This window comes from Sorex fumeus, unplaced genomic scaffold (assembly GCF_029834395.1).
Source record: "Sorex fumeus unplaced genomic scaffold, SorFum_2.1 ptg000044l, whole genome shotgun sequence".
Taxonomy (NCBI): domain Eukaryota; kingdom Metazoa; phylum Chordata; class Mammalia; order Eulipotyphla; family Soricidae; genus Sorex; species Sorex fumeus.
In genome coordinates this window covers 12,520,163-12,581,110 of record NW_026606101.1, presented here as the reverse complement: position 1 = coordinate 12,581,110, position 60,948 = coordinate 12,520,163, and the positions used below count along the sequence as shown (strand labels likewise).

The 60,948-nt window shown below is 52.8% G+C and overlaps 1 protein-coding gene across 1 annotated transcript; it reads left to right on the top strand.

Moving 5' to 3' along the window:
- Nucleotides 1-1,446: 1,446 nt before the first annotated feature.
- On the top strand, nucleotides 1,447-22,221 carry LOC130030602 (BPI fold-containing family B member 1-like). The gene is made up of 15 exons (XM_056121935.1): nucleotides 1,447-1,563; nucleotides 4,218-4,359; nucleotides 4,944-5,051; nucleotides 6,096-6,242; nucleotides 6,970-7,051; nucleotides 10,785-10,848; nucleotides 12,006-12,091; nucleotides 13,077-13,256; nucleotides 14,044-14,097; nucleotides 14,828-14,986; nucleotides 16,096-16,163; nucleotides 17,346-17,391; nucleotides 18,189-18,252; nucleotides 19,084-19,160; nucleotides 22,141-22,221. Exons 1-15 carry the CDS (start codon nucleotides 1,449-1,451, stop codon nucleotides 22,171-22,173), a joined length of 1,425 nt encoding a protein of 474 aa, XP_055977910.1. The 5' UTR covers nucleotides 1,447-1,448; the 3' UTR covers nucleotides 22,174-22,221.
- The last annotated feature ends 38,727 nt before the right edge of the window (nucleotides 22,222-60,948 follow it).

Sequence of the window (60,948 nt, the reverse complement as noted above, 5' to 3'; positions counted from 1 at the left end):
CGTGCCCCAAATCTCCCAGATGGAAATGGGGGTCAGGACTGCCCTGAGTCTGTTCAGGGACACCCAAGTCTCCCATGCAGTGGAGGAAGCTGGAAGCCCCCTTCCAGCCATTTGCTGCCAGTCAGGATTTCCTGGGCAGGGGGCAAGATGGCCCAGTGGGCATGTGGTTCCACAGAGTGTGGGGGGCCAGGTCTGGCCCTGCAGTGTGGGAAGGGTTCAAGGCTCTCATCATCAGCCCCCAGGAGCGGGGCCAGCAGGGACCCCTCCCACAGGCCACCCGTGCAGAGTGCCAGCCCGTGGCCCGACCCTCCTTCCTCAAGAAGCTGAAATCTCCTGCCGCCTCTGGCAGGCTTGTGGGCTACCGAAAGCCACAAATATTTATCTTGGAGACCTCAGCCCAGATGCAGAGGAGCCGCCCAGGGCGGCCGTGCAGGATATAAGGCTCCAGTCCCACTGCCCAGAGGAGGAGCGCACTGACCACACGTCCAGGAGCAGGTAAAGGCGTAGGGGAGAGGCTGAGGGCCTCCGGATCGCCCCAACCCTTCCCTCGGGGTTCCGGCTGCAGGTGTAGCCTCGTTGCTCCCTGTGCCTGCTCAGATACAGATACTGTAGGCGCCTTGTTGGTCTCTGGCACTGAGAACCCACATCTGAGCAAGCAGGGACTGGATCGGCCTCGTCTCCCCTCTGGTGGGACAGCCGAGGAGGCAGAAGCTGCAGCGATGCTGGTGGAGCTGGGGGCTGGGGACCGTCACGGGTGCTGATGCCCCACAGAGCAGTCGGGGCAGAGACCTCAGGTGCTCCTTCCTGGGGCCCCCGCAGATCTGTCCTCTCTTGCACGGCTCTTCCTGGTGCGGGCGCCCAGCACCCACCTGCTTCCACCTCAGGTTGTGAGCCTCAAACAGCTTCCTCAGCCCCACCTTGAATCCCACCTGAATTCTCCTCTCCCTTGGCCCCCAGAGTCCAGCCCCAGGATGATGTGGCCAGGCTCTGCCTGGATGTGGGCAGCGTGGAGGACACAGGGAAACCAGAAGGGGTCAAGGGTCACAGTGCAAAGGGGAGTCAAGGTCAGGTGCTAGGAGCTGAACCCCGACAGGCCTGTCCTATAGAAAAGCTCGTGTTTCCAAGAGCTCTGCATGCTTGGCCCAGTGTTGAGCACTTTCTGGAGAGTAACTCACCTTTGATCCATCAGAAGTGGCCGTTCTGCCCATCACTGCAGGAGAAACCAGCATAGAGAGGGTCTGTTCATAGTCTGGGGATGCACAGTAGGCACCTACCCAGAGGAGGAAGGACCCAGGCCCAAATGAGGGAGGGCCACATCCTCAGGCTGACTGTGGCACAACCCAGCCGTTCGGGGCGCCCTCCCCAGTGAGCCTGTTCTGGCTTCTCTGGTGCTAAGCCGGAGGCTGTTGTTCCTCCAGGTTCTGCTGCTTGCCCCTGACGCCAGGAAGATGGCCCGCCCAGGGACACTCACCATCCTGTCTGTGCTCCTGTCGGCTGCCTTGGTGGGAGCCCACCTCGGCCCACCTGCTGCTCTCAGCCTCAGCCCGGAAATCCTTAAAGAAAGTAAGTTGGGCTGGAGGGCTCTTACGGGGTGTGTGGAGGTTGCCCTCCACGGGACCAGCCCCGGTTCCATCCTGAGCACCTACAGGAGTAACCCAAGACCCAAAACAAGAAGATAGGTCTGGAGGCAGGAGGAGAGCCAGGTATAGCATCTGCACAGCTTAATCCCAAAACCGACTCCATACTCCACCCCCAGCCTGGCATGGACTGGGGGACCCTCCCGAGCAGCACTGGACCATCAGGGCAGCATGCTGGGCCCCAACACCCCCCAATTCCACTGGGCATGGACCCAATAAAATATTAATAATAATAATCACTGTCACTCTCCTCCCGTTGTTCATCGATTTGCTCGAGCGGACCTAGTAACGTCTCCATCGTGAGACTTGTTGTTACTGTGCTTGGCATATTGAATACGCCACGGGGAGCTTGCCAGGCTTTGCCATACGGGTGAGATACTCTCGGTACCTTGCCGGGCTCTCCGAGAGGGGCGGAGGAATCGAACTCTGGTCGGCCATGTTGGCTGCGTGCAAGGCAAACGCCCTACCACTGTGCTATCGCTCCGGCCCAATAATAATAATAAAAATAATAATAAAAAGGAAAATGAAGTGAGTCCAGCATGGACACAGGACGGCTCTCTAAGCAAGAGGTGGGCAGGGGGGATAGAAGGGGCTAATGTCTCTATCCCTGAGTCTGTGCAGAGACAGTGGGAACCCCTGCTGGGGGAAGCTGAAAGGTGAGTTAGAGGTGGGAGGGTCCGTGATTCAAGTCCATGGTCCCCATGATTCAAGGTCCTTGGTGATGCAATGACCTTGCCCTCTGCACTCACCTGGGCCACCCCAGGGCTCCACCTCTCAGTCTCACCCACATGCACCCGGTCCCTGGCCGCACCCAGGGCCCCACTTGCTCCAATAGCCTGGGGTGATGCACTGCCGCTTTCTTCCAGCTCTGATGCCCAAGCAGCCCCTGACCCCACTTCCCTCCCCCAGAAACCTGGGCTCTTGTCTCCCCCCTCGTCAGGGTCCCCCCATATCACAGGAAGTGGCAGCAGTGTGGTGAGCCTGCAGGTCCCTCCCCTTGGCGCTTCTGCCCTGGTGGCCATATCACTGGCGGCTGGCGGGGGCCGAGGGGTGTTGAGCAGCATCCTTGGCTCTGTGGGGCATTGGTGATGTGTCCAAGGTCACAGAGCCTCACGGAGCAACCGCTGCAGAGCGCTGGCTCCCGGGAGGGCGCCCAAGGGGGCAGTTAGAGCTGGTTGTGGAGAGAGGGCTCGGAGGGCTGAACTGACGCTGATGGCAGCAATGGGCCCGTCCTGAGACGAAGGAGGGATCCCACATGCCAAGGGGAGCAGAGATCTGGGGGTGCTGCTGGGGGGACAGAGGTGTCCTGTACCCACAGGCCAGGCCACAGGCACGTGGCCCCAGCCACAGAAGAGAGAAAAGGCCTTATGGGGTGCCCCCGCAGGAGCTGAGTGGGGGAGGTGAGGACTAGGAGGAGGTGAGGGTGGAAGCACTGCAGGGGAGGGGAGGGGGTATCCTGTAAGGGGAGGAGGAGCCAGGAGCCAGGGTGCTGCGCTCAGTCCTGCTGGGTGCCTGGGCCTCTCGGTGCTGCCCTGAGAGGGACAAGGTGACCCGCAGATCTGGGCCCAGGGCTCAGTGGAGAAGGGAAAGAGATGGGGGGAAAAAGCCTCCTCCAAGGACAAAGCAAGGACAGGCCGGGTTGGAATGAGCTGGTCGCAGTGGGGCAGCCAGGAGCCAGTGGAGGGCACCTTCCTTCGAGGTTCCTGGGCATCCAGTGGGAGTGGAAATGAAGGTGGCTGGTGGTGCTGGGCAACCTACTTCAGAAGGCTGTCCAGATGTGACTGGGCACCCATTGACTGGGCTGCCTGGGCCGTGCAAGCACTCAGAAGTCCCGGGAGGCGACACCCCAGGAACCTTGGACAGGAGGTGCCCTTTCCTCTCCACTCCCCTACCGGCAGGCTCACTCTGACTGCGATCATAGAGGAGGCGAAAGGGGTGTCGCTGAGAGGTAGTCACACACAGGACTGTGTCTCTGGATACGGGCAGAGCTACAGCCCTGAGTGATGCACGTCACGGAGGGGCTTTCAACCCGTCCTCCCTAGCTGCCATCAGTGCTCCAGGCCCCACCACTCTGCACACAGCCAGTGGTTCCTGGTGCCCCACAAAAACCAGAGATCAGAACCCAGGGCCAGGGTTCTGCTGCTCCTGAGCCTGGACTCCACCCCCTTTTCTCTGCCTGGCCCGAGGCTCTCAGGAGCACAGACCCAGAAACTGAGGGCCTCAGAGAACTCTTGCCAGGGTGTCTTGTCAACAACAGGGCATGGAGCAAAGCCTGGTGGGTACCTGGCCTCTTGACCTTTGCCCTTGGCCTTCCAGACCCACATGCAGGTGTCTGGGCCTACCGCTGCAGGAGCTGGCAGTGCTCAGGGTGTGTGCGGGGTCACCCAGACCCCAGCCACAGGCTGCAGGCCCATGACCCACCCCAGCCATTGTCGTCAAGGACACATTGACAGAGCAAGATAGAAAGGGGCCAGCCATGCCCCACCCTGACCCTTAGCCCTGAGCAGACTTCAGTCCACTGACGCAGAGACCCTGTTACCTCCCTCCACCCCCACCTTACCCCGCGGAATCTTTCCCCAGAGTTCACACAGGAGCTGAAGGACCATGATGCCATTGACATCCTCAAGAAGCTGCCCCTGATCAACGCCATGCGGGACGAGCCTGCCGGGGGCATCCCCTTAATTGGCGGCCTGGTGAGCTCCATCCTCAAGTACATTGTCTGGTAAGTGAAGACAGACTGCACCAGGCACTGGGTGGGTTCGAGGGCTCACTCCATGGCCAGGATGTGCTTTCCATGCTCGGCTGGTCGGTCAGTAGCACCTGGGGACCACTTGGCGATGAGCTGAGAATAAAGAAGGTGCACGCAAGGTCACACAGTCCCTCCCTCTGAGGTGAAACGCAGGAGACAGTGAAGGGGCAGAGCAGGGGTGACCACAGAGGAAGGTCCCCAGGCAGGGGAGTAAAGAGATTAGGGGAACTGCCCTGTGGAGAGGCCAGGTGGGCAGGGAGCAGAGCGGGGGTCATGCTCAGCAGGAGATGGGCAACAGGGGCCCAGGGGCCCAGGAGCTGGTGCCCAACCCACGTCCAGGAGGGATGGTGGGACAGGTCTCAGAGGAGGCTGAGGGTCATCTCCTAAGTGGGGGAGGGGCAGAGAGGGGCTCAGGGTGCTGCTGGGAAGCAGGGAGTGCATGTGGTGTGGGCCCAGATTCCGGCTGGGTTCCAGAAGAGAAGTACAGGTGGAGGAAGGAGGTTCCAGGTGAGCCATGTCAGTGGTCGGTCTCAGTCTCGTCTCTCTGCCCCACACAGGCTGAAGGTGACCTCGGCCAGCATCCTCCAGCTGCAGGTGCTGCCCTCTTCCAGGAGCCAGGAGTTTGTGGTCAGGGTCCCCCTGGACATGGTGGCCGGATTCAATACGTGAGTATCCCCACAGTCGGGTTCAGCAGACACGTTTCTTCAGGCACCCTTGTGCATTCACATACCCCCAGTCACGTTCATTCACATATGTGCCTTCATTCATTCACGTACCCCCCTCCCCACAAACACACACATACAGATGAGATGCGGCACATCCAGGGTGGTTTGGCAGTAGATCTCACATACACACACACACACACACACACACACACACACACAACATGCATACAGAGAGAGAGAGAGAGAGAGAGAGAGAGAGAGAGAGAGAAAGCTCGCATGCAAGCAAGCAGAGAGATTCTGATACAAGCAAGTGCCCTGGCCTTGTTCAAAGAATGGCAAAGAAGGTGGGTGGGGGTGGGGGGGCGGCCAGCATGCAGCTGGGCAGATGCAATAGTCTCGTGGGTCAAGGTGAGCACCTGGACAGTGAGGTGGGAGCCCCAGAGGGCTGTGAACAGAGGGGGAGCATGACGGGGAGGAGAATCCTGTTTGCTGCGCCTGGGCGAGAGGGGAGGTGGAGAGGCTGTGCTGAAGCTACCTGAGAATTCAGGAGACACGAGAGCTTGGGCAGGGTGCAGGAGGCGGGAAGGCGTGAGACATGGAGTCATTCTGAAAGTCTGTGTGTGTGCCGGGGGGGGGGGGGGGGGAAGAAATATGGATTGATTGAATGGAATAGGGGGAGAGACAGAGAGGGAGAGAAACAGAGAGATAAAGAGAGACAGAGAGAGAGACAGAGAGAGGAAACACAATGATGTCAGGATGGAGGGCCGAAAACAGGTGGGGGCTCTTGAGGTGAGCAGTGTGGGGTAGGGTCTGAGCTCAGTTTGTTTCTGTGACCATTGCGGCATCTGAGTGAGGAGTCCGGTGGAGATTTAGAAGCTCCTGGCAGAGCAACTGATCCAGGAGAGGAATCCAAAAGAGGCCCATGATTGGGATGAACCCTGTGCACCCTGAAAATCCAAGAGAGAGACTGCGGGGGACGGGGGGAGAGGGAGCAGGGGCAGACGGGGCCACACGTGCTCACAGCCCAGCACCCCCCTCTCCCAGGCCGCTGGTCAAGACCATCGTGGAGATGCACATGGAGTCGGAGGCGCAAGCCACCATCGGAGTGGAGACCGTGGGAGGCCAGAGCCGCCTGGTCCTGAAGGACTGTGGCAGCAGCCAGGGCAGCCTGCGCATCAGCCTGCTGGGGAGGTGAGAGCCAGCTGCCCCTGCCCTGGGCCCCGCAGAGGGTGGGGAGGGAAGCCAGTGGCCCCAGTCATTGTACCCCGGCTGTGGGGCTCCCTTGGGAAACCTGATGCCCTGGGCTGTTGAAAACACCAGAGAGAGGCACACACACGCCAGGTCTCGGGGTGGGGCAGATATGGGAACTCTCCTCCCAAACACCCTCTGGCCCCCTGCCCTGGGGACAAAGGCCCTTTGGAGTCAAAGGTGTTTCCTTTATTGAGTGTCCAGGTGACACAGGGCAAGTGCCCTCCTGGCCTCACCTCCTGGACACAGTGGCAGGATGACATCCGGCCCTGGTTCTGGGTGTGGCTCTGCAGTGGGGGGGGGGGTGGGGGTGCCCGCTTGCTTGTGTCCTGGGTTTTGTCCCTGAGCACCCCCAGTCCAAACACCACTAGCCCAGGATCCCCAAGCCACTGGGGAGCCCCCACCCCACCCCCAGCAACAGCCGAAACTCAGCTGGCAGCTGGTGGGTGCTGTGGTCCCACAGGATCCAGCAGAAGGTTCTAGAGACCGGCTCCAGCCCCGCCCCTTGAGGACTGTCCAGCTGCTCCCTTGGCTCAGTGTCTGCCCTTTGTCCTGTGCCTGACAGCCAAGTTCAGGCCCACCACCACCACCACCCTTGGTTTCTCCTAATGAAAAAAAGAGAGTCGATCATCTCTGATGCTCCTAATCTCTTCTGTTCTCTTTCAAAAAGCTTCTCCTTCATGGTCAACACGTTAGGCAACAAGATCATAAGCCTCTTGGTGCCAGCCCTGCCCAAGCTGGTGAAGAGCGAGGTGAGTGGATTCAGACCTTAGGGCCTTTTGACACTTGTGCCCTCTGCGGGGCTGTGTGGGAACTGCATCTCCCTCCCTGAGGGGAGAGGGGGTGGAGAAATTTCTAGGCCGCTGTCACCAAAGATCCTTGGCAAAAGGGAGTTGCCAAAAGTCAGCCAGCAGAGCATGATTAATGTTAGAATTGATGCTGGAGGGGCTGAAGCCTGATTTGGAGCATTTACTGGTTTCCTGGGTCAACCTCCCTCCAGAGCTAACTTTAAGGTGCAAATGGTCTGGCACTAAGCGGAATTGGGAAGTTGCCCCAAGGCACACTTCCCTAAAGTACCACCCCACACAAGTAGGATCAGGAGCAATGAAATAGTCAAACTTCACAGAGTTAATTTTGCTCGAGCGGGCCCAGTAACGTCTCCATTGGAGACTTTGTTGTTACTGTGTCTGGCATATCGAATACGTCACGGGGAGCTTGCCAGGCTCTGCCGTGCGGGCGAGATACTCTCGGTAGCTTGCCGGGCTCTCCGAGAGGGGCGGAGGAATCGAACTCGGGTCGGCCATGTTGGCCGCTTGTAAGGCGAACGCCCTACCCGCTGTGCTATGGGCTGGAGCGATAGCACAGCGGTAGGGTGTTCGCCTTACAAGCAGCCAACATGGCCGACCAGAGTTTGATTCCTCTGCCCCTCTCGGAGAGCCCGGCAAGCTACCGAGAGTATTCAATATGCCAAACACAGTAACAACAAAGTCTCCAATGGAGACGTTACTGGGCCCGCTCGAGCAAATCGACGATCAACGGGAGGGCCTTTACCTTTACCTTTACCTTCACAGAGTTAATAGCAATGCATCTGTGTAGTACCAGGTTGAGCTGTGAGGTTTTCTGGGACTTGTACAAAGACTGCATGACCTTACCTAAGAACCCCGTATATAATGCAGTTAACATGCCAAGCGTGGTCCCGCACACTGACCAGGAAAGCTTTCGGTGAGCAGTGAGTTGTGGGGAACCACGTTTAGGAGGAGCTTATTAGCCAAGCGTGGAGTTTCCACCAGGCAGGGTCAGTATTTCTCATACCTACTCAAGGGTTGACTATAACGAGTCTTGAATTTCTATTCTCTCTACTTTTAGTACAATTTCATAGCTCATAGTTTCAATGATGTCTGGGTTTAGCCCCTGGTGGAGAAATTCCAGAAAATTCAGCAAGAGTCTCAGACCACTCTGGATACCTCAATATAGTATCTCATCCCATCCCCGGCTGGGGCCTGCAGGGCTCTGTCCCCTGTTCCCATTAGTCTAGGCTGGCTTCTCTGAAGTATGAGCCAGCCTCATTCATGTGTCAGAGGTAAGGAGAAACCCTCTCGGCAGGAAGAATCCACTTTGACCCTTCATTTGCATCCCAAATTCAAATATGCAGAACAATAGGCCTACCGGGAGTCAGAGTACCTGAGATACTCACTTTATATTTTTTTGAGATTTTATATCTCATGACACACCCAGTGATGCTCAGGGGTTACTTCTGGGTCTGCACTCAGGAATTACTCCTGGCAGTGCTTGGGGGGACAATATTGGATGCTGGGAATCAAACCCAGGTCAGCTGCATGCAAGGCAAACACGTTATCCACTGTGCTATCGCTCCAGCTCCTAAAAATATAGTTTTATGAGACATTTTTAATGTAAAAGATACTATGAGTGAGGGACAAAAAAGATAGTGCAGCAGTACAGCATGGAGACAAATCGAACCCTGGCCGGGCATCTGCAGTTGGTGACCTGTGTTTGATCTCTGGGACCAAAGGTCCCCTGAGCATAGCTGGATAGAGCCTGTGGGATCCCCAGCACCACCAAGGGTAGCCAGCATTGCAGGGTCACCATAGCCCAGGACTCTCAGGCTCTTGCACTGACTCTTGGTCCAGTTGGCCAAGATTCACTGGTGAAGTCTCTTGGGGCCTCTTGAGCATCACTTGGGAAGCCCTCAAGAAAGATAATATGATAACAAAACTTCTTCAAAAATAGCCATAATCTGGGGGTTGGAGTGATAGCACAGTGGGTAGGGCGTTTGCATTGCACACAGCCGACCAGGGTTCGATTCCCATCATCCCATATGGTCCCCTGAGCACTGCCAGGAGTAATTACTGAGTGCAGAGCCAGGAGAAACCCCTGTGCATCACCGGGTATGAGCCAAAAAGAAAAAAAAATAGTCATAATCCTATATTAACTTTCAACCCTGCCCTCCTGTATGCTCCCTGTTCTAGACGCTGCCTTAGCTTTAGCTTCTCGGTGTCCTTTAAGTTTCCCCTGAATTTTATACTGTCATGAAATAATCCGAACAATGACATCTCATGCTTCACTCAACATCCAGAGGGCCGCCTTAACAGAATTGGAAAGTGAAAACTTTTGTGTGTGTTGATGTTTCTTCCCTTTTGGAAGGAGAGTGCTCCCAAGCAGTGCTCGGGGGGTGGGGGGGGGGGGCTATTCCCAGTGATTCTCAGCTTGAATTCTCTTTTGAGAGAGAATTGCTTTTCTTTTAAGAATTCATTTTCTTTTTCTATTTAAAGGCAGAAGTTTTTAACTGTTTTACAGCTTCCAACAAAATCATAGTTTTAACAGGTGTTATATTTAAATTTCTAAAAATGTATTTCCTGCTAAAAAAAAAGATAGCAAAAATAAGGGGGTTATAAAGTTCTCTTTGCATAACATCCACTTTTAAGGTTAAAAGTCAAGTGTGGTGAGTGAGTTGAGAAACACATTTCTCCCAGTCATGGTTTCCCTCCCCTCCCACCCGAATTGGCAGCGTTTGTCGGCAGGGGGCAGCTTTGATCCCTCACAGGCATTCAAACGTTGCAGGAGACTTTTTTAGACTGGATTTAGTCCATTCGTCATACGAAGGAAAAGACGTTTAAACCAGGCAGGATATCCCTCCCATTACCCTCTAGGGTACATATGTGGATCCCACCCCAATATCAAGGTTTTTCCCAGAACTCCTATGCAGTTGCTCAAGGGGGACTGGGGGGCCTAGTGCCCAAGAAGCTTCTAACTTTCCCAGAGGTTACTAATGTGTAGCTGGGGCTGGGTGTTGGAAACAGATCATCAGAAAACGTCATCTTTCTCACATTGGAACTACAATGACCAAAACCTGGAGTGCTGCCCTGGGTATGTGCTGCCGATGGTAGACAGTGGGGCATTTGGTTCCTGCAGGCCCCAGGGTTGAACTTGCTCCCCCGCCACCAGGGACTGGTTCTTTGTCCAGAGGTTGCATCAGGGCACGGTGGGATATTTAGCAACCTTTTCTCCCCTCTATGCACAAGATATCGATCATACCCCTCAAAATTGTGGAAACAAAGGTCTCTGGAAAATTCCAGCTGTCTGTTGGGGATCAAACTTGCCCCCAGCTGGGAGTGGGGAATTCCCAGAGCAGAGGGAGGAGCTGAGACTCCCCAAGGGCTGGGATCTGTGGAGGAAAACAGTTTCTGTGTCCTTCTTATGGAAAATTCTGGAGATGCAGACCAGGATTCCATAGGGAAGGCAGTGGGCAGGCAGGGGCACCCTGGCCCCAAAGCAAACATCAGGTTATTTTGGAGCTGTGGGGAGGGGCTCCCCGGATGGCAGGGGAGTAGACACCTCCTGAGTCCTTGGTGCTGAAGCAGAAAATTGGACCCATGAAGGGCCCAGTGGCCTAACTCGGAGGGGCAGGCATAGGTGCCGTGGGGTTGCTCCTTCCCTGGTTAACAGGCCCCGCTCGTGCCATTGCAGCTGTGTCCTGTGATGAAGGTGGCCTTTGAGGACCTGAGTGCAGATATCCTTGGTCTGATCAAAGGTATGTGCACCCCTCTTCTAAACCCTTTTCCTCCCTTGGCCCTGCCCGAACAGGCCTGCCTATCAGGAGTGAGTGCCACAGAGCACGTGGACCACCCCTGCTGCTGTTCCTGCACCCAAGCAATGGCCAGGTGAACACCCCCTAGACCCCAGATGTGCTAGGAGCCAGCAGGTTCCCCCTAAACCCAGCATCACATCCCAACTCTGGGGGCCAGAGAGATACTCCAAGGGTTGCGATGCCTGCCTTGAATGGGCTGATCTGGGTTCATACTCCACATGTGCACTGAGACTCCTGAGCACCTCCAGGAGTGAGCTCCTGCACAGAGCCAAGAGCAGGCTCAGAGCACTGTCTGTGTACAGTGAAACCAAAACAAAATCCTGGTTCATGTCAATGGTTCTGGGAAATACACCTCCAGCAAATCCTTTTCATCCTCTGGTTCTCTCCTGCAGAAGAGGCTTCGTACCCCCACATCCCAGGGTCACCTCCCTTCCCAGGAACAGAGAGGAGAGGAGGGCTGCAGGGACAGGCCTGATCAAGGGCCCACATTTTCCCAGTACTGGTCCCTGTCCCTCCTCCTCCTCTGCCCCATACCCTCGAGAGATCATCACCAGCAGAAGCGGTATCTGGGGCAGGTCACTGGGCCTGCATTTGGGGTGTACTACCAGATAGAGGCGGGCAGAGGAAGAGTTACAAGCCATACTTCACCTTTTTGACTCTTTGGGTTACACCCAGCGATGTTCAGGGGTTCCTCCTAGCTCTGCACTCAGGAATCACTCCTGGTGGTGCTCGAGGGACCATATGGGATGCCGGGGATCAAACCCAGGTTGGCCGTGTGCAAGGCAAATGCCCTACCCACTGTACTATCACTCCAGTCCCCATACTTCACTTTTGTTCCAAACCAGACATTGGCCAACGAACTTACTGGGTCCAATCCTGCCCCCACAGACCTTGAGGGAGGTATTTCAGTCTTCTACGCCTCCCATTCCTACCTGGAAAGTGAGGTTCAGTCAGGAGCCCCGTGTTAAGCTGTCTTGAGGGTCACAGTAGCTAATGAATGTTGGGGGAAACACAGTCCTGGGTCACACACATCATCTTTACTCTCCCTCCAGACCGCACCCAACCCCCAATAACAGAACTTTCTCCTCATCCCTGAGCAGCGCCCATTTCCGTCGGCTCTGATCACCTGCAGTTCCACCTTCTGTCCACTGCCATCGAGGATAAAGTCATCCAGCTGCACCTGGGGGTGAGTGTCCAGGGCCCTCACTGCTGTCTCCCTGACCAGACCCAGGGTCAGAGGCACTGACCTGTCCACCAGCACAGAGAGGCCTACTTAGAAAACTCAACAGTCCCAAGGAACCCCAGGCTGACCATGGTCACGAGAGAACAGTGGAAAGGACTGCACTGCCAGCACTGTCCCCACTTTCTGTCTCTCTCCAGAGTTTTATGAGCCAGTGAGGATGCACAGGGGCTCTTGGCTTTGCTCTCAGAAAAATCCCTACCAGTCCCCAAATGTCTGATTCCCTTGACCCCAAAGCCCAGGGTCAAGACACCATTGAGGGTCACGCAGATCTCGGCACTTCTTCCAACTCCATGCTCCCCCAGCCGGTTCCCAGAGATCCCCTGGGGAACCACATCTCCATCCATCGCGTGGCACTTGTCATTTTCCCATTATCTAAAAGGTTTGTGCAGTATCTGAGGAGCCTCTACCTAAATGGCATCTGTGATGTATAGATTTAAAAACAAAACCAGAGAGATAGTCCAGGGGCAAGGACACTTGCCTTGCCTGGTCCCCAGGAGTTATGTCTAAGCAGAGCTAGGAATAAGCCCTGAGAACCACGGAGTGTGGCCCAAACCTCCTCCTACCCAACCCCACCAAAAAGCAGTGCCGAGGGCCAGAGCAATAGTACAGCATTTGCTTTCCACACGGCAGACCCATATTCAATCCCAGCATCCCATATGGTCCCCCCAAGCACCACCAGGAGTAATTCCTGAGTGCAGAGCCAGGAGCAGCCCTTGGACATCGTCAGATGTGACCCAAAAAGAAAAAAAAGGGGGGGAGCGTTGTGGGATGACCTGCAGCGTGTCCGTGGAGGAAGCGCGATGAGGTGCAGAGGACTCTCATCACTGGCTTCCAAGCTGAGCATCCCAGGGACCAGGCTTGTCCTTGCCTTCTGGTGGCTGCCGGGTGAATTCCAGTTCCCAGTCACCACTCCTCTGTGTCTCCTCAGGCCAAGTTGCTGGACTCCCAGGGGAAGGTGACCAGGTGGTTCAATGAGTCCAAGGCCTCGCTGACGACGCCCGCCCTGAACGGCGCCCCCTTCAGCTTTGCCGTGAGGCAGGACGTGGTCAACGCCGCCATCGCCACTGTCATCCCACCAGAGGAACTCATGATCCTGCTGGACTACGTGGTGAGTTTTTGCAGAGACAGCCACAAGGCAGGAAAGTTCCAAATCCAGGTGACTCCCAGGTTTGAATATCACTGCTAACGGAGTGCTCATCCCTCTCTTGAAGCAAAACAATCTCCCTGGGGAAATGGCCTGCTCAATAGCATATGGCCCCTGACCTCACTTCTGCCCCTGCCACCTGAGCTACCTGCTCCCCTGGCCAGGGAGCAGCCTTGGTAGGCCAAGCATCACAGGTCTTCCGTGGGCCAGGGCTAGCCCCTGTGCCACCCTGGCCTCCACGGGCATGGGCAAACAGCACTCACAGATCTCTGTGACCATGCAGCTGTGATCTGCTCATCAACAGCAGGGCAGGACTCCCCACCCCCTCCTGCCAGAGAAACTGAGGCCTGGAGTAGAGGAGGTTGGCACTCGGTGGTGGGTGTGTATCAGGACTCCAGGTCTGCCAGAGACAATGTGAGGACTGGAGCTCAGGGTCAGATGCTGATGGCGGGGAAGCTGGAATGGGCAGCAGCGGCCACATTTACGTCTGTCATGAGAATTCTGTCCCACCTTCATGTCCTCTGGGGTTTCTCCTGCCCACGGAACCACAACCACCACCAACTCCCACCAGGGGAAGTTGAGCAGTGGGCACGTAGCAGCTGACATGACCTGCTCCTGCCCACAAGAGACACTTGGTGGGGCTATTCCCAGCCGCCACCACACCCCCCACCTCCAGCTCTTCCCAGGGTTCAGGGGAGCTCTGCGTGGGTGGGGTGCTGGCTCACCCGCCCTGGTTTTCTCTCCCCGTCAGCTGCCCGAGCTGTCCCACAAGCTGAAGGCCAGCATCAAGGAGATCAGTGAAAAGGTAGGTCCCATCTGCGGCTTCCTGGGCTTTGTTTTGGTCTGTCCACTGGCCTCTGGGGAACAAAGTATCTGGGGTTCTACTCTCCCTCCCTCCCAGGCACCTTCTTTAGACCAGATCCTCATCCCTATGGAAACTGACATGACATTAGATCTGCACTGCACTGTAGCACTGTCCTCCCGTTGTTCATCGATTTGCTTGAGAGGGCACCAGTAACGTCTCTAATTGTGAGACTTGTTACTGTTTTTGGCATATCGAATATGCCACGGGGAGTTTGCCAGGCTCTGCGGTGTGGGCGGGATACTCTCAGTAGCTTTCCAGGCTCTCCAAGAGGGACAGAAGAATCGAATCCAGGTCGGCCACGTGCAAGGCAAACACCCTAACCACTGTGTTATCGTCCCAGCCCAGCCATTAGACCTAAATTAAATCATTGATAATACTGCTGCTATTCCCATTTCCAGTGCTGCAATTAAGGACAGGTTCTAGGGGTAATGAGAGCATTGCTGAGTCACCTGGTAGAATCGAGGAGATGAGGGAGGGCTTGCTGGAGGAAAGAGCATTCCAGACAGGGGAGCAGCAAGAGCAGAGGCAGGAAGAGGCAAAGAGCCGCCGTCTGTTCCAGGAGCAGAGGAAAGGGTGTGTGGCTGCAACACAGAGCAGGCAGGGAGGACAGAGGCTCAGGGAGTACAGGAAGGCATCTTGGGGGTCACCTGTGGGTCTGATGTCGTTCCAGGCCGCGGCAGAGATGGGGGCCACAAAGATCGTGAAGGTCCTCCTGCAGGAGTCCCCGGACTTCTTCCTGGAACAGGATCAGGCCAAGGTGGCCCAAATGGTCGTCCTGGAAGTGTTTGCCACCAACCAAGCCCGCCGCCCGTTCTTCACTCTGGGCATTGTGAGTCCAACTGCTTTGACATTGACAACAGTTTGCCGAGAGGTTGCTCCTGTCCAGTGTTCCTGGCCAACCCTCTTGCTTTGTTATACATTTCCCCTACCCAGCCCCCCAGGCAGGATGCAGGGAGGGTCCTCAAACAAGAATCAGGGTTTCTGTTGCCCAGCTCTGACCTGGGCTTTATCAGTGAACCACGTCCTTGTGCCCCCTTATCAGTCATTCTCGGTCACAACAGGGATATGGGCAGGTGGAACATAACCCCCAGCAAGGCTCTGCCAGGGGCAACTGTCCAGAGCAGTGGGCAGTTGGGAGTGGACTGGGAGTGGGACACTCACCAGCTCCCCATGGTAGCACTGAGAAGAGAGGGGAGAGGCAGGAACCGTAGGTGGCCAGGCAAGCCCAGGGAGTCTGGCCAACGCTGGACATTAGCAGGACTCTTGGTGACACTCATTGCTCGTCACTGCATGCGACACAGCTGTCCACACATGAGTTCAGAGCAGGTATTGGAGCAGACTTGGGCCCATTCCCTCTGCTGGGGATGCATGGTCCCACCAGCCTCACTCCTAGGTAACCGGCCCCTCCATCGGCAAGGACCAGCACTTTTCACAAGGCCACTCACCCCAGGCCGGCAGGATAAGGTTTCATCTCTGGATGAAGTGACACTGGAGCCTGGCACACTGGCCCTGGGTTCCCTGAAGCCCACCCATGGTGGAGCCTTGGCTTTGCCTCGAACCTTTCTAGTAACAAAGGTCAATATTTCCTGGGTGCTGATTGCTTGGTGAAGAGCTTCCTCACCTCTCCAGTGGGGTGAGAATAGGAGTCACCTCCTATTTTTTTGAGGTTTTGAGAATCAAGGGAGGTAAGTGTGTAAAGTTCTGAAAACAGGCGGCAGTGATAGCACGTGGTGGTCGTTCTTGTTGTCCATCATCTTCCCTCCCCTCGTCCTCCTCCTTCCCCGTGGGACCCCACTCCATCGGGAGTAGGCACAGGTCCCCCTCCACTTAGTAGATTGGGAACATCTCCCAGCAAGGCCAGAGCCCAGGGCTGGGAGTCATGCCCTGTCCACGTGGCCCCAGAGGCACGACCCACAGAGATTCCTTCTCTTGTTGCAGGAAGCCAGCTCGGATGTACAGTTTCACACCGAAGGTGACCAGCTGATCATTAGCTTCGGTGATATCAGGTAAATGTGCACCTCCTGAGGACCCCAGTGAAGAAAGGGTCAGGCTTCCGTTGGACGCTGGCTGGCACCATAGCTTGTGTTGCCCAAACCCCTTTCAAGTGCAAGCCACCAGGAGTACATGGCAGCATTGATATGTTAAGCACCCAGAATTTTGGGCCTCTGGTGTGTGAGCACCAAGTGTGGGCTGCCCGCTCAGGACTGGGAGTGAGTAGAATCGAAGGGTGAGAAATGGCCTTTCAGCAGTGGCCACAACAACCTGCCCTGTCCACCTGCTCGGCCTCCAGCAACTGGACCCCTTCCAGGCCGCCTGATTCTCAGCCATGCAAGATGCTGAGCCTGTGGGACTCAGGCCACTGCCCTCTCTACCTGGACTCCCCCACCCCCAACAGCACACCCCCTCCTGCTACCCCATGGGAGGGAAAGGGAAGAAGATGCATATGTTCTGGCATAAGTAAGGGCCGCGCGGGGGGAGGGGTATTCGGATCATCCCATGGCATTAGGATTTAAAGAAAAATACGTAAAGTGGGGCTGGAGTGATAGCACAATGGGTAGGGCATTTGCTCTGCACAAGACCGACCTGGGTTCGATTCCCAGCATCCCATAATGTCCCCCAAGCACTGCCAGGAGTAATTCCTGAGTAACCCCTGTGCATTGTCGGGTATAACCCAAAACGCATAATATATATATATATGTATATATATATATGTAAGTAGTTGCCAACATACAAACCTCTGAACACCTCGATGCCAGCCCTGCCATTGTATGGCATTGGTAGGTGGGGTGCGATGGCACAACCCATTGCATGGCAGAAACAATTGAGCCTCCAGGTTGAAGCCCCTTTCAGAGCAGGTTGAGCTCCCAGCTCACTACATCCTCATTCCTGGGGTGTTTTCTTGTTGCTATTTGGTTGGTTTGGGGTCTTGGTTTTTGGTTTGGTGGGTGGGTGTTTGCTCCCCGGGCGACTATTGGCTCTCTGACTCCCTGCCCCTGCCCTACCTCACCACAACGCAAGCTCCAGGAAGCATAGACTATATAGGGTTCGGAGCTGGCACTGTTTCCGGTCCACAGGAGGTGCTATGGACCTACTCTGCAGTCTACTGTTACTCAGTAGGAACCTGTTGCTGAGTGGATATGAAGGGGTGGGACTCCCAAGGACATTCTCATGGGCATCTTCCTTTGCAGCTCTGATCGGATCCACCTGATGAACTCGGGCATCGGCCTGTTCAACGTGAGTGTCAACAGACTGTCCCAGGACACAGGAGAGCCCAGATGGAAGGCTTTGGAAGGAGGCATTACCCAGGGTTGCTTAGCACAGGGGACAATGTTAGCGGGTAGCCGGGGGCCAGTGAGGCATCATGTTATGAGCCAGAAAGGCACCTCCTGCCTGCAGAATACAGCTGTGAACACCCAGGCACACTCACAGACACACAGTCATGGTCCTTCTGGGAAGAGGAGCAGAAATGAGACCCCAAAGCATCTCTCTCCATAGTTCCATTTTGCTCAAGGAGAGTTACCTCAATGGCCTTGGAAATCCCCTTCTCCCCACACCTGTTTCCTGTCAGAGTCCTTCAACGAACTGAATCCTGTCTTTTGCCCTGGTGTTTGATGGGTGTGCGTTAGTTTGGGCTTTTGGCTTGTTTGTTTATTTTTTCTCTTTTTTGGGGAGATTCTTGTGTTTTACTTTTATTTTTAATTTCCATGGACCTATGCCTTTCAAGGAGGAGGTTTCCATGTGAAAATCAGGGTTTCTAACTTTCTAGAAGTCCGAAACTCAGCAATCACAGGACAAAATACCCTCAGGAGAAATTCTGCTGAAACAGGGGAGCAGGGGAGCCCCTAAGAGTGAGGACAGGAAATGCATCCTGTGTCCACTCCACCCCGGCTGGTCCCAGGAAAGGCTCTGACCTGCAGGGAACCTGAGATGCCCATTTCTATTTCATCCTGGGTCTGGGCCGGGTCCACCGAGGGAACTACATGAGCAACTGCTAGTGCTCAGGCAGTGACAGCGCCCCCTCTGTCTCGCAGCCGGATCTCCTGAAACCCATCATCACTGAGCTCATCAACGCCATCCTGCTGCCCAGTGAGAACGGTGCGTCCACATCCCGCGGCTTTCCTTCTCATGTGGTTCCTCTGGGGATGCTTTCATTCATTTTTCACCAAGCGAATCTAATTCTAGATCAAATGCCACCTCCTCACGGTGGGAAATGAACTCCCCAGACTCTCATTTCCCAGCCAAGACTTCATGTCAGAATCTAGTCATGGAAAGATGAACCTGGCACCATCCAGTCTCCAGGGTTACAGCAGAGAGAAAAAGGCATGAAAACGCACAGCTAGAACACACTCCAGGTGCCCCAGACATACCTGGGCCAAGTTCTGTTTACCTCTCCTGTTAGTCGTCTAAACTTTGGAGGGCTGCCTTACCTCTGGGACCTCAAAGTTTCCATCTGAAAAATGGGTAGAAGATTATCAGTATCAGAGCCATAAAGGAGATAGCATGGACACATTGCTTGCCTTTGTGAGCCATTGCTAGTATTGCATTGTGGTTTGCGATACTAATGGAGGAAACCAAGAGAAAAAGTACAATTACTCAAATTTCCCCAGGTGAGGAGGCAGCCTGGGTGAAACTCCACCTTTCCTTTCTGTTCATTCAACAGAAACCTGCTGCAGACGATGGGGTCACCGATGGAATTGGGAGAGGTTGGGAGGGGGCATTCTTCAGAGCAGCTAGAATCCAGTGCTGGAGGCAGAGGGTGGAGGGTGGGGGGTGAGGCAGGGTGGGTTTCAGGGCCTGAGGGCAGGAAAGGAGAGGAAAATTGGAGAGGTGTGCAGGATGTGCAGTTCCTGGAGTTGTGAGCCTGCCCACAGCTGCCCAGTGTCACCCCCTCCTCCATCTCTCATCACGTTTCTTTTCTTATTTCAGGCAAATTAAGAGTCGGGATCCCACTGTCATTGGTGAAAGGCTTGGGGTTTCAAACAGCTTCCTGGGCTCTGACCAAGGTGAGTGGGGTGATAGGCTTCCTAGGGCAGGCGCAGTCACTGCGAGATGGGGCTGTGTGCAACCCTAACCCCTCTGCTCACTCAGGATATCTTAGGAAATACCCTTCTGCTCTCAGGGCCTCACTCCCTCATTGTAAAGTAACATGTGGCTGCCCTAGCCCATAATTAAGATGCTTCCTTCTCTATTCACTTGGGCCCAATCATCCATCCATCCATTCATCACCCATCCATCATGGAGCTATTCATCATTCACTTTTGCACTGATCCATCCCTTCATCGTCCATCGATTCCCCCATCCATCCACTCATCCATTAAGCCAGCCATCATCCATCCATCCATCCATCCATCTATCCATCCACGGCTCTTCCCTTCAATAAGGCCTGGGGTACAAAAAACGCTCCCTAACTGATTGGGAGCAATGACTCTTCCAGTAGCTGCTGCTGAGGGGACTGTTACAGCATTACTCACTCCCCAATATTACCATCCCAACTACTGGGCCGCTGAGCCTCATTTCACTGCCCCTGATCATTTTGTCCTGGTGCAGAGGTATAGGTACCTCTGCTCCGTCTTCACCGTATGCCAGTTAGTAGACCCTGTATAATCCGCCTCTCAGAAAGGGAGGCTAAGAGTGAAGAAGACACTTTCTCTCCAAGACCACAGCCCCAGACATGCTCGAATCCAAACCTGCATTCAGCACCTGATTTCCCTGCCCAACCTCCAAGGAAAGAGAGATGGGCCATCATTTAACCTGTAGTCACCCACCAAGTAACTAGTGGGGGTGGAGGTGGATGGGCCCAAACCTCAATAGTGACCAAACCTACAGAAACCCTGCAGTTTCCAACACACTGCATGGGAGTCATTGGTAGCAGAATTATAATCCGTTCAGGAGCCCCCCGCCCCCGTGACAGCTACCTTCCACCAAGGGGCCCAACCTGAGACCAGCAAACACTTCCACCCACCCCGGAACTCTCATGAGTCCTAATTTCCAAAGCTGAGTGTTGGTGTCACTGAACTCTTGTACAATTTTCTTCTAAAAAAATAACTCAGAGAAAAGGAATTTCAAAAACACCCCATGGTGGGGGGGTCTCATCTGGGGAAAGGTTTTGCTACGTGACTTCAGACTCAAGGAGATGCTTGACATGTGAGCGGCTGCCCGAAGCCCCACATGGGATCCTGAGCTAGATATGACAGGAAAGCACAAGACAGGAGGGAGGAGAGCACAGGCATGGGGAGTCTGGACTGAGGTTCAAGCCCCAGCTCCTCCTCCCTAGCTGGACCTCAGCAAGGCCCTTCCTCTCTCCGAGCCCCACGTGCTCCTCCTCCACTCCCAACACATGCCCGTGAGGCCCCAGGGAGTCCACTAGTCACTGAGTGGTTAATCAGTCACATTTGGCCGCTCATTCTTACAGGGGGACCGCTGTGTCCACTGGGATGGCAGGAGTGTGGTTCCTTTCACAGATCCCTCAGAGGAGACCCGGAGCAACTGCCCTCTTTCCTACTCAGCTTCTCTAGTCAACCTGATCCATCATTTGCACTATGAGTTGAAGATACTGGGGGTTATTTTTTTTTTTTTGGTTTGGGGTTTTATTTTTTGGGTTTTTGGGCCACACCTGGAGGTTCTTAGGGATGACTCCCAGCTCTGTGCTCTGGGATCACTCCTGGTGAGGCTCAAGGGGTCATTATGGGGTGCTGGACATTCGACCCAATCAGCCTTATGCAAAGCAAGCACCCTATTGCTTCACTATTGCTTGGGCTCCTAAGGATATATTTTAGTAAAGTAAAAGTAAAGGCCCTCCCGTTGATCATCAATTTGCTTGAGCGGGCCCAGTAACGTCTCCATTGGAGACTTTGTTGTTACTGTGTTTGGCATATGGAATACGTCATGGGTAGCTTGCCAGGCTCTGCCGTGTGGGCGAGATACTCTCGGTAGCTTGCCGGGCTCTCCGAGAGGGGCGGAGGAATCGAACTCGGGTCGGCCATGATGGCTGCGTGCAAGGCAAACGCCCTACCGCTGTTCTTCGAATTTATTTTTTAATTTCTTTACTTTTTAAATGATTTGGGAACCACACCCAGTAGTTCTCTGGGGCTACTCTCATCTCAGTGCTCAGGGCCCACTCCCAGGAGGGCTCAGGAGACCAAGAGGTGCCAGTAATCAAAACTGGGGCTCCTGAAGGCAAAGCATGTCTTCTGAACCATGGAGTCATTTCCCCAGCACTATTTCTAAATTTCTTATTTTGTCTATTAATTTCTTTGAACTAGCAGTAAGTTCGCTTCTATAGTTTTAATAGCTTCTAAATTAGTTTTGTGGTTTAAAATATAACATTATAATAGAAAATTCTAAAGGGGTATTAAACATAGAAGCATAAGGCATTTGCCTTACATGTAGCCAACATGTATTTAATACTTGATTTCACATATGGTCCCTGGAGCCTGCCAGGGGTGATCCCTGAGCACAGAGTCAGAAGCCAGGCCTGAGCACTACCTATATGTTCCCTCCCTCCCCTGCCAAGAAAAATTTAAATGCAGTTGTCTAGAGTCAAAGACAAAGTACAGGGTAAGGCTCACACTTCCTTGCATTTGACCACAACCCTTGTTCCATTCCAAAAACCATTTCTGAGCCAGGAGTAGCCCCTGAGCACTGCGGGGTGTGGTACAGATGCAGCCCCACCACCACCACCATCACCAAAAAAATTCAGCAGTGTAAGCCCTGATGGAATGAATCTGCCTTTTACAAAACTTCTCGCAAAATGGTGGGGACCTGCTGAGCTTGGGGACAACAGACCTGTTCAGTTCCATCTCACACCCAGACCTGCATGTCCTCAGGGTTCCCCCACACCCTGCCCCTCTGACCTCCAAGAATCTATGTGACATCAGGGCCATCTTCCCCAGAGCCAGGGCTTGCCTTGAAGAGGACAAACATGCACCATCCACAAAAAAGCCTTGGGGTGAAAATCTCCTCTGACTTTTCTCTCCGTTCCAGGATGCCCTTGTCATCACACCCGCCTCCTCGTGAACCCTGCACCACCCTCCTCACTCAGTGACATTGGACAGGGCCAGCCAGGAGCCCAGTGGGGTTATGGGAGGCCACCGTGTCAACTGTTCCTCTGCAATAAAAAAAAAATCACAGTCTGTGACATCTTCTGTCTGCCTGTGTCTCTGTCCCTACATGGAAACCACAGGGCCCCCAGGGGTCGGGGAGGAACCCCTGAGCCCAGCTGAGCTCTGGACTATGCCCGATCCCACCTGGGCTGCCTCTGTGTCTGACCACATCAACGACCCTGAGCACCACAACTAGGGCCTGACCCTACTGGGCTCAGGACAAGAGAGTTGCTGTCCCCTCCTACCTTCCCTGTCAGCCTCGAGACCACCTATAGGAGGACAACCCCTTGGGGAAATTTGTGAGAGAGAACATTTTCTACTTCGTGTTGGTGTGATGAATCCAGGATACTCTGAACAGTTCCCTAGGGGTACCTGAACCATACCTGGAGACACCCCAGAACTCTGGCTGGGACCCCAAAATCCATGTTAGACTTGGGAGGCAGCTTCCCCTGGGGCCTCAGTTTCCTTCTCTGTGCAGTGGGGAGAACCACATCTTGGCAGGCTGTGGGGGGCAGAATGAGAGACAGCAGTGGCCGGGGTTGAGGCACTCAGACATTGTGGTGGGCGGTGAGTTCACTCTCCGATGGTGACCTGGCCTCCAGAATGTGGGGCCCTTCACTCCAGTCCTTTCCTCTTGGACAGCAGGTGACAGCCATTGTCCCCCTGGCCTCCCTGAGGCCACGAGGCCCAGGACGACAATGAGGCCCCTGTTCTCCAGACTGGGCCAGGCCCAGCACACAGAGTCCTATTCTCATGGGACGGGCCCATACCGGGGGCGGATATGCATTTTGGGGAGAGTCCTTTTCCTACTCTGCATACAGGCCTCCCATGACAGCCCTGTCCCCCGAGGAGAGTGTGGGAGGGAGATCACTGTCTGCAGGGCTGGGCTGCTCAACAGGAAGCCGGGGACCGAGAGGCTTCAGTCCAGGGCTAGTGCTAGCAGCCCCTGAGCCCAGAGCCCCTGCACCCCTCACAACCTGTGACCGCTGTGTCCCTCTCTGTGTATTTCTGAACCTCGTCCAGGTGGGTTAGGCATTTCCACTCACAGGCTAGGATCAGCCCTGCCCCGTCACTGGTCTGTGTGACCTCCTTTGGGGCCCTCTGCTTGGCCACACTCTGTGCAGGGGGCTTGGAGGAACCTGAGGGCCAGGGCTTTTGCCCCATTTGGTCCTGATAATGGGGTCTGTACAGCTCCCCATGATAGGGGGGCTGTGCCACCTGGTCACATAGAGCTCCCCTGCATAGTCACAGCTGCCACTTCTGACCCCACCACTTCTGGGGTTGTCCAGGGTTGTAGGTGAGTAACCACATTTCCTCACCCCAGGAGGTAGGGACCAGCTGCACACTGGCCCTGGCCCCACAGCTTCCCAGCAGGACTGAGCCCAGGTACTCGGGGCGGCAGAGGAGGGGCCTGGCTTTATAATGCTCCTTGATTCGCTACCTCCCTCAGCCTCTCCCCTGTCACTGTCTCCTGGACTCGGCTCCCAAACCCGCTACCCCCCACTCCTCAGATCCCATCTCAGGAACCCAGAGCAAGACCAGCAAGTGTCCACAGGAACCCTGTGCCCAACCTCCCCCGACCCATGGAGAGGACATGGGTCTCTGACACAAACCCCACACAGCCCCTCTCCACTCCCCCACGAAGCCTCCCTCCGAGCCGCAGCCCCTCGGGAAGGTAAGGGCATGTCCTGTGTGTCAGCCTCCTCCTGTGTGGGACGCGGGGTGCCCAGGAAGATCAGGGGTGCTTGGAGAGGTCAGTCCCAATTTCCACCTGGGCTCAGGCTCCTGTCTTTCCGTTTCAGAAAAGAGTTTCCAGGAAGCCAGGTAGTGTGAAATGTTTTTATTTAGGACTCAAGAGAGAGAGAGGAAAGAGAGAAGGGAAGTGTACCCTAGCGGGCAACTCCACTGGGGACAACACCCAGAAGGGTACACGGTTGGCCCTGGGATGCAGTCTGCACTGATTGCTTTGGCAAAGTCGGCTTGAAAGCATTTTCCAGACTGCCTGGCAGGGGGCTTTCTCTGTGGATAAGAGCCGCTATACAGTGTTGCCAAGGGCAGGACTTGGAGATCTGGTGGTCTTCTCCCTCTCAACCACTCAGGGCACATTCCTGGTCCCTTGTCATCTCCCAGAAGTGGGGTGGCAGCAGAGCACCCCTCTTTCAGAATCTATCTTGTCTCTCCAAACAGTCCTTGGTTGTTCTAATGCTTTTTATTTTTTGTCTCCCTGAAATTTATTGCCAATGGTTCCTACCTGACTGATTTGCAACTTGACTGTTTTCGTCACTTCTGTTTCAGACCAGATAAGAACCCAAGTGCCACGCATGCACCTTCCCATCAGGAGCCCTGAGCCTGAACTGCCAGTTCCACCACCTCTGGGACTGGGGCAGAGAGAGCCCTCTGTGTCCCTCGGAATCTAAGCAGTCACTGGAAACAGAAATAGCACCGAGAAATGAGCATGCCCACCTCGGGCGGACTGCACTGGACAGTGGGGTAAGAAGCATCAGTGCTCACTCGGCCAGATGTGCCCATACCCAGGGTGGCACCAGGCTTCCACATACAGGATCAACAAAACTCTTTTGTTCCATTTCTCTGGGAAGGACTGAGATCTTGGCACCTCCCCGCATGGTAGTTCCTCATCTCCTGTGCTGCAGCTAAACAACCACTGACTTCACAATGGGTAGAGATTGCTTTGCACACAGCCAACCCAGGTCAATCCCCAGCATACCATAGGATCCCCTGAGCACACCAGGAATGATCCTAGGGCACAGAGCCCGGAGGAAGCCCTGAGCACTCACACACACAAACACACACACACACACACACACACACACACACACACACACTGTCTAGCCATGTCACAGACATGTTCTGTGACCAGAGAAAAGCACCTAACACCACCCCAAGCACCACCCACCCCACAGGGATAGTTTATCCTCAACAGGATGTAAAATAGGTGACTTCTCTGGAACTCTTTCAAAGCACAGGCCTTGTGCTGAGACCTTCCAGGAGATGTCCCAACAAACATTCCATAGAACCCCACAAAAAAAAAGATACACTTGGGCTGTTATACCCATTTTGCAGACATGAGAAGTGAGACTTGGCAGGGAAATAACTTGTCCATGGTTGCACAGCTACCGAGGGCCACAAGGGATGTAAACCGGCCTGCCTGCTGCAGAAGCCTGGCAGGGGTGAGATATATGAGTGGGGCCCCATACCTTTGGGGTCTGCCTCTCCCCCTGTCACACAGCCCGGTCTGGGTTCTGTGATAGCCACATCCTATAATCAGAGACCTGGCCCCTCTCAGGAGCTGGAGGCCCTGCCCCAGGCTGTGTGCCTCTGCTGTTCCAGGGAGAAGACCCACCCCACAAACCACAGCACCCCCACCCACTTCCTCCCTGGAGTCTGTTGTTCCTGGCCCTCTGCCTGCCCAGTGCTAGGCCCTATCAGTTTTGGCTGGAAGCCCCGTCCACCTAGTGCCAAGACCACCCTCTTGCCTCCACTGAAGCACTTACTCCTCCAAGTGTGAATCCTGGCTGGGAGCCTACTGACCGCCCACGTGCCCACCCACCCAGGCTCAGTGCTTGCTCAGGCTATAAAAGTTGTGTCTTTCTGAAAGCCAGAGACAGAGCCAGACCAGGGAGAGGTTGTGGATATCCCTACTCTTCGAGAGGTAAGGACAAGGAGGTAAATGGGGTGTTTCCCAAATGTTTCCGAGCACCCCCGAAATGGAAAAGGGCAGTAGAGCATGGACCCTTAACACCAGGCTACTTTGAATCCAGGCTCTATCATCTACTGCCTATGTATGTGATCTTAGTCAAGTCCTTTCTGCCTCTCCCCCCTCCCCCGAGCCTTGGTTTTATTTTCTGGGAAATGGACCTGCTATCCACAGCCCTCAGCCCCTCCTGGTGATAATTCATGAAGTTGGCAAAAATCTCGGTGTGGTGGCTGCTACGGAGTAAGGGTCTGCTATGAATCGTTTTAGGCACAATCTGAGAGGGCTGTAAGATGGGAAGTACGAACGAGTGCAGGAAGGAGAGAGCTGGCACGGTGAGCTGGCTACGAACAGTGGCCAACAGAGGACCTTAGTGATGCTGGGATGAACATGAATAGACAAAACAGGAATAGCTAATGCCTCAAGCAGAAATTTCCAATCCACACTTCACTTATGCAAGCAAACAACAACCTTCTATTTTGATTTCTTTTAAAAAAATGGTGAGGGTGGAGTTCATGCCCAATTCAATCAGCCTAATCAGTGGCTGAATAAATAGCAGTACTCCTACATTTAAAAAATAAATGGTGAGGAAGAGGAGGTTGTTAGGGCCATGTAGAGCCAGTGATTGAACCAGGGTCATCTGAAACCACCAGGTGCCAGGCAAGACCCTTCTTTTTCTTCTTCCCATACTATTCCCTCCTGCCCTGTTTTCCCAGTTTAACCGCTGTTCTCAGCACCTGGGCCACGCAGCTGCTGCAACAAACTAGATACTTCCAGAATATTCTAGAGTATTCCAGAGTCAGTCAGCTCAGTCTCATTGGGGCGAAGTCTTTTAAGGGTGAAGAATTGTTCAGGGCTGCGGAGGGCTCTACCTGGCCCCCACCTCTGTGAACGGGACCTCTGGAGGTGACATTCAGGCATTTTCAGAGGCTGCCACTCCCAGTGGCCTGGAGACACACACACACACACACACACACACACACACACACACACACACACACACACCGACTGTAGATTCTGGGTCCAAATGTACCCCCTGGACTTCTGGCCACCAAGCATACACTGACTAATACCCTGAAATATTTCCCTGCTCCATGGTAAAGAGCACAAGATTCAGGTGAATTATCTGCCCCAGTCATGAGATGTTTCCTCTGGAATTCTACATTCTCTCCTCCCCAAGATCCAGAACGTTCCATGGTTGAAAGGGGGTGATCCTTCTTTAACCTCTCACCTGGCCCCTGGCCCCTGGCCCCTGGCCCCATTAACAGCAGAGGGTCCCACTGTGGCCTGTACTTTGCCCATAAGTTTAAATGTCTTTTTCTAACCACCCATGATTGTTCCCATTTGATATATGGGCAAACTGAGACAGGGACCAGAGAGACAGTTCAGCGGGCAGGGCACTTACCTTACACATGACTGGCCCAGGTTTAATCCCCAGACCTCAAATGATCCCCCAAGCCAACTAGGAGTGATCCCCAAGTTAAGCCAGGAGCAAGCCTGAGCACTGCCGGGTGTAGCCAAACAGCAACAAAACTAAAGCAGGGCTAGGTCAAGGAACAGTCAGAAAGGGGCAACATCCAGTGGGCAGCCAGCCCATGGGTGGGCACAGGCCACCTGAGCAGAGGGAGAAAGTGCAGTTGAGTCCGACTGCTCTGGCACTGGGCAGCTGCTGGAGTTGGTGCCAAGCCGGGTCTCTAGGAGAGGGCTCGGAGGGGCCACTGGGCTTCCCGGCTTTGTGTTCCCAGCTCCCGACTAGGATGCTGCTGCTCCTCTGCGCATCACTACTCTGCTGGGGGCTGCTGCCCCAGGCTCAGGGGTGGGCCCAGCACCGGATCGCTCTGCAGATCAGCAAGAAGCAGCTGGAAGCAGGTAATGGGTCAGGGCTTGGAACAGCACCACCTTCTTCCCCAGGGTACCCCTCATGTGTCTTCACACACACACACACACACACACACACACACACACACACACACACACACACACACTCCTCATTGTCAGCCACTCTGCCCCTGCCATTTCCCTCACTGACACTTGCTGTGGCTCCCCAGGGCTCTCAGAGAAACTTCAAGCTCTGCACCCTGGATTGTCCCACCATTCGGGACCCTTCCCTCCAACCTACCCCCCCCCCCCACCTGCCCCAACCACCATCCCGGGATTCCAGCCTCCTTCCTCCCTCCGACCTTCTTTCTGCCTTCCACGCTCTTTCTGTCCTTCCCAACACAGCAAATACTCGCTTTTCTGGGAGAAGCTCCAGTGGTCTCCCTGATGCGAATCCCCACCCCCGATGAACCATCTCTCTGGGGCCTACCTCAGTTTTCCCTTTGGAATCTGCTGAGGCAAAAGGAGTCCCCTCCTGTATGAAATCATCTATCCCAGTGCATTGTACCCATCCTCTCTGTCCTGTCTGCGTCTCTTCCTCCTGACTGGGGTTCCTTGTTGTCCATCCACCTCCTCTCCCCACTCCCCACAGTCCAACCTCACGGTCTTGCAGTTCAATAAGCTTTCCAGACTTTTAGCATCTCAGGTCCTTTACACATGCGACTCTCAATCTCCACAACCCTCCTCCCACACCCAGCAGTGCTCAGGGGTGATCCTGTATCATGGCTGGAGGGATTAGATGGCGCCAGGCATGGAGCATGCCAAAGCATGTGCTCCAGACTTTTGAGCTACCTCTCCTGCCCTCCCCAGATCTTGCAATATCATTCGGGTCTCAGTGCTTCAATGCTGGCTTCTCAGAGGGGTCCTCCTTGCCCATCCATCTGAAACAAACGCCCCCACCATTCTCTCTCTCTCTCTCTCTCTCTCTCTCTCTCTCTCTCTCTCTCTCTCTCTCTCTCACACACACACACACACACACACACACACCACATTCCAATGCAACTTGCAACTCCATCTTATTTTCTTGCTAACATGCATCATTTTCTCCCCCGTGTCTTGTTCACCAATCTGAATCCTCAGCTGTTGTCTGTCTCCATTCTCTGGGGTGCAGAAGCCCCATTGCCACAGCTCTGAGTCCAGAAGAAAGTCAGGCTTAATAAGTACTTGTGGCTTAGATGTCTCTGTCTCCGCGGGTACTGGGGGTCTCCGGTGACTAGACTAAACCAAGGGGGGGGGGGGTTGTGCGACCCCCACTGAGAAGAGGGCTGTGCCCTCAGAAATTTCAGATCTCTTCTCTGAACACCCTGTCCTGCACCGCCTGACCAAGATCCCACTGACCGGGGCTGAGGATGGAGGTGTCGCCATCTTGAACCACCTGCCCTTTGTGAAGGAGCATCTGTCCAAGAAGAAGAGTGGGCTCCACCTGTCGATGGGGAAACTGCTCTCGAAGGAGAGCCTCCTGGGCGAGATGCTGCAGACCTCGGGGTGAGTGGGCGGGGGCAGCATTCCCGGCCACCCAGAGCTGGGGAGGTCACAGGGGTTCTCCCAACCTTGGGGTTCTCCTAGGAGCTCTGCATTTGGAAGGCGCTCCACGTCTGAGTGCATTTTATTTCGTTTTTTGGTTTCTATCTTGGGGGGTGGGTGTCACACCTGGTGGTGCTCAGGGCTTACTGCTGGTTCTGTGCTCAGGGGTCACTCCTGGCTGGTGCTCAGGTGTGAGGATCAAACCTGGGTCAACATGTATAAGGCAAGCCCCTGGACCCCTGGACTAACTCTCTGACCCACTCGGCCTCCATCTGCTACTAAAAAATTTCTGAGTGTTTTGTTTGGGTTTTTTGGTTTTGTTCTCTTTTGCCTTCAGGGTCACAACTCAGTGGTTCTCAGAGCTTACTCCTGGCTCCATGCTCAGAGATCACTCCTGATGCGGCTCGGGGGATCATACGGGGTGCTGGGGATCAAACTCAGGTCAGCTGTACACAAGGCCTTACCTGCTGACCTATCCCTCCAGCCCCAATAATGTTTTGTTTTAAACATCTTTATTTTACTTTATTTTATATCATTGGTTTTGAGCCATACCCAGCAGTGCTCAGGGCCACCACCAACCAGTGCTCAGGGGACATTCCTGGAGGTGCTTGGGGCGGGGGGGGGGGGGGGGCGGGGACGTGTCTGTGGTGCTGGGTATCAAACCGGGGCTCCCTCATGCAGAGATGTGTCCTGCTTCTTGCGCCATCTCCCAGGTCCCATGGCTTTCATAATCTAATAACCGGCCAACATTTCAAAGCTAAACAGGGTTTTCCTCAAGAACTGGGTTTTCTGATTGAGTTCATTTGCTTGGACTGTTTGAAAGCGCCCCTGGCCCAGGGACACAAACCATGCAGTGGGTCCCGTCACAGCCCTGCTACCAGCACGTCTAAGGCCAAGGTGTCCACAGGACTGTTCCCTTGGAAAGTTCGGGAGGAGGAGAGTCCCAGGACTCACTGCCAGCTCCAGCAGGGAGGGGGTGCGGTGCTGCCTGTTCCACAGAGGGCCGAGGTGCTGATTGGTTGTAGCCCATATTCACCAAGCATAAAAACATTCTGGATTCCTTCCAGTGGGCCGAGGCTGAAACCACTCAGCGGAGCAGGACCCCGTGTCCTGCAGAGGCTGGACACTTCCGCCTCCTGCTCCCCCTGCTCCCCCCAGTGCCTTCTCTGTTGCAGAAGGTTGCCCCTCCACTCTCCTGCCCCATTCCCGGGAGTGGGGCTCCGAGAGGCTCACCCAGGTTTCTGGGGGATGGGCAGGAGGCTGGGACTGGAGCAGGGCTGAGAGCAGGAGCTGACAGCCAGCAGCCTCCAGGTCCTGTCCACACCTACATCCCTCTCACAGGCTGCTCATTGAAGATGCCCAGGGACAGGAGGTTCACCTGGAGATCCTGACAGATGCCTTGATACAACTCACCCTGCGGAACAAGCTGTACCTTACACTCCCCCAGTGAGTTCACCGGGTGGCAGCCTAGCAAGAGTCCCACCATAATCCTTTCCACTCTGACTTGCTGATGATGAGGGAAACTGAGGCATGGAGCGGGAGTGGGACCTGCCCCGGATCACCTAGAAACAGAAAGGAAACCCTCTAATTTCCCTCTTGGGGGCCTTGCACCCCATGTGGGGGAAAATCTGCTGGTCTGAGGAGGATCTGCTCCAAGCTCACCTTGGAGTCTGGCTCTCACCATCTTGGGGATTGGCATGAAAGAGTCTATTCCATAGCCTCAGTTTACCCATCTGCAAAATGGATAGATGCCGGTGCCCTCAGCTTTGGGTGGCAATGCTCACTCGCTGCTAATCTTGGAGTTCTACTCCCTCTCAGGACTGCAAGGCAACAGCCAATAGAGCGGGCAACGTGGTGCCTGCACGTGAAACAGGCAGCCTCTCTTTCTGTGTGGGGCAGAAGGCAGAGAGTGCACTGGAGGCTACTCTGAGCTCTGTGCTCAACAGTGCTCAGGAGCTTCAGGTGCTGGGGATGGGATTCAGGCATACTACATGCAAAGCTTGCCCTCAGCCTTTTGCACAATCTTCCAGCCTGAAACAAGCACATTCTTTATAACATGTTTCTTAGTTTTTATTTTTACTTTGTTTTTTGGACCACACCTGGCAGTGCTCTGCCATAAGCAGTGACCCCTGGTGGTGCGAGTGGTGCCGGGGATTCAAACCAGAGTTGGCTGTGAGCAAGACAAGCACTTTATTGCAAAAGAGGTTTATTCTCAAATGCCCTTTAAGAACACAGTCATGGTTTTGCAAACAACAGCTTCCTAGACTGAGCCTCCCTTTTTTAAAACATTTTTAAAATAATTTTTATTAGTGAAACACCATGAGGTACAGCTGTAGACTTACACATTTTTGTGCTTGGGTTTCAATTATACAATGATCAAATACCCATCCCTCCACCAGTGCCCATTTCCCACCACCACGGATCCCAGTATCCCTCCCACCCCTCCATCCCCACCACCCCACCCTGCCTCTGTGGCAGGGCATTCCCGTTTGTTCTCTCTCTCTTCTTATTGGGTGTTGTGGTTTGCAAAAGAGTACTAGGAATTTTACTCCATGGCTTGGAGGCCAAGAACACATGCTAGGGGAAAAGGGAGCTCAGATAGAGAAGGGAACACCAAATAAAGGGCATTGGGAGGATCCTCCCGGGATGGGAGAAGCATGCTGAAAGTAGACTATAGACCAAACATGATTGTCACTCATTGCCTCTTTTGCGAGTCTCCCTCCCTTTTTGAACAGTCATAGATGTTGAACAGAAAGAAAACTGTCTTTATCGAAGCCAGGGCTCAGGGAAGTTTTCTCGGCCTTGAGCAAAGACAGCCCCCAAGACTGATGTGCAGTGACAGTGTAATTTGGTCCCGTGGAGACTCCAAACCAAAAGCACACAGTCCCGCTCAAAGCCACCACCAGTCCCAGGTGGTGGTCACCCTGTGAGGTCACTGGGCTGGTATTGTCAGGTCTTTTGGTCTGCCCTGAAATTAGGAACCCCGTGTTTTAGATGGACCCTTGTAGTTTGTCATTTGAGCCCTCCAGTCCACGGTCACCAGCCCATGGTTTCGTGTCTGCCCCTTGGGAGGTGGCCTAGCCTGGGCACGCTGCCCCCACAGGGTCCTACGGCTGGAAATGCTCAAGAACATCCGCATTGGAGCACGGCTGGAGCAGATGGGGAATAAGACCCAGGTGACGCTTGAGGAATGCTACACACCCCCAGGATACCTGAGCATCAAGGTTCTAGAGCAGTGAGTACCCACCCGCACTCCCTCCACCTGCCATGACCAGGCCCTTCGAAGTCCTCCTCAGGGGCTGCCTCTCTCCAGCCCACTTGTCTGCAGTGGCCAAGGATCAGCTCCAGTCCACTGGCTGCAGGGTCAGGGCTGTGGCTCAGCCTTAGAGTACTCATCTTGCATGTGTGGGGACCTAGGTTCGGTCCCTGGCACCGCAAACACAAACTAACAAGGGCCCGGCTGAACACACTGTCCCTCAGCATCTCCCACCTCTGCATTGAATCACTGAAGGCCCGGGCCAGGACTGTGCTTCCACATGGATGAGATTTCAAGTCCTCATGCTCATTGACTCCTGGGCTCTCTGTTTGTTCTTGACTGAAATTGGATCCACTCACAGCCCCTATCCCAATGGGAGGGTTGTGGGGGGGGGGGGGGGAAGAGAAGCGTGAACCCACTTAGCACAGAACTCACCACTTCCAATCCCTACCATTTGTGAGTCTTACATTTACTCTGCACAAAAACCACCTCCCCCATAAAGCTTTCTCTGACTTCCACTGCCATGTGTGCTTTCTCCTGCCTTGAAAATCCCAGAGACCTTTGTTAGAGGATCAAAGGAAACCTATCGTTGCTCAGCCTTTTGGTGAAGAACAAGTGTAGGAATAAAGAAACCTAGGCAAGGAGGAATCAAAGAGAGAGAGAGAGAGAGAGAGAGAGAGAGAGAGAGAGAGAGAGAGAGGGCAAGAAGAAGGGGGAGAGAAGGGAAGAAGAGGCGAGCATAGGAGAGGAGAGAAAAAAGATTAGGCAGAGGAGGAAGAGGCGTCAAGCTTCCAAGCTTTAGTGGCCAGGAGCGGGGCCTTCCTCATCCCACCCTGAGCTTCCGGTGCCCATCTCTGTCTCCCTTTCCGAGGCCTCACTGTCCACCTGATCTCCCCTCCACTAGGATGAACCCCCTCCTGGTCAACGAGTCTCTGCTGCTGATCACGAGTACCCTGGATGAGGCGCTGCCAAACCTGCTGCAGAAAATAGTGTGCTTCCCACCCCGCCCCACCCCAGGGAGAGGGGAGTGTCCCTACCCCCACCCCTGGCCCCAGTGAGGACCCTCCTGCCTTCCCCCCAGGTGTGCCCTGTGACCGAGACCCTACTCAACTTGCTGCTGGAGGACCTGCTGCATCTCACTCTGCGTAAGTGGCCCCTGGTACAAATCCCAATCCTGTGCAGGACAGCCTCTAGGCTTGGGGAAGGGGCAGGAAGGCAGGGACCACCCCCCAGGACACCCACTTCCTGGGAGGGAGGAAAGGCTTCAGAAGGTCCTGGTGCCCCACCCCCTGAGCTTCAGTTTCCCCAGCTTGTAAAATGAGATTAGCCATAGCCCTCTGAGTAGGATCCAGAAATGCTATCTTGAACTGGGTCCTGTTAATTGCTCAGTGGAGGTTCACGGCTAGGAGTCGCACAGGCCTGGCCTGGAGAAGTGATTCTGCAGGTTCTCCTGCCGCTCTTCACCTTCCAGCACCCGGCACCCTCCCCGCCCAGGGCAGGCTGAGCACCCACCCCCAGCCCCGCAACAGCATCTTTCCTCTGTAGCTCCTACCTTCATGGGCCCAGAGGACTTCCAGTACTATGTGACCACCACAGAGCTCACGGAGGATGCCATCCTGATGCACGTGCAGGTGAGTGGTCCCCCCGGGAATACCCTCCAGCCTGCCCAGGAGAGGAAGCAAAGACAGAGAGGCAGGCATGAGGGGGCGTCCAGAGGGCTGGGTGAGGCGGAGCACTTGCAAGGCACCTAAAAATCCATCTCCAACACTGCTACTGTCCTGGCAGCCCCCAGAACCTGCCCTAACCACTGAACCGTCAGGTCCATACCACTGGAGTCGCCCCAACCCCCCACCCTGGGTGTGGCCCTAAAAACAACAGAGAGCAGAGATTACGGGGACATTGTACACCCTGACTCCACATGACTCTCAGTGGAGCTCAGGGAACCCTTCCTCCACCCTGGAGAGCTGGAGTGGGCCCCAAGCCATCAGCCTCCAGCTAAAGGGTCAAAGGAGGGACTCCCGGAAAGCCATGAGGACAGGAAGAAAGTTCCAGCCTGAAAGGCCACTTGCATGGGGAAACTGAGGGCCAGCAAGGGGATGTCACTCGCTACCTCTGCCAGTCCCAGCCACTGCTGCTTCCTCGTCCTTCCTTGAATGAGAGAAGATGGTCCAGGAGGTGGAAGGGCAGGTAGAGAGATTACATTAGCAAAGGCGCAGAGAAGCCCAAGGAGGGACCGGTCATCTCTCTGCTGTCAAGGGGCACTGATGACAGTGCCAGGCCCTGTGTGGGGTCTCCATGAGCCAGGCACTGGGTTCAGCCCTGGCCTCGCTCAGAGTCCCGCTTCATATCTTAGCTGTAGCCAATTATTGGCCAGAAAGCGACTGTTACCCCTCAATGTCTTCCTCCCTCTTTTCCCTGAAGCTCTTTACTCCATGTGGCCCAGGCAAGAAACCCCTAAAGCCTGCATACCAGGTGGACAAGCACCTCCCCAAATTAACTCAGGGAAGCATGGCAGACCTGGTCTTTCACCTGGAAACCTACAATGACATCCTGTTCTGCCTCTACACCAGCAAGGAGATCTACGTGGACCCGCAGGACTCCAACGTGAGTGCTTGAATAGTTGAGGAAGGGTTTAGGGGTGGATACCTTCCTGGGTGAGCCCCTGCACATCATCTCTCCTCTCTGAGTGCTTCTGGAGAACTCTTATTCAACCATCAGAGCTCAACATAGAAGTCTCTTTCTCTGGGAAAACGTCCTTGAACACACAGATATCTTTTTTTGTTCCTCTCTATTCCTTTTTTTTTCCCCAGAGGTGGAGTTCACACCCACCAGTGCTCAGGGGCTAGTCTCTAGTTCCTGTGCTTAAGGAAACATATGATATCAGGAATTGAACCCAAGACTCCCATCTGGGGATCAAAGCAGACCCTCCAGTTCTTTGTGCCCTTTCCTTGTCCATGTTATTTCTTTCTTTATGAAACTACACGGTAAATATTTATTGGAGGTGAGCTGTGTGCATGGAGCCCCTGTCCTTGCAGGGAGCTCAGAATCTAAACAGGAAAGAGAAAATGCTCAAGCCAACAGAATCAATGATTTATAATATACAGATCCAGGGGTCAGAGAGAGGTTGGCGGGGGTGAAGAGGCCCCCCCTGGATGCCCCCCCTGGAACAGAGATCTCTAGAGGGGGCCTCAGAGACAAGGAGGTACATTCTCAAGGTCTACAGGAAGAGCTAGACTCTTCATCGAAGGAATGAAATGAGGCCAAAATCCAAATTCGTCACTACTCAAAGACCGAAGCAGCCTGTTGTCATCACTCTCTGAACAATGTCTAATTTCTTACTCAAGCTCCCAGAGTCCTGCGTCATCTGGCCCTACCCACCTCTCCAGAGCTGTTTCCTCCTGTATCCATTCCAGCCTCTCAGACTCAGCTGGTGCCACCTCAGGGTCTTGGCACAGGCTGGTCTCTCTGTCTGCAACACACTCCCCTTTAGGTTGGTCTCAGTGCCAATGTCCTCTCCTCAGAAAACCTCTGCTTGACCATTTCATCAAAATATCTAATGTCAACTCTCTCTCTCTTTCTCTCTCTCTCCCATTTCCTCTTTGAAACACTGACCGTACTATGAGTGCATATGAATAGAATTCCACATGTAAAGTTCTAGTACACACATGTGCACACATTTTTGTGTGCCATAATGCCCATTTTGAGGGCAGGAACTAAAGATGGTATACACAGGGCACACGACAGTAACTCAATAATTGTTGAACTATGAAATCTTAAGGGCCATATCTAGGTAGAAGCTGGTAGTATTACTTGTATTTGACATGAGGAGACCTGGATTTCCACGTAAGGATAATGAGTTAGCCAGAGTCACCCATTGTGGGGAGGGTGGGGAGTTCAGAACAAGAATTAGATCTCCTGCCTCCTCATCTTTCCTGATCCTTCCATTCCACCCAGGGATGGACACTCTTAGACCATCAAAAGCGAGCCCCAAAAATCCATGTATACAGAGAGCTTTACACCAGTTGTCAGGGTATTTATGCAGGGGGCTCCTAATGACTCCTCGGTAGGTTCCTGCCAATAAGAGTTTGGCAAAATAAGGCAGGTGATACTCACATGGGAAGAAGACTATGTGGCTATTTCAAACAATGGTATTAGGATGTTCCCATCTATTCCCTCTGTCCTCTGTGTAGATGAGTCTGTCAGGGTGTGCTCCAAAATATCAACAGTTGTTACCCCCCGAAAATAAGATTTGGAAGAAAAGAGAAGAGTTGAACTTTTTACTTAATGTATTTTATAGTGTTTTCCATAATGATTCTGGATTTTTTTAAATCAGCAGAGCATAGATGGGTAGAAATGAGACCAATCAAGGAAAAATGTAACCAAGGATTCTGGGTGATAAATGAATAGCGTCTGTAAAAGAGCCAACTTTGGTGCTTATGTGGACATATCTATAAGAAAATGTGGAGAGAGACAACTCAAAGGCTGAGCCATGCTTTACATGGAGCTCAATCCCTGGTAGCACGTGGTCCCTGGTCACCACCAGAAATGACCCCCAAGCACAGAATTGGAAGTAAGCCCTAAACAACACTAAACATGTCCCCAAGACAAAAAAATTGTTTGAGAGAAAAATCATTGAGCCCATGCTGGTGTCCCTGACACCTGTCCTTGAACCTGAGTTGACAGATCAGAGGATTCTAAAGGTCGGGACTTGCTTTCCCCTTTTTCCAGTTTGCTGAGCTCACTCGGATGTTGGTGCAGCGAGAGCTGGAGCCCGGGCTGACGGTAAGAGTTGCACCAGCTTCTCTTCTTGCTGGAAGAGCAACCACATGTGGGCAGGATCTCAGCAAAGGTCCTGGGATGAGAAGGAGGAAAGAGGAGGCTGTACGAGGCGGGTTTGGGTGATAGAGCCTGTTCCTCTCGGCCAGGGCTTCCCATCATGACCCTGAAAATCGACACTTTGATTTACATGAGGATAAAAGGAGTCTATACAAGCCAGATTCTGGATTCAGGGTCCTGCCCAGGAGGTCCTGGCCATGGGACATGCCTGCCTTTATCATTCACTGTTGAGTACTCCCTGGTCCTGTTCAGCACCCACGCCCAACCCCTAACAACAACCAAGAAAACTCCAAGTAGCGGGTACACCAGGCAATCCTTAGCATCTTTGTGTTCTCACCCTTGTTTCAACCATGAGCCAGGAAAGGTTCAGCTGAGCATTTTCTTTGTGTGTGTGTGTGTGTTTTGGTTTGGTTTTTGCTTTTGGGGGGGGGGGTTCGGGTGGGGTGTTACACCCGGCAATGCTCAGGGGCTACTCCTGGCTCTGCACTCAGGAATTACTCTTGGCGGTACTCCAAGGACCATGTGGGATGCTGGGGATCAAGCCCAGGTTGGCCACATGCAAGGCAAATGCCTTACTTTCTGTGCTATCGCTCCAGCCCCAGTTTGTGTTGCTCAGTAAAGGGCAGATCTGGGCTTGGAACCCAATGCCCAACTCTAGAATCCAGATGCCCTGTCCTCTTCCATACCACACCCAGCCGACTAACCTTTCCAAGAGATGCCACCATGAGAAGCAAGGAGAGAGTAGCCCCAGGGACTCCTGCATCCCAGCCCTAACACAGAAGAACAGCCCTAACACCATCATTCTCATAGAGGGTTGATCCCAGTCTGCAGGTATGAGAGCTGAGACACAGAGGGACCAAGGAACGTGTCTCAGCCCACACTCTGGTGAGAGTGGAGCGGGGCCTCTGACTCCAAGCTCTGGATTCTGTCCTGCACTACACGCCTGCAGGAGGCTGTCATCTCACCCCACACGGGCCAGGCAGGGTCCTTCCCTGCACATTGCTGCCCAGCTGGGGTGCAGACTCAAGGAGCCTCAGCATCCCCAGCTGCTTTGGTGCCCTTTCCTCTGAACTGGAGGCAGGAAGGCCAGCTCCAGTCCCTGCCCGCACCTCTTCCACTGTCCCCCACCCAGGCTGCCGAGTCCCCCAGCGAGGCCCTGAAGCTGGTCCTCAGAGCCCCTCAGCCTCCCCGGGTGCACCTTGATGGCCACACAGCCACCGTCACACAGTCAGGCTCGCTGACGCTGGCCCGGCCCAACAAGACCTCCCAGGCCACGGTTTTATGGGTGAGTGACCTCAATATCCATTCTCTGGGGGAGCCCGGGTCCTCTGGAGACCCCTGACTGAGCGCAGAGTAACGGGCCACTCTGACCACGCCACCCAGCTGTTGCCCATATTCCATCTGTCCAGATCCAAAATGCCGGGCCTGTGGTGAAATATTAAAATGCTTCAACGGGGCCAGAGAGATGGTGCAGGAGGTGAGGCACTGGCCCTGCATTCAGCATAAGGCAGGGACCCTGGTGCAAATCCCCAACACCACTTATGGTCACCCAAGCACTGTCAGGGGTCAGTCCTGATCTCAGAGCCAGGGACAACCCCTGAGCACTGCCATGTTATGGCCAAAATCTTCCTCTAAAATTAACAATATTGCTAATAATAAACTAGATTAAAGCCAATAATAATAATCATAATAATATAAACAATATAAAGCAACTCACTTTAGCACTTGCTCCCCCAAATTCAATGCCACCCTCCCCATGGACCCACCTTAGGAACATGGGGTTTATCTCTAAGACTCTTAGCTCAATGTGAACTACAAGCCAAGAAAGGGGAACTGTCCATGGGCCCACCTGTGCTTCACTCTCCTGAGGGACTGGAAGAGAGCCCCAAGTGCAGGTAGAAGGGCTCAGTCCCGGCCAAGTACTTCTGAGTGGTGGGGGGCAGGCGACACCTCTCCAGTGGAACACAGACATCCTCGCACATCATAAGGCAACCTCAATACCTCTTAGAAACTCTCTGCCAAGGCTGAGTTCCCCCCAACCAACAGTGAGAAGTTAATGCTCCAGATGGACATGAAAAGGTAATCCATTCTTTCTTTGCCTCTGGTGGTGGGGGGAGGTGGGGAGAGGGTGGAGGTGGAGGTGTCTGTTGGAGGTTCAGAAAAACTGATGGGAGGAGGAGTGATGAAGGAATGTGCAGTTAGGGGGTGGGTTTCCATGCCTGCCTTGCACTGAACTGGAATGGGGGCAGGAGAGAGGGAGGGTGAGCAGGACGGGGTGGTGACTTTCTGTACCCCCCAAGCTGGTGTGGTCTGAGAGAAAAATGATTTATTTCCTCTGGCAGTGCCAGTCTCAGCCTGGTCCACTACCCCACTGGCCTCACCGAGAAGGTGAGTCTTGAGTGACCCAGAGTAAGCTGGGGTGGCGCCAGGTGGAGAAGCCCCAGTGAGCTGCGTTCAGGGTGCAAAGCCCCCCTTCCTCTCTGTCACTGTTCTCATCACTCCTGGGAGCCCCCACACCCACTGGGGAGGGAGAGCCCCCTATGTGTGTGTACCACCTTTCCTGCATAGAGCTCCCTGTGTCCATTTAGTTGGGTCAGATACATTTAACTCATTACATGCCAGGCTTATCCCAGCTACTGGGGATCCCCCATATGAAATGAAGGAAAGCTTGCTCCAATTCAATCTACTTAATCAATGGTTGAATAAATAGCAGTACTACTACATTATAAAAGGAAGGAAGGAAGGAAGGAAGGAAGGAAGGAAGGAAGGAAGGAAGGAAGGAAAGAAGAAAGAAAGCTTCATTGCCTGCATGAAACTCACACACCAGAGGGCGGAGGACAGCTAGGAAGGTTCTGGGCTGGTGACCATCTGTGGGGAAGAGCTGGGGGTGTGGACCAGAAGTGGGAGTGTAGGCTAGAAAAGGGACTATCAGGGAGACCTCCCCGAGAACCAGGAACATCTGAGTCTGAGCCACGCCTGGAGGAGGAGAGAAATGGGCAAGGGGGACCCAAGCCCCAGCACAGAGCCCCTGTCCCCCCCTCTTCCCCCCAGGTTCGGGGGCTGGAGCAGACAAGGCTGCCAGACTGAACAGGGCTCCGAGAGGGAACTGAATCCCCCCCAGAGGACAGGCAGACTGGAGGGGTTGGGGAGGCAGTCAGGGTGGAGGCAACTTTGAGGTCTTGTTCCCCAAAATGGTGACACTGCCCCCCAGAGGCACTGGACCCATGCTGGGGTGGTAGTAGCCATGAGTGAAATGTTGGGGGTGGGGGGGTTGAGTGAAACGTGGAAATACAATACCGCTCTGCTTTTCTATAGATTTTATTGGGGGATGAGTAAATTTGTGACTGAAAAAGGGGGCGGTGGTCAGATAAGGCTGGGACCCTCTTAAGGATGGGGGTGGTGAGGGGTGTGTCCAGCTGCAGTCCTTGGGCTGAAGGAGACTCCATAGGGTCCCAGCTGGACACCTAGGTTTAAGGGGCCTCCTCCTTTCCAGACTGAAATGTACTCTGTCTACACCCCCATCAGGGCTGCATCTCCCCCTCGCCGGTCGCCCCACCCATGGACCTCTTGCAGGGTGTCCCAGCCCCCCCACCTTCCCACCCCCAACCCGGGCTACGTTCGTTCTCCTCCCATGGTGCAGGAGTTTATGTGGGAGTGTGCCAGCCACGGCTCCCCTGGGAAAGTGCAGGGGGGCAAAGCTCACGGTCTCTCCCGGGGCCTAGGGCCAGGGCTAGGGCTGTGGAGTTCTTAGGTGGGGAGTATTGTTGTATTCCCATGTCTCGCTCCCGCCCTGGAAGGCTGCCCCCACCGCTCCCATCTAAAGGTGGCACTGACCCTCACTCAACTTTCTGGGCACATGTCAGGGAGCTCCAGTGGAGCCTGGGTTGCAAGGGACCACTCCTGATGATCCTCTAGTAGTGGAATGGGCCTGACCATTTCTGTATTCATGCCCACTGATGCTGGGGGGGGGGGGGGCGTGCAATGCCAAGGGTCAAACAGCGGTCCTGGCACGTGCAAATCATTCGTGACCCCCTCCTGCTGTTCCTCTCCCCGGCCCCCACTGACTTCTTGAGAAGCCACCCCAGGTATATCCCCCACCCTCTCCTTCCCCAGGACTGTGAGTGGGGGGCTCTTATACTTCTGGAGCATGGTAGCAAGATGGAACAGGAGCCACACAAAGCCTGAATGAGACACTTCCGGATGATCGGCCCTCCCATCAGGCCTTGCTCACATCTCACTTTTGCAGAGCTTTAGGGGTGAAGGGTCTCAAAGCCCTTCCTCCAGGGCAGGCCTCTCTTTGGTGCTACATAAGAGACCATACACCCAGACCAGGATGCCAGGCATAGATGCATAGGGTAGGACTATGCACCTGGTTCAAGCCACCACATCAGAATGCCACCAGGGATGGGAGAGAGCAGGGATGGGAGAGAGGGGACAGAGAGGGGGGGAGGGAGAGGGAGAGAGAGAGAGAGAGAGAGAGAGAGAGAGAGAGAGAGAAAGAGACAGAGACAGAGACACAGAGACAGAGACACAGAGAGAGATAGAGACAGAGATACAGAAACAGAGACACGGGGGGGGGGAGAGAGAGAGAGAGAGAGAGAGAAAGGGAGAGAGACAGAAACAGAGATAAACACAGAGAGAAAGAGACAGGGGCAGAGACAGAGTTACAGAGACATACAGAGAGAGAGTGTGAGAAAGAAAATTGACTCCCAATTAGCCTAACTGGTTTTGGCAGCCTGATGAGATTCCCTGGGGACAGGAGAGGCTATTTCAAGAAGATCGTTTCTGCCCTGTTATCAGGGTTGGCAGACTCCTGGAAGACCCCTTGCTCTTTCTTAGGAGAAACCAATGGGCCTGCCTGAGCCCTGTGGTTCCTCTGACCCAGCCAGGATCAAACCCCAAAGTCAGAAGACCTGGTGACTCAGAGCCCTTGGCTTTTGCCCACCCCCTCACTGATCCAGTCATCTATAGAAGTGTAGATGTGGAACTCCCAGGATCAACCCTGACCTTCTGAGGGTCCCTCAACAACCACGGGGCACCCCCATTGCCGTGGTCAGAACCTGCCTGCCCAGCTGAAGTGACCTACCTGTCTCCTTCCATCTGTGGCAGAAGTATCTGGAGGCCTCTGTCCTGGAGCTTCTGAAGAGGACGTTCATGCCCAGTCACAATGGTGAGCCCCCTGACTTTTCTCCTCAGGCTCCTCAGACCCCCATGTCCTCCTCAGCTTCACCGAGAGAAGCCATCCTCAGGCTAGGAGGAGGAGTTCCGGCAAGGGGCTCAGGTCCGGGGTGTAGGGGCCTTTGTGTTGCTATCCTGTGCTTCCTCAGGAAGGAGTGGCTAACAGGAACTCAGAAGGGGGCAGGTGGCCGTGCCCAGGGGAGGCAGAGGTGGACACTCTGGGAAGTGAGGCCAGGCAGTGAGGCACTGGGGAGGGTGGTCCTCTGTTCAGGGTCCAAACCTCCTTCATCCAGGGGCAAGGAGGCCACATGACGCAGGAAGCAGGCCCCTAACCCTGGGTTCGCCCTCCTGGGCCAGGGAAGCAAGCAGGTGGGATTTTTCATCTCAGGGAGGTGCCAGGAAGCTGAGCCTGGGAGGCAGCACCACCCCCTCTTAGAAATTAGCAACAAAGTCAGACTTAACCCAAATGCCCTCCAAAGCAGACCGATAGCAGTGCTTGAGGGGCAGCGTACAGGAAATGGGAAAGGAGTCAAGAAAGCTGGGTGGGCGGGCAGCGTTTCATCAGGCCTGTCAGGGCCTCAGCTTCTCAGGAATCCTCAGGCTTTTCACTTCCACATCTACCATATTCACAAGTTAGTTTTTTAAAAAAGGAAGGAAGAAAATACTTGCTAGAAGAACTAGTTTTCAAATGTTTGATAAAAGGGTATGTTCCTCAGGCATTCATGAATGTTTCTTCTTTTATTTTGTGTTTCTTCTTTTATTTTATTTAAAAACAATTTCCTTACCTTAAAAAATACTTCTGTTAGAAAATTATTTTTTTAGCTTCTACAGACTTCTAATTCTTTTTTGTTTCTTAAAACCTTTATTCAAGTAATGGAAAGATGTTTGTTTGTTTGGTTGGTTGGTTGGCTGGTTGGCTGGTTGGTTGCCTGGGTTTTTAGTCAAACTCAGCAGTGTTCAGGGCTTACTTTTGGTCCTACACTCAGGGATTACTCCAGGTGGAGTTCTGGCGGCCATAAGGTATGCCAGGGATCAAACCGGGGGTGGAGGGCTGCATGGAAGGAAAATGCCCTCCCCACTGTGCTATGGCTCTAGCCTCATGACTTCTAATTTTTTTCTCAGGTATTTTCTGGGTATGCCAAAATTTTTGACGTTTTAGTGTTTTTAAGAGTAAACAACATTGTCAGACATTTCTGCCAACCAAAAAAAAAAATAAATAAAATTATTCATTTCATAAGTAGCCTTCAGCCAGCTGAATGTTTAACTACTGTTAAGAAGAAAATCTTCACAAGAGTGTGGTCAGAGTCCCTGTATATTTTTGAGGAGAAATTCAAATGCTTTTAGAGGGGTGGGGATTGTTTTCGTTTTGTATTTTGGTTTGGGAGCCCAGAGCGTGCTACCTATTTACCCCACCCTCACCCCAGAAACGTTTTTATTTATTTATTTATTTATTGCCTCTCTCCAGAAACATTTTTAATAACCAGTGGAGTAGCTCCTCAGAGACCCAGCTTTCTGGAGGAGAGTTGTTCATGGGGTGCATCAGGACCCCCTCCATCTGGGGGGCGAAGAGGCAGGGGAACATGCCCGGGCCCACAATGCACAGAGCAGTGGAAGTGCCCAGTGGGCTCTGCCCTCCCCAGAGTCCCTTCTGCCCCGCTGGGCTCTGACCACTCTGCCCCATGGCTCTTGCAGAACTGCTCGGCAAACAAGGCCTCCCGCTGCCCAGCATCAAAGGCCTGTCCTTCGGCAAGGCCCACAGAGAGTTTTCCGAGGTAAGTGATTCCAGAGACCCCCTGGTGCTTCCTGCTGTCCTGCAGAGCAGGAGTAGACTCCACTGGCCAGAGAGATTGCAGGGACATATCTTCCTCCCTCTCTCACCACCTCCTTGCAGGCTTCCTGGATGCCCCAGCTCCTAATGGAGCTGTGTAGGTGCTGAGGGACTACCGATTCCCCCCAAGCACCCATTCCTCCCCGAGAGGATCATCACCTGTAGCAATGTGAGACCTGTGCTGTTGTTTTTCCCGGTTTACAAAAGAAAATACTAAACATCACCGAGAGGCAGAGTGACTAAGCCTATTTACCTACTTGGGTCCATGCTATTAAAAACCTGTATCCTTACTCCAGACCACCCTAGAATTTCAGTGCCCCAATTTCCAGCACAGACCTATGGCCAGTACATGCCTCTAGGAGGCCCCAGAGGTTGGAGTCAGGGAAGACCCTAGGTTGGCTAAATCCTGCCCAGGTCAGAGGTGCCCCGAGCGGGGGAAGCTCAGAGCAGGCCGGGGAGTTGGCTTGTTCCAAATGCGCCGCTGAGCCACCACCTACTCCAGTCTCTCCCCTCCCTTTGTGGGGTCAATCTAAGAAGAGGCTAATGGAGAGAAGGAGGATGGCAGGGAGTGAACAAGGACAGCCATCATTCCTTCGGTTCCCACCCTTGGCAGAGAACCCCCAACTGAGTGACCTGGGGCAAAGTATTGCCCCTCTCTGAATCTGTCCCCATCAGTAAAATGGCAATGGGGATAGTTGTCCCATGAGCAGTCAGCCAGGGCCCACTCCATTATGAACACAGGGTCACTGACTCCAGAGTTTGTAAGATGTCATCAACCATTCTGGATGTCCAGCTGGTGCCTCGGGACTATGGGTCTAGGCCTACCTCAGTCCCCTGGTGATGTGCATTCAGAAGCCAGAAGGAACATGCAGGAGACAGTAGGGGACCAAAGCCCTTGTCTCATAAAACCTCAGCTCCTGGACCCTCTAGCCTCAGAGTTCTCCCAGATCCAGCCCAGGGCACCCCGCAGTGAGAGGCAAATATTGGAAGGCCACCCGTGGTGCTAGGGTAGGGGCTGCTCCAGTGACGCAACAAATTCTGGTTCAGCGGATCCAGGGAGGAGAGAGGCCACTGCAGTCCTCAGTGCCAGAGAGCTGAGAGCCCAGCCAAAGCCTTGAGCCAGCCTCAGTGGCCATCTCAGAGACAGGAGAGTAGGAGAGAGGACGTATGTGAACTGCGGGCTCACTCCCTGATTTGCTTCCAGATAGCCTTGCCCAGTTGCAAGGTCACAGACTGTCCCACTCATTCTCATTAATTCAAACAGCACCCCTAGAGCTGGGTGGTACACAGTGCCCCTCTTCCCCCACCTCTCTCCTTCATCCAGTTGCTCTCTGTCACCAGTTGCTCTGCACCCCATGGCCTGACAGGAGTGAGTCTGACTGTGTCCTTTGATACCGCAGAAGCTTCCATTCTGGTGGAGAAGACAAATACCCAGGAGTTCCATTAGTCGGGTCGAGTCTAGGGAAACGATTCGCAGTGCAGGGGAGCCTGTAGCAAGCTCCAGCTGTTGGTAGGGGTGTGGGAAGGCACCATCTCAGAGCAACCCAAGTAGAATGAACCCCAAAGCATCAGAATTGCCACAGGCTCCCAGGAAGAGCCTCATGACCTGTTCTTTGTTCATTTGAGGGCCCTTCTAGTCAGTGGCCAGGGCTTTCTCCCAGCTCTGTGCTCAGGGATCACCGTTGGCAGGGTTCACGGGACCCTGTGGGATATTGGGAACAGACCCTGGCCTGCTTCATGTACGGTAGGGGGTCTAACTACTGTGCTATAACTCCAGGCTCCCTGATCTGTCCTTTGCTTCATAAACAGTCCCTCAATGCTCTGTACCCTCTGATCCCCTGATCCATCTGGTCCCTGACTGCCTTTTGGCCATTGAGGGAGATGGGTCTTTGGGGTATGCAAGGTCCCTCCCAGTAGCCCCAGACAGAGCTGGTTCTGTGGGTGACAGGAGACGGGATGCATCTCTCCTCGTCCTTCCCTAGGATCACCTGCTGCTGGCAGTTCCAGAGAAGTAGCTGGCTCTGACCACTGCTCTGCCTCCCCCAACCCAGAGCAGCTGCCTGCACCTGGAAAGTCTCTGTCACAATCAAGATGAATTTGGCTGGCTGGAGTCTGGCTCTGAGTTTGCTAAAGGGTGCTGGGTGGAAAATCTGATCAATAAAGCAAGATCAATACCAGACGATTTCACTCATATACAGAATAAAGAGGCAAGGAATGGGATTTGGCAATGCCCCATGAAAACGAATCCTGAGACATGGTCACTAGAACTGGGCACTGAGCATGGAGGAAAGGGAAAACCGTGGGTGGAGGGTCTGGAAGCACCAGGGGAGGGACTGGTGGAGTGCTCTGCAGCTCTAAAACACACCAATACTGTTGTAAGCGATGATTCTGCAATTTAAAAGAATTTAAAAGAATTTATAAATTGGAATTTAAAAGAGAAAATTCTTTACATAGAAGGCATTGTTTTATTGAACCCTCTTACTCCTGTCTCTGAACAGGAGTCTTAAAGCAAGAGACTCTGGCTCACTGATTTATTCCTGGTTCCTGGTACATAATAGATGCTTAATTAATAGTTGAGAAATGAACGACTGGACAGATGGGAGAATGGAAAGTTGAGTGACAGATAGATGAGCCGCTTCCCACTAACCCAGTCCTGCTCACCTGTAAAGATCCATCCACTGCTGAGAAAAGAAGAGATGTAGTTCTTATTTGCCTCAAGTGCATATTCCAAAGAGGAATAATTCTTATCTGTATATCATAGCAAAGAGCAATTCTAGGTAATGACTTAAAACAAAACAAAAAGGGGAAAAACAATGGATCAAGGAGTTGTGGTATATGTATACACAATGAAATACCATGCAGCCTTAAGAAAAAAAATATGTGCAATTTGCAGCAATATCGACCGAATTAGAGGAAATCTTGTTGAGAGAAGCTAGAAGGAAAGGAATATATACGTGAGAATAATCACTCTCATGTGTGGGACTCAAAGATACACAGCAAGGGAGCAACAGAGATCAAAAGATAACATAATGGGAAAACTGATTCACATAACTGAAAAGGCAGGGGTCGTGAAAGGAAGGAGTCTTTGGGAGAGAGAGGTGGGTACATTGGTGAAAAGTGTGGTATTAGAATTATGTGCACAGGAAATCAATCACTGTCATTGTCCTCCGTTGTTCATCGATTTTTCGAGCAGGCTCAATAACGTCTCCGTTGTGAGACTTATTGTTACTGTGTTTGGCATGTCAAATACGTCACGGGGAGCTTGCCAGGCTTTGCCATGCAGGTGAGATACTCTCGGTTGCTTGCTGGGCTCTCCGAGAGGGGTGGAGGAAATCCAACCTGGGCCGACCGGGTAAGGCAAATGCCCTACCCGCTGTGCTATCCCTCCAGCCCTCACAAGAAATCAATATTAATAGTATTGTAAACCAAAGAATCTCACTTAATAAAATAATTTTTTAAACATACTTTTTAAAAAAATTTTATTAGTGAGACACCATGAGGTACAGTTGTAGACTTAAAAATTTTTGTGCTTGGGCTTCAATTATACAATGATCAAATACCCATCCCTCCACCAGTGCCCATTTCCCACCACCACGGATCCCTTTTAGATATTGTGAGAAGCTAACCAGCTTTTCTTTCTAAACACATTTATAATTTAAGTAATCCACAAATTAACACTCAACTTCCCACACAAGAAATTCAAATGTTTGAAGGTAGAAAGAGCAAAACAAATCTCACATCGATCAGAAATCTTGAAAATATGTCTCTTCTATAAACTGCATATTATAAACCCCCATTTCTAGGGATCTTCTAAAGAGTTAATTAGAGATTCAGATAAAATTGTTAGACAAGATTGGTTGCCACACCACTCAGTATCTGTCTTACAAACCATGATATCTAAAAGAGAGAGAGAGTAAGAGGAAAACTGTCTGCCACAGAGGCAGGGGGAAGAGTAGGATGGAGGGAAGGGATACTGCGGACATTGGTGGTGGAAAATGTCCACTGGTGGGGGGTGGGTGTTCGATCATTGTATAACTGAAACTCAAACATGAAGGCTTTGTTACTGATTCAATAAAAAAATTAAAAGGTGGGGGGAGGAAAGACTGGTTGCCACAGCATTGGTTATATGGTAAAAAGTTTTTAGAACCACCATGCCCAATTCAGTCAGCAGCACCACATATGGTTCCCTATGACCAGCCCTGAGCACAGAAACAGGACTAAGCCCTGAGCACCACCAGATGTGGCCCAAAAATAAAAAGAAATTTTAAAAAACTACAGCAGAGACACACAAACAAACCTCGGACCCAAGCAACTTGCTGCAGAGATAGCCTCTGCAATAGGCCGTTTCTGCTGAACTGCTCCAGAGGGGGCAGGTGCTTTTCCTCCACCTGTCCTCTAGGAGCCCCGGCGGTCACCATTTTCTAGAAGTCAATGACAAGCTCCAGGTAGGAGTGGTGGTAGTGCCAAACACGAAGCCTCACAAGACAGGGGAGGAGTGGGCCTTTCTCCTTCCTCCCACCTCGATGGGACTCCAAGATGTCGCCACACCCGGCCACTGTCTACTTAAGCTACCACACAGCCATGATCCAGAGACACACAAACAAACCTCGGACCCAAGCAACTTGCTGAAGCACTCTCTTCAGATCCTAATTATTAAAACTTTAGAATTCCTAGAACACAGCCACAAGAGCGGCTTCACGACATTATATTGAATCCATAACAAGCAATACAAAAAACACATTGTCTAGCATTGCATTTTCAGCAGGTATGAGTGATTGTGGGACTGGTCTCGAAATATCCAAGGTAACTGAAGTAGAGAAAGAGAGTACTCTGCAAATTGTTTGCCACACAGGCAGAGGGAGGTGTGGAATGGGGTGGGGGGAATACTGGGGATTTTGGTGATGGACAACATGCACTAGTGAAGGGATGAGTGTTTGATGACTGATTGAAGCTCAAACAGGAAAGTTTGTTACTGTACCTCATGGTGGATCAATTTAAAAAAACCTATAGCAGATCTTGTGTATTGATCATGCAACATATCACTCCATAGGTTTATTGTTTCTAGGAATGCTTTTGTGTAGTTTTCTATGTATAAGATTATGCCATCTGTAAATACTGATCATTTGACAGAACACTAGATGTTGGCATCAGTGGAGTGACTGGATGAAAAAGGAGCATAGCCAAAGTAAAGACATCATAAACCATGTCTTCAAGCAAATACATAACCTTTAGAAACCTTGGTACACTTGGGACAAAGTGCATTCAACTGTAGAGTTACAGTAGAATGTCAAGAAAGTTCAGTTCTCTCATTAAAAATAAAATTTCAGAGTGACATTATATTTTTCTATAGCTGTCTTCATTCTGGTAGAAGTATTTAAAGTAAAGGACCCATCTTTGAGTGAAGAACATAACCTAAAAATTCATATTTTCATGTTGTATAAATGGTGTGAACCATTCCCAAAATGTAGGAAAAAATCTAGAAAAATGGTAAAAATGTGAAAGATAAAACTTAAAATAGCTGTTGCAAAAGTGACGACAATGAAAAGGACAGTAAATTATGGAATGTTTGTGTTTGCCAAGCAGGAATCAATGACATGGTTTCATTCATTTTATCTTCATGGAGGCCTTATGCCCAATACATGATTATTTGTGTTACAGGAAAGAAGGAACACAGATAACTTAGACAACATCACAAGGACCTGCACTAGTAGATACCTGAACCAGGATGTACTGCCACCTGTGTCTGACCCTAAAACCTTCACAGTTATAAAGCGGTGCTAAAAATCTTTGAAAATAGCAAATATCGGGGCTGAAACAATAGCAAAGTGGGTCGGGCATTTGCCTTACACGTGGCCCACCAGAGTTCGATTCCCTCGATTCCCAACATCCCATATGGTCCCCTGAGCACCGCCAGGAGTAATTTCTGAGTGCAGAGCCAGGATTAACCCCTGTGGATTGCCAGGTGTGACCAAAAAGCAAAAAAAAAAAGAAAGCACTGTAGCACTGTAGCACTGTCCTCCCATTGTTCATCGATTTGCTCAAGCAGGCCCAGTAACGTCTCCATTGTGAGACTTGTTGGTACAGTGTTTGGCATATCAAATAAAAAAAGAAAGAAAAAGAAAATAGCATATATCATAGAAAATCTCATTAGAAGTTGAAAAACTAAAACTTAAGAGCAGCCTCTCCCTGGCGCCAAGCAATAGTACAGCAGGTAGGGTGTATGCCTTGCATGCAGCCAACCCAGGTTCAATCCCCAGCATTCCATATGGTCCCCGAAGCACCACCAGGACTAACTCCTGAGTGCCAGGAATAACCCCTCAGCATCGTTGGGTGAGACCCAAAAAGAAAAAAAGAAGAGCAGCCTCTGCCATCCTCTGTACTAGTGGGAGCCCCAGCAGCAACGCCCACATCCCCGGGCAGCTGCCATGTAAGCAACCGAGCTTCAAAACTTCCTAACTAATCTGGAAGAGACGTAAAATTAAGCTGATGACACCCACAGGGACATCATTCTTTAGGCTGGAAAACTCTGGGCCCCCTTGGGAGAGGGAAGGGCCAAATGCCCACCCTACCAAAGGCCCAGAAGCCACACCTACACCCCACAACCACGTCCAAACAAACGATCTACCTTCACTGCTTCATGACTCATCTTGGTAGAGACACCAAATGAATGAAACTCCCAAGTACACCAATCTTCAGGCTGAAAATTCTGGGGTCTTCTCAAACTAGGCAAAGGCAGCCTCTCCAGTCCCCTGTTCTCCCGGAAGCCCCAGCAACCACACCCACACACCACAGCTGCCACCATGTAAACAGCCCGGCTTCACAACTTCATAACTAGTCTCTGAAGAGATGTTGAGCTGATGAAAGTCATAGGTACACCAGTCTTCAGGCTGAAAGCTCTGGGGCCTCCTTGGGAGTGGGGGTGGCTGAGAATCGTCCCGGTTCTACGGATCCTAAAGCTCGTGGAGCTTGGGGATACATATACAACCGCATCACACCTCCAAATATCACACTATTGACAGCCCAGAAGGAGCACAGCAAATTAGATAGGAAAGTAGCACACAAGTCAACTACACTCAATAAGCAAAACAACACAGAAGACTCAAGTAGCAACAAAATTTAGTGAATCCTCAGAAATTACTTTAATAACCCCATTATGAGATATGGAAAAAAATTACTGAACTTTTTTTATAATTCCACTATTTTGTTCAAAAAGCAATATAAAATAAATTATTTTGAGCCTGCCAAAAGGGCAGGACATGGAGGCAGGTCAAGGAAACTGGGAACAATGATGAAGGGAGGGTCATACTGGTGAGAAGATTGATGTTGGAACATTGAATGCCTGAAATGGTATTATGATTAATCTGTAAACCAAGGTGTTTAAATCAAGTTCTAAATAAACAAAAATTAATTCAAAATTTTCCAGAAAGTGAGAATATTTTGGAACATCAGTTGCCTGAGATAAGAAATTTTCCATTAATGAAAAAAATCAAAGACTAATTATCAGAAAAATAAAAGGTGAACTTGAAATAATTTGGTAAGTTTCAGAAGATAAGGTAGACATAGTTAATCATTCACAGATAAAAGCAGAATGTGTACACAGCTGTGTGTATGTCATTGAAAAACTCAAGGAAATATCAAAATCCTGGTCTTGTTGGAACATCTTCAGGAAGGTCATTAAATATTGGTGCCCGTCTTATCATTAGAAATTATTTTGCAGCCAAACCTTGAAAAGCCCCAAAGGCCTTTGAAGAGTTGACAGATCAAAGCACTCAGCTCTTGGCAACATATAGGCCCTTGTGTCCAGGCTGTGGGCCAAACCTGCAGGAGACAGCTGGGTGTGCATCCTGAATCAATGGGTGCTGTGCTTCCCCTCCAAATGCGCAAGGTCAGAAAGACAAAGGACCAGCAGGTGCCACCTGGGCATGCCCATCAAAATCTTTGATTTGCGCTGAATTCTTTCTTTTTTTTCTTCTTTTCTTTTCTTTTCTTTTCTGGTCACACCCGGCCATGCACAGGGGTTACTCCTGGCTCTGCGCTCAGGAATTACCCCTGGCAGGGCTTAGGCGACCATATGGGATGCTGGGAATCGAACCCCGGTCAGCCGTGTGCAAGGCAAACGCCCTACCTGCTGTGCTATTGCTCCAGGCCCCATGCCGAATTCTTTCTTTGGGTCCAGAGAATTACTGAGACACAGAATCCCAGGCCATGACCTGCAGCAGGCGTCACCAACTTTCCCATATAGGTGTCTCCTTCTCTGCACATATCAACAAAAAACTTTGATCCAGGTCTCAGAGTTTCTCATCAACTTTTATCATGAAAATTAAAAACTCAAGATTTTGCGTTTGGAGAAAATGTCAATTGTCATGTGTTCTGTATGCCTCACATTTCAGTAAAGCCCCAAATGGGTCCTTTGGCAAAGGGAATTGAGGTTGACGTTCACAGTGTGGGAAGGGTCAGGGTGAAGAGAACCCTTATATCAAAACACAGTGATGCAGCTGAAACCCTGCTGACCAGGAAGAACAGAGGAGGAGGAGGAGGAGGAGGAGGAGGAGGAGGAGGAGAAGAAGGAGGGGGAGGAGGAGGAGGAGACAAGGAGGAGGAGTCGGCGGGTGTGGTGGTAGCTGCATTCATGATTCCCTGAGTCAAAACTTCCCCCTCTCTCACTCTGGCTTTTGTAGCTGGGATAACATCACATGTCACAAGCATGGCACAAACAAAGTCACAAAACCCTAAGGGCAACCCTAACAGGTAACTAGGCTTTCCCTAAAACAGAAAAGAAACTGGAGGTCCATAGACTAGGCTTAAAAATTGGGGGTGATGCAAATAGCTAAAGCAATCCTTGGGAAAAACAAGATGGGTGTCCTCACCCTCCCCAACTTCAAACTGTACTACAAAGCAGTAGTAATTAAAACAGCATGGTACTGGGCTAGAAACAGACCTGCACACCAATGGAACAGAGTTGAATATTCTGTTACAGACCCCCAAATATCTGATATACTTAATCTTTGTCAAAGGAGCAAGAAATGTGAAGTGGAACAAGGAAAGCTTCTTCAACAAGTGGTGCTCGAAAAACTGGATAGCTACCTGTAAAGAAAATGAACTCTGACCTCTGTCTAATGCCAGGCACAAAAGTCAGATCAAAGTAGATTAAAAACCTCAATATCAGACACGAATCCATAAGGTACATAGAGGGAAATGTAGGCAGAACTCTCCACGACATTGAGGCTAAAAGCATCTTTAAGGATGAAACAGAACTGACCATGCAAGTGGAAGCAAACATAAGCAAATGAAACTACATCAAACAAAGGAGCTTCTGCACTTCAAACAAAACAGAGACCAAAATACAGAAAGAGCCCACAGAATGGGAAAGAAGATTTACCCAATACCCATCTGGCAAGGGATTAATATCCAGGATATACAAAACACTAGTAGAATTGCACAAGAAAAAAGCCTCAAATCCCATCAAAAAATCAGTAGAAGAAATGAACAAAAGTTTCCTCAAAAAAGAAATACAAACGGCCAAAAGGAACAAGAAAAAATGCTCCACATCGCTAGTCATCCGGGAGATGCAAATCAAAACAACAATGAGATATCATCTCACACCACAGAGATGGGAACACATTCAAAAGGACAAAAGCAACCAGTGCTGGTGTGGATGTGGGCAAAAAGGGATGCTCTTTCACTGTTGGTGGAAATGCCCACTAGTCCAGCCTTTCTGGAAAACAACATGGACAATTCTTCAAAAACTAGAAATTGAGCTTCCATATGACCCCGCAATACCACTTCTGAAAATATATACCGAGGATGCAAAAAAGCACAGTAGAAATGACATCTGTACCTATATGTTCATTGCAGCACTGTTCATAATAGCCAAAATCTGGAAACAACCCAAGTGCCCTAGAACAGATGACTGGTTAAAGAAACTTTGGTACATCTATGCAATGGAATACTATGCAGCTGTCAGGAGAGATTAAGTCATGAAATTTGCTTATCAATGGATAGACATGGAGAATATCATGCTAAGTGAAACGAGTCAGAAAGAGAAGGAGAGACATAGAAGAACTGTACTCATTTGTGTAGTATAAAACAACATAATATGAGGATGACACCTAAGAATAATAGATTAACAAGACAGGAAGATTGTTCCATAGCCGGAAGTCTGCCTCATGAACATAGGGGAGAAGGCAGCTGGAATAGAGAAGGGATCACTAAGAAAATGATGGCTTTAGGAGTGGTGTGGGAGATGTGTGCTGAAAGTAGATAAAGGACCAAACATGATAATCTCTCAGTGTCTGAATTGCAAACCATAATGCCCAAAAGTAGAGAGAAATAGTATGGGGAATATTGTCTGCCATGGAGGAGGGGGAGGGGGAGAAACGGAAGTATACCGGGGATATTGGTGGCGGGGAATGTGCACTGGTGGAGGGATGCGAGTTTGATCTTTGTGTGATTGCAACCAAAACATGAAATCTTGTAACTATCTTACAGTGATTCTATAAAATTTTAAAAAAAAAGACATTCTATTCTTAACCAAAAAAAGGAAGAAAATTGGGGGTGATGAAAGGAAGGAGAGGACTGGAATTCTTGACCACCAATGAGCACATGGCAGCCTGCAGACTATAGGCATTGCCCAGGAGGGCAGCAAAGAAGGCCAAGCAAATAAGCAAGGGGCCCTCACCACACCCCCAAGTTGATTTCACACTCCACCTTCTACAAACATCTTTCCATATTCCTGCACCCATGGTCAGTCCCCATCACAGAAGTTGGGTGGTCCCTTCCTAGCCCCCAGCATGTGGAAAGAAATATCATTTCACAGAAAAGGCATCTCTGTAGCCCCTGTGAAAGGAACCCCATGTGTGATTTCTGCCCTGTCCTTGGTCCCCCTATGCAGAGTGACCACATCAGGGAGGGCCCAGGGATGTCACCAGGGAGGACGCAGGGGAGATGGGCTTCTGACATACTACCAGACATCTCCCTACATCCACAGTTCTCCAGGTAATAGACTGAGAAGTTTTCATCTAAGGAGGGTACAGAGGATGGCCTGGCAGCTCCCACCAAAATGATCCAACACCCTGATACTCCCTCAAGAAGCAAATGTAACAGCCAATAGCAGATTTTGACCTTGGAAGTCGGCCTGTGTCACGCCCCCTCCCGTTATCAGCAACCTTGAATTATGTGCACACACCTCTGACACCTCTCCCCCAAGACAGCGGTCCATAAAAGTAGGGCCTTTGTTCCAACACTTCCCAGGCAGCCCAGGACCAGGGAAGACCTTTCCAGTCACACCGACCTGTCGTCACTGGGCAAGGTAAGAAATCCAAAGCAGATCCACCGAAAAGTTTGTCAGGGTGGGAACAGCATAGGGCGCTCCTGGGGCAGGCAGCTCGGGGGACGCTGAGACCCTCCTGACCATGGTCCTCAACTGAGCAAACATGTGGTGCTCTGAGCAGTACCGGAATTGCCAGCCGGTGGCCCCATGCCCAGGACACTGAGAAAAGAGGCAGGCAGGTAGCCCTGCATCCTCTATAGGGTCCACTCCAGCAGCCCCTTGGAACCAGGCTCAGCACAGTACTGTGTGTTCCTCAAGGGACCATTATGCATCGTTGGGACAAGGACCCCCAACAGCTCAGAGAAGACAGTGATAGAACAAATGGCATAAATGTTGAGCTAAGGACTAAGTACGTCAAGTCAAGTGTCCAGCATCAGCTTCCCATTCCTCTGCCCGACCATTCTGACACCATGTTTCTTCTCCAGTAGCTGGACATGGCAGGCAGACGGGTTTGGGCTGACAGGATCAGGGCAGGAGTGAGGAGAGCAGACCCTGGTCTTACTCTGTCAAACACTGAGAAACTCTGGAGCGGAGCCTACTTGCATCCTCTGAGAAAATTTTTACAAGGCAAATACTGCAAGTCCCCCATCCCCCACCACTGACTAGAAGTCAGACAGAGAAACACTGAAAGGATCCTGTGAATGAAGGACTCAACCTCCGTAGAGAGAGAGAGAGACAGGCGCAGGGATTCTCACAGCGAGCCTGATGTCAAAGGCCCCCTCCCGCGTGGGCGTGGGCTGCCCTCAGCCAGAGCCCTGAGGCTCAAGCTTCTCAGGAAATAGGTGAGAAGGTGACAAGTGGCCAGCCAGGCCTGGAGGATGGCAGAGGAGGCTACAGAACAGGACGGGCCATGCTGAGAGGCATGTGCAGAGACAGACACATCCCCTCAGGGAGAAGGAGGGACATGAACACCAATGACCAGACAGCACCTGTGGCCATGAGAGTCCCTGACCGAGGGATATCACCTACTCCCGAGTTACCTCCAAGGCAGGGTACAGGAGACAGAGAAAAGCTGATCCCAAACATGCAACCACACACAGAGGAGGCCACTGAGTACCAGTGCCCAAGACAATAATGTGGACTGGCCAGTGCTACCTAGGGTCTTGCCAGGGCATGGAAAGGCCTTTCAAGTTGGTACCAGGGTCACTCACAAGCTCCAGTTCCATGGGTGACTGAGGCTTCTCCAAACAATATTCAGAAACAAAATGTGGCCACAGGAAGTGGACCCTTGGCAGGAGAACTTTGGGTCATCACTCTCTTGGGGTGCATCTGAGTCTTTTCAGGCACTCTGGGGCCGGAATAACTTAGTGGAGGAAGGCAGGCTAGCTCAGCAGTGGGGACACGGGACTGAACACGGCCCTGGCAGCAAGGCAGCCCGGGACGATGCGAGGGAGGGTGGTGTGTGACCAGCCCTCCTTTGCAGACTTCAGTACCAAGATGCTGACCCTCGGGGCCATGGTCATCGCCCTGGCTTTCCTGGCAGGAGTGGTTGACCCATTATCGGTGCCAGAAAACCTTCCTGTCACCCAACTTCCTGTGGAAGCCAGGAATGCACTTCCTGTGGATGCTGTGAAAGCACCTCTCCCTCTGCCACTTACCCCTCCCCTTGCAAAGCCCTCTGGCCCAAGACCACAACCACCCAAAAAGGGTCCAGCTTGGGACGTCGAAGACAATTGTCCAATCATGGCCACCTATAGGTTGTCAGCTGAAAAGCTCGAGGAATGTAAGTATGTGCTGCCCTTGCAACCCCAACTTGCTCTCTCTGCACCAAAAGCAGGTCCCATGGCCATGCCCACACACCCACTGTGCCACACAAACTAGAGCTTCTCCAAAGGGAAAGGGCTTCTCAAACCTGAGTCCAAACCCTTCCCACACACCCCAACCCTTCTCCCTGCCTTCCCGTGTCCCATCTGCCTTGTCCCCGAGATGTACCATTCTATAGCAGACATTGTCCCTGCAGGGCAAAGGGGAGCACAGTCGTGGGCAGGCTGGGCAGGGAGCGTGGCCCTGTGCACAGGTTCAGACCTCAGACAGGCCCACCAGCTCACTAAAGTCTCCAGCAGGCATGAACAGGGCCTCCCCACAGGACAGACAGGAGCCCAGGGAATACACACCTGCCTCCTCACTAGAGTGCACAGCCCACAGTAGCGCTGTTCCTGCGGGCATGCGAGCTCTCCACTCAATGTACTCAACTTGGGACACAACAGGGGAGTTCAGGCAGGGCCGCAAGGTCCTCTGCCTCCAACGGTTGGCAGCTGAGGGCAGTCACGCGCCTCTTGAATCCACAGACCTGAACGGCAGCCTCCCTGCCAAGATTGAGGAGCTGGTCAAGTGTTCCGACGTGAACCTGACTGGGCTACTGGACTCGCTGTTGAATACCATGTGCGGCACCGACCTCCTTGCTCTGCAGCCCCTCGACGCTGTCTCTGGTCTGACAAACATCCTTCCCCTGGGCAAGAACACAGACTCCAAGGCCCTGAGCCCCGCAAGGGGCCCTGACCCTGCCACCATCCCGTTGCCACCCATGGTCCTCAACGGCCTGCCTGTTCCGGTCCCCCATGCTGAGCCTGCCCAGGCTGCAGCTGAACCCATCTCCCAGATCACCCAGGACGTGGTTACCAAGGCCAAGAGCCTCACAGGGCTGACTGATGGCTTGCTGAAGGGCGTCGACCTGAGCAAAGTGTCTGCTGTCAGTGACACGGTGCAGAATCTGCTTGCCACTGGCCTCGTCAGCAACTTGCTGTCCTCCATGCACTCAGGCTCAGGCTCAGACAGCCTGGATGTGAGCAGACTGCTGCTGAAGTGAGAGTCTCCCTGCCCACGGGCTAACCCCTCCCAGCTGAGGGAAGTTGTTCCTCGGGACTTGGAGGGACAGCAGGACAGTCCCAGAGTCAGGGCAAGCCTCATTCCAGCGGGCAGTCCTGTGCGGAGTCCCACCAGGGGACACAGGCCCTGACCAGTCAAGGGGTGCGGGGGAGGGGCTCGCGGGTGCCTGGGTGGGGGGCTGGGCTGGTTGTTCCCTGCTGCCCCAGAACTATCTCCTACTGCCTGACTACTGCTGGAGACAACTTGACCTTCCTGACCTCAGATGCTGTACCTTTGCAGTCCAAAACTGGGTGATGTCACAGTGAAGGGCGTCACTTACTCAATGACAGACAACGGGGTGAATGCCCAGGCCTCAGGCACCGCTGACATGATAGCAGAAGGGTGAGCAGAATTCCTTCCCCGCCTGGGCAGGCAAGACTCATCCTCAGAGTCATGGAACGGGTCGGGGGACACAAAGAGAAGGAAGGCAGATCCCCGCAGGATAGGGACCCTCGGCCAGGTGCGGCCAGAGCTCTCCTCCTGCCCCTGGGACCCTCCCATGGAGTGAGACATGGAGCTGATCTTCGTACAGTTCCAGCCAGAAAGACACGCACCTTTCAGGGACACCTGCACAAGCCAGCAGAGAGGCCCAGCCTCAGTCCAGCCACCAAGAAAACAAATGTGTTCGACATTGAGGCAGCCAGGCTTGGGTGAAGCTCCGAGAGTCAGCGGCATGCAGGCACCTTCCAGAACTCACCTAGCAAGAGGAGGCCCTGGGTTGACCTGCACACAGTGCCATCCCTGATCAGGAAGGACAGAGGACAGGCAGGCCCAGGCCACACCCGGGCAGGGACGGCAGTCCCCTCCAAGCAGCATGCTACCACAGCCATGCTCACCAGGAGGCCGAACAGCCTTCAACTCTCAGGCTCCCACCTGGCCAGATCCCCACAACTGGATGGTTTTGTTCCCATCCCAAAGGAATCAGAACAGGCACCAGTCCAGGGTGGAGTTCCTGAGACCCACACCCCAGAGCTGAGATGTTGGCATGGGACCCTGTCAAAGGCATCTCCTCACCCGGGGGACCCACGGCCACCCACAGAGGGAGACATCTGAAAATGGAGGAGGCAGGGGACTATCCAACACACAAGGAGTGTCTGTGTGTGATGGGCCGAACTCAGTCTCCTGGCACGGTCCTCTGAGAGTTGTGCTCAGGGCAAAGTGCCTAGCAGTCCCTATCCCAACCCACCTCACTTAGCCAGGGACAGACACTCCCACCCCGAGATATGAGTCAGACACCTGGAACCCATGTGATCTCTCCTGCATCTCTCTGCAGTGCCGCTGGATCTGTGGTCACCTTGCTCGGGTTCCAGGTGTCGCTGGAAGTAACAGTGTACATCACCAGTACACACGAGCTCGCTAACACCACTTGTCAACTCAAAGTCGAGCAAAAGTCCATGGAAGTCACAAAAGTATCCATCACACTGGTGCAGATGTATGTGACACCCTCGCGCTCATTGACATCCTTCACTCCCTGGCAGTCAATGAAGACACAGTGTCCTCACCCCACTTGGACACAAGCCGGGGAGCACCAAGCTTGGAGGGAAATAGACAGAGGCCCAGGGAGGCAGGGGTGTGGGGTTGGGGGGCAGGCTCTCTTTTGGAAAGTTCATCTCATTCTTCCTACTCATGGGTGTCTATGTAACTGCTGCTCAGCAGGAACCTAGAAGTCTACAGAAACTCACCCTCTGACCAAGGTCCCAGTGCCAGGCAGACGGGAGTGGTTTCTCCCAGTGATACGATTTGGTCCCTCTATCCCACATCTGCTGCCAGGCCAATCAGCTCATCTGGGGCCCAGGGTCTGAGGGGGTTGACAGAGTCCCCCAGAAGAGAATGCGGGCTCAGACGGGGGGGGCGGACACCAGGAACCCCGCACCTCCCCATCTGAGCTGAGTGAGAGCCAGTGGGTGCTGCACGACTCCTCAAGGGCCCTGGTGCCATAGGCCGGTCGGTCCCCTGAGGGCTTTGCTCCAGTCCTGAGCTTCACACTGCCCTGCGCTGTCTTTCCCAGGGTCCTGGACACGCTGCCTCTGCCTCTGCCCCTGCCTCTGTCTTTGGACGATGTGGTGCTGATGGCCCTGAGTGTGGATCTGACTGAGAACGTAAGTCCTGAGTAAGGGAAGTCCTGACTCTGAGCTCCGGGGATGGTCTTGGGGACTGGCAGGGGGGAGGCCGAGACTCACCCTGGGGCAGCCACCACGGGAACCTGGAGGGACCTTGGCCCCGCTGAGCCCAGTACAGGCCAGCCTGAACTCCTCAGGCCCCAGAGTCCCCCTGCAGCCTTGG

What these genes read in the sequence shown, in the direction of transcription:
- LOC130030602 (XM_056121935.1), top strand. Translation starts at nt 1,449, where the DNA reads ATGGCCCGCCCAGGGACACTCACCATCCTGTCTGTGCTCCTGTCGGCT. An exon ending in CCAAGCTGGTGAAGAGCGAG is followed by an intron (nt 7,052 to 10,784) that starts GTGAGTGGATTC and finishes GTGCCATTGCAG; the next exon opens with CTGTGTCCTGTGATGAAGGT. An exon ending in CTTCCTGGGCTCTGACCAAG is followed by an intron (nt 19,161 to 22,140) that starts GTGAGTGGGGTG and finishes TCTCCGTTCCAG; the next exon opens with GATGCCCTTGTCATCACACC.